The 72,089-nt window shown below is 36.1% G+C and overlaps 3 protein-coding genes across 7 annotated transcripts; 2 read left to right on the forward strand and 1 right to left on the reverse strand.

Annotated features, from left to right (window-relative positions):
- Positions 1-20,530: 20,530 nt before the first annotated feature.
- LOC133804082 (uncharacterized) lies at positions 20,531-34,065 on the forward strand. 5 transcript variants are annotated; one of them, XM_062242232.1, is made up of 19 exons: positions 20,534-20,946; positions 21,985-22,621; positions 22,732-22,820; positions 22,921-23,019; positions 23,560-24,211; positions 24,346-25,377; positions 25,518-25,635; positions 26,066-27,783; positions 27,872-27,965; positions 28,131-28,233; positions 28,325-28,408; positions 30,622-31,092; positions 31,545-31,640; positions 32,067-32,231; positions 32,314-32,496; positions 32,758-32,871; positions 32,960-33,142; positions 33,446-33,490; positions 33,683-34,065. In XM_062242232.1, exons 1-19 carry the CDS (start codon positions 20,854-20,856, stop codon positions 33,815-33,817), a joined length of 6,111 nt encoding a protein of 2,036 aa, XP_062098216.1. In that variant the 5' UTR covers positions 20,534-20,853; the 3' UTR covers positions 33,818-34,065. The 5 variants fall into 5 exon arrangements, with proteins under 5 accessions (XP_062098220.1, XP_062098216.1, XP_062098217.1 ...); XM_062242233.1 differs by having other exon boundaries at positions 26,072-27,783; XM_062242235.1 differs by having other exon boundaries at positions 26,075-27,783.
- A 1,494-nt stretch (positions 34,066-35,559) lies between these two features.
- Positions 35,560-39,780, reverse strand: LOC133803125 (hydroxyproline O-arabinosyltransferase 1). The gene is made up of 8 exons (XM_062241074.1): positions 39,075-39,780; positions 38,361-38,428; positions 38,055-38,256; positions 37,864-37,961; positions 37,708-37,777; positions 37,442-37,513; positions 37,164-37,277; positions 35,560-35,859 (listed from the first exon to the last, which is right to left on the reverse strand). Exons 1-8 carry the CDS (start codon positions 39,474-39,476, stop codon positions 35,800-35,802), a joined length of 1,086 nt encoding a protein of 361 aa, XP_062097058.1. The 5' UTR covers positions 39,477-39,780; the 3' UTR covers positions 35,560-35,799.
- A 26,525-nt stretch (positions 39,781-66,305) lies between these two features.
- LOC133806774 (protein FAR-RED IMPAIRED RESPONSE 1-like) lies at positions 66,306-67,584 on the forward strand. Its single transcript, XM_062244864.1, has 3 exons — positions 66,306-66,486; positions 66,602-66,823; positions 66,917-67,584. Exons 1-3 carry the CDS (start codon positions 66,306-66,308, stop codon positions 67,582-67,584), a joined length of 1,071 nt encoding a protein of 356 aa, XP_062100848.1.
- The last annotated feature ends 4,505 nt before the right edge of the window (positions 67,585-72,089 follow it).

A 72,089-nucleotide genomic window follows, 5' to 3' on the forward strand; every position in this document is an offset into this window, starting at 1 on the left:
CTGTGACGTGAGCTAATCAGATAGTATCGAATGGGGCATGATGAGAGGTGTTGGCACGTCAACTTGGTGTTGGCTCTTGGTCACACTACCTTGGCTTTTGAATGTCTGGGTGAGCATCGGTGTTGGGATTTGCTTTGCCATAGTGAGAACCTATGGACAGTGTGAGTGTCTTGGATAGATAGCCTTGATGCATGGTTGTGCTCATAGATGCTTGAGAGCATGACTTAGCGAGAGTTGTTCGAGAGACGGAAGTGTGCAGAGGCACATGGTCGCGCGAAAAATGTGCCCATTGTTATTCGAATGGTTGGAAGGCTGACCTTGGCTCAGAGGATTCAAGGTGCCACACGGGCATTTTCGCTGTCAAAATGTTAGCCCGTGACATGGCGCGCCCCCTCGTGCCCAAAATTCCTGGGTTTTCATCACACTTTCCCCAACCAATTTTCCCAAAATTCAAACTCAACAAAACCTCCCAACCAAAACCAAGCTAAGCTACAAATTTAAGACTTTTAATCACCCAATTTAAACACAAAACCACAACCCCAAATCAGTAGAAATTCATACTCTCACTAACACCCAAATTCAGAAGCTAACTAAGCACTTATAACTCTATCTACACCCAATTAGAAATTCAAAGGTGAAGAACTAGAATTTTTACCTCAATTACAGCTTGAGTTTCCCCATAAATCCTCTGCCCTCTTTCAACTTAATTCCTCAGTCTAAGCCAGCCAAGAATCAGCTTTAAGTCCCAGCTTGCTTCCCTTAGCTTTCCTTTCAAAATTCAGAAATCCCCTTAGGCTTCTTGAGAGAGGAAAAACGTGAGATGGAGAGAGATGAGAGTGCGCTGAGTGTATTCAGGTGATTTCTGGCTAAGTCTAGAATCCCCTGAGGTATATCCTTTAACCCCTAAAAAGACTATTTTGCCCCTCTTAGCTTATTAGTCCTCAAATTGTCCCTAGGGATAAAATTGTCATTTCGCTCCCGGTTCCCGCTAATTCCTCAAATGTTCCTACTATTAGATAATTAACCCTGTTGTGTCCAATTAATCACCAAATACTTATTCAATGCTTAATAAATCCAAAATTATTCTCTAAATTCCCAAAAATACCCCTAGGCTCCCCTCGAGCCAGGTATTACCCCATTGTGACTATTTCACTAATCTGCTCACTAGAACCGTCTCAAGCCATATACTGAAAATATATACACATAATAATGTGGTCTCAACCATTTATCACATATAATCACATTTATGCCATCAACGAGCCAAAATTACAAATATGCCCTTATAAGCTAGAAAGGGCCCACATGCATGTTTAATACTCATAAACATGCTCATGACATACTCATATAATCACATCAATCATATTAATCATGCATGCCACGTAGCCATGCATTTAACCAATTAAACATACATATAAACCAATTATGCCCTCCCGGCACACTAATCAAGGCCCTAAGCCTTATTAGAAATTTGGGGTTGTTACATGTAGGTTCGAGAAGAGTAAGCTCGAAAAATAACAAGTGTTGGTTGTACACTTGTATAAATTGATCTAATTCCAGAACTGTTATCAGAGTTCGAGCATGGGTTGCAAGCTCGAACACACTAATCTTCTCCGAGGAATGAGTTCGGCGAAATCACTAGATATGAGGAGGTTATAACTGAAACGATGAGCTCGAAGTTTGGATCGGTCTCGAAAGCACGTCAGCATTACGATCGTGCTTAGCAACGCGTTTTGCACGCAGAAAGACTATTAGGAAATCCCTATTACTTAGGGATTTGTTATTATCAGATATTAAATCCCTATTGTCATGGGATATTATGTAATTAATGCATTAGTTGTATTTATTTCAAATTTAATTGTTTGATTGTAACTTCCTTGAATCAGAGGAAAATATTCTCATGACTAGATCTATAAATAGCTTGGGGAATTTCATTTGTATTCACACATAAATTGTACTGAGGAATACTCTGTCAAATAGCTTTCTGAAAAAGCTTTGAGAGAGTAGTGAGTAATAATAGAGACTCGTGGACTAGGTAGATTTTAACTGCTGAACCACGTAAAAAGCCTGTGGATCCTTCTAGTTTTTCTGTACCTATGTTTAGTGCTCTTCATATCTAAGTTGACAAAAAATGGCGTCAACACAAGTGACTCGTGGACTATGGTTAATTAATAACCTGAACCACGTAAAATCTGTGTTCCTCTTTCATTTTCTTTAAGCTTTGTAATTATCTAGTGTTGGGGTTTTATGCTGTAATTAAAACCTAATTTCTTTGTAATCTCATTTATTATCAATAAAAGAATATAAATTATTTTTTGACTTGGTCAATCACTTTGCTCACGTGTTTTATTTTCATGGTTATTTGTTTAGTATAAACTTCTATTAAATCCCGAGCATATAGCTAATTGTATTTATAGTGACGTAATCATAGTGGAATATAAATATGATTATATGTCAAAATAAGTTAGTCCTAAGATTAGCCAGTGCACAGGATTTACACTGACTTGCCAATCTACGATATGATCTACTTACACATTGCAGTGTTATGTTCTTTTCAGAACATTAGCAAAGTAGATAAGATCAGATGTATTTGTTACATCGGACTGGACCGATATTGACAGTTGATAGGATAAGTAAACATACTGTTATTATCTATTCTAGTCATATCATATAGTTGACCATAGGTCAATTCAATCTCAATTTTGAGTGGTTAGTATTCTAACTGATTGTATTATTTTAGTTCTTTGACTTGTTCGTTACCAGCTTACGCTACGGACTAGCCCATACTTACATCTTGGGAACTCGGTAGTATAATTGAGTGGGAGTGTTAATCATAGATATGAACATCTATAGCTTCTGATGAAGAAGTGAAACGATGGTTTTCTTTTAGTTTGATTCAAGGTGCTAAATGATAGAGATCTCATTTCAGTAATTAATATTAGTTTACTGAAATATCATTTACAAGGAACAAAGTGTTTTAAGGATAAAATACAATGAGGGGTAAACGGTATTTTAGTCTCATCTCATTGTAGACCGTCTATAGATGATTGAGTGACAAGTATGGTTGTAACAATTGATAGTTAATAATGTATCTATATTTGTTATAGAGTATTCTATGAATTCAAGAGTGCAATTCCGAGTCTTTAGTGGAGTCACGAGAAATTAATTAGTAAATTTATCTGTTAGATTTATGATAACTTATTAGAGCTTGATTTCATAGGCCCATGGTCCTCACTTTACCTTGGATAAAATCATCTAGATAGTCTCAATTAATTTATTTAATTATCAATTAGAATTATCAAAGTTAACCAGGTCAATTTTGGATAGTTTTACAGAGTTATGTAATTTAGAGAAGAAAAGAGAAATTATGGCAGATTTATTAATTAAGATAAATTGGTATCTAAATTAATAAATAAGTTTAAATCAAGGTTCGATAAAGGATTTAAATAATTATTTAATTAATTAAATCAATAGAAAATAATACAGGCCTTGATTTAAAGTCCAACGGGCTTATAATCAAATGGGAAATTTCACGGGCTTAAAGCCCATGATAATTTTGACCTATGGCTGTTAATTGGCTATTATTTTATTAATTTTTCAATTAAATAAATGACCTAAATGAGTCTATAAAATGAGTGCCAAGAGAGAGGTGAAATCACAAGTTGAAACACAAGTTTCTGATAGGTTTTAGATTCTCTCTAAACATAAGTCATTTTCTAAGCCTTATTGTTATTTTCTCTTCTTCTCACTGTATCTATCTCATGTGTTGAGAATTTCCCACTCTAGTCTAGGTGATTGCAAGGATACTTTGGAAGGCTATGAAGAAAATTTAAGATCGATTTAGTTTCTTGGTAATACTCTGCGACAAAAAGAATACAAGGGTTAGAGAAATTGAAAGAAAGACTCTATTATTCCACTGCGTATAATGTAAGTATTCTTATCATTATTTCTCTTTGAATTCAATTTTAGAAACATGTTCTAGGTTGTCTCATATTAACTTGTTTAATATTAGATCTACATGAAAATAAATAAAGATCCTGTATAAGTTTCCCAACATTTAGTTGTTAGCAAAATATCTAGTCAACTGTACTATATGTAGGAAACACATATACAGGATCTTGCTTATTACCATGTGATTTCTAATTTAATCAAACATAAATAGAAATCCTAGAACATGCATCTATTGAAATTAAACAATAAACATACAAATAAAGCAAATTTCTTACTAATGTGTAGCGAAATTAATAAGACTTCACCCTTTCAATTATCTATCATATGTCCTTTTTTAATTATTGGGAATTGCCAAGAACTGAAACACGAATCCAACCACAATCTTCCTCGCCAATATCTGATCAAGCATAACTAGAGCGGACAATTTTCTCAACACATGAGATATGATCTAGAATAGAATAAGAGAGAGTGGCTAAAAGAGTGCAATCTAGGATTTTCTTTAACTGAGCACTTACCAAAAAATTGTCTTCTGAAAACCATAGCTATAACATTATATTTATAGACACATCCATGAGCTTATTTTCTTAATTAAATTAATTGTAAAATAAAATGTAAATAAAGTCCTATTATGGCTGGCCCACACCATGTGGGTTGGACTCACGATGTGTGTCTTAAATTTGAGGCCCAATGGACTCAAATTCAAGACTATTTTATTTATACATTTTATAATTAATTAATTAAATTATTAAATCCTTATTAAAATTAACTATTTATAATTTGAAACTTGTTGACCACGATTTTGCCCAACGACGAGTAGACGCAAAAATGACAGTAAACCTTGAATAGAAAATAAATAACACAAGTAATTTATAGTGGTTCAGCCCTAATTTACTGGTAATAGCCTAATCCACTTGCAGTTATGATATATGTAGCTTACACTTAAGATCAGATGATCCTGAGTCAACTGAGTTTCTCAAGTGTAAGTAGGAAAATACAGTGTTTCTCTCACTAAACTCTCAGAAAATGCTCCCAGAATACCCCAAGTAATGGTCCCAAAGTCTTTAAACTAGAGAGTTTTCTCAGTCTAAAAAAGATCAGTTCCCCCCAATGATGTCATGAGCTCTTTATTTATAGGCTCATGGATCGCACATGAAAAATATATCGTTTTGACGGGGTCTTTTGTTGTTTCAACCAACTTTAATTAATGAAACAATAAATAAATTCAAATTACAACAATGTAGCTAAAACTTCGGGATATCTGAGAGATTCCTGCAGTAGTTACGAGAGATTCGGGTTGAAGTTATTACTAAGGCTTTATTGAAGATTCACTGGACAGTTATCTCTTGAGATTCTGACACATCTGGTCGGCTACACCCTCAATTTGACATAGTTGGTCGGATGAGATGACTGGTCGGCCAAATCGTGTGTCTGGTCGACTGAACTACGTGTCCGGTCGGGTGAGTCCCTCTCCGAGATGACCGGTCGGCCAATCCGTGCGTCTGGTCGGGTGAGACTTCTCCCTGACCAGACAAAAATATTCTCCGATGTAGCTGGTCGGCTATATCACATTACTGAAGTGACTAGTCAACCAAAACACATTACTGGTTGCCCAAGACACATTACTGGTCAGCCAAGAAACATCACTGGTCGGTCAAAAACCTTACCCGGTCAGGCAAATCACTTCCTGACAGGTAAATCTATTTCCTAACCAGTAATATCACAACTCCGCAGGTCAACTTCCAACCTTTGCACGTCTTTAGTCAACACATCTATTGACTTATTAATGTGTCATTTACTGACCATGCATTGTCACTTGTCCCATCTGATTGCCACATCATCGAATAAAATTTTGGGGATAACATTTCCCCCCCAAGTCTATTATATGATTTTCTCATATGATAAACTTTTCTTCTAACATATTGCAAAGATCCGCAGTGAATTTAATAATTATTGTGTCTTAAAATTCCAAAAATGACCTTTGGCACTCTCCTGCCTTTTCCAAATAAAGGTACAATTAAAATTTTCAGTTCACTAAAATGGTAGTTACTAATTTCCCAGAAAGTAGGATAATGGGATACACGAAAATGAGGAGTTGAAGACTCCCTCCTTTCCTATAAATAACCCCATTCTTGCCTCACTCTCTTATACCAAAACAAGCACCATAAAAAAAACACCTCCTTGTCGTGGCCAACTTCTTCATCAAGGCTTCGTGTCTCTCCAAGCAATTTCAAGGGAAACTCTCAAGAAACCCAAAGCTTTTCCACCCATTTGAGTAAGTTCTCTCTTCTTGATCTTTACTTTCAAGCATTTTAAGTTTTAAAATTCTGCACAAAAACTTGTTAGAACATGCACATGCCGAAACCCCCTTTTGGAATACATTCTTGGAATTTTCGTGATGAATATTTGTAGAATAGAGATTTTGTGGCTTATTTTGTATAGTTTAGGTTTTGGGTTAGTCAATTTTTTCTTCAATTTCATGAATTTTTGAAGAAAAAATGATTTCCCATTCAACATTATATTTTCGGGTTCATGGGTTTAAGATGAGAATATGATATTTTCTTGAGACTTGTTGAACTCTTGAAATTCCATTTTTTTATCTTGTTTGCACACCCCAAGATTAGGAAAATATGTTCGTGCCTCACGTTATGCTCCATACCCTTTAGCCCATCAAACTTGTTTCTTTCGCCATTCCTAGCTGATCGGATTCCTTTGGCCCCTCGGAACCCAAATAATTTCTTAGCCGCTCAGACCCCTATTTGGCCCTAGGACACGCACCTAGACGCTTGGCCACACACACAGCTGCTCAGACATACACCAGCTGCTCGAACACACACAGCTGCTCGGACACGCATCCCAGCTGCTCGGACACGCACCCAAATGCCTGGATACCACCCAGCCACTCGGACACCGCCCAGCCGCTCGAACACACACCCAAACGCTTGGACACCACCCAGCCGCTCGGACACCACACAGCCGCTCGGACACACACCTAGCCGCTCGGGCACTACCCAGCCGCTGAAAATTATTATTATTTCCCAAAAAATGTCTTTATTTGGGGTAAGTTGATTTCACTTCTCAAAGAAATTTTTTTCATTCACTTTCTGTTTGGTTTACTCACCTCCCCTTATTTTTTGTAGATGAATTGCTTCGACTATAGGGGAGGTGACAACCAAAAAAACTCTGATTCTTCAGTTCCCACTTCAAGTGACACTCTTTCGAGCAGCAATTCTTCTTCCAAATCCCCCAGCAAACGAACTTTTGAAGACTGTCTTCGTCGTCTCAAGAAAATCCTTCCGCAGTTAGCTTTATATTTTCTTCACGAAGACCAGTTCCTTAAGCAACAACACCAGCACCAACTGATGAGGGTAAAGAAGTCTAATCGACTCCCTCAAGAACAAGACCCCCAAGTTGCTCGTAGAGCACAAAAGGTAGTGGAACGCGATCCAATAACTAGAGAACATTTGGAAAAGGAAGCTCAAACTTAAGCTTCTTCAAGGCCTCCTCGCCAGGTCAAGAAAGCTGGTAAACCCAGGAAAAAGGCTACCTAGACTTTTACAATTGAGATTCAACAATCAGCTACACTTAAGCTGAGGAAAGAAGATTATCGTGTGCTTTCCTGGTTTGTAGCTAAGCCTTCAAAGCTAAACTCCAAAATGTTTGATAAGCATATTCAGACTTTGGGTATTGAAGGAGTTAGTGTGATATGTTTGCGACCTCACCAGAGAGCTAATAATCCTAGTGGAGCTTATTGCGCCTGGTCTAGATACCATGTTTATGCAAGAGCTACTATCCCTCTGCATTCTTTCTTTCGGTCAGTAGCAGATTACTTCAATGTCTCTCCCTTCCAGATAGCTCCAAATGGAATTCAAGCATTGTCTGCTCTATACATTCACCTACTCCTCACGAGGTACACTGTTTGTTTGATTTTAGGACTAACCCCAGCCACAAGAACACATGTTTTTTCCACCTCTTTCATAGGCAAAAAGGGGTTAAGTACCTTCATGGTATCGCTCATAAATCAAATCCTGGAAAATATTACACGGAATACTTTCTTACTTTAGACATTAGGGCCAACAACTTGGCTTTTATGCATGTAGGCCCTTTTCATCAACCTTTACTGACCAGGGAAATGTACTCCCGAGCTGAAGAACTTGCTAACATGCCCACAGAAGAGAAAGATGTAAAGGAGTTGGTCAACTTGGAAAACCTTCAATTGGTGGGGTTGTTACCAAACAATCAAAACATTATAGAAGGCAGTACTACTGAAGAAGCAAACACAACCGACCAGTCGAATGCTGATACTGAAGTAGTGACTGACCAATTTTCTCCTGAACCATCTTCCCAGTCACGCCGACCAGGTGATCTCATTATTAGGGAACCTCCTCTTGAAGATCCTCGTAGACATGCCTTTCCTACCAGGCCTGGGAAAGGAAAAAACATTGAACTCCTTAGCGAAGACATCTCATCATCTGAAGATGAAGACGACCTTCTTGATGAAATTCTGAACTCAGGTTTTTCTACTAATAATAACCATAGTCTTATGAAATCTATAAAGTCATGCGGTCATAGTAAAATTTTCATTTACTTATATTTATCTCTCATTTCCACTAACCAGTTTTGTGCTAAAATTTTTTTTGCAGATCCAGACATGTTTAAGCAATTTAACACTTCCTCTGCCCAAAAGAGGAAACCTGGCGAAGGTAGTAGCTCAAACCCTCCGAGTAAGGTCATGAAGACTGTAGCGACCAGCCAAGGGAGATTATCCGACCAGCCTATCTCTATCCCACGATTGACTCCTCCATCTATTCCTCCTTCTGCTAGCTTAACAACTACCCGACTGACTGACTTAAGTAAGCCCATTCACATTGCTGGTAAATATGGAAAGGAGTTATTAGACCACACTCTTCATCATGCAACAACAGCTCAAACCTTTGAGACTTTACCCTGGCACAGTGTTGAAGTTGTCCTGTAGAGAGGCCTCATTCAGATAATGAGTGTAAGTGTCTTATCATCAAGAGCTCACACTTTCCTATCAATTGTTCTTATTCTAAATAATTTTTTGTTATCTATTTCAGGGGCTTATCACTATCAGTCATGCTCAACACCGAGCAGTAGACTATAAGGAGCTGATTAAAGTCTTGAATGATCAATTGGTGGAATCTCAAGCGAAGATTGAAAACCTGACCAAGTCTGAGAAAGATCTTCAAGACAAGATTGAACAGGCAAAGAAAACAATTGCTGGCTGGGATGGAACCTTGAAGGAATTGACTGATGGGAACAACAAGCACATCCAAACCATCAAGACATTAACCGACTAGGGGGAGAAAAATATTCAAAAGATTGAAGAGCTGAAACAGGACAAGGAAACTAATCTGGCTTGTTATGAAGAAATCTGCTTCAACTGCTTCTACCAGATTTAGAAGTTAAACAAACCTCTTAACCTTGACTTTCTTTCTGAAGAAGAAAAGGCTGAGGAGCTTGCTAAATATGAAGCCAAGGCTACCGAGGAGGCAGCTCTCTCAGCTGGTCCTATGCCTGCCTCTCCTGTTCTATCTTTCCAAACAGAGGAGGTCCTTGACACTGAGGACGGTGTTGACCAACCAGGAAACAGTCTACCCGACCAGTGAGCATTTTGGGCCGAACAGAGAGCATGCTCAACTTGACTAATGAAAACTTTGTTCCCAGCTAGTAGTTTATTTCTTTATCTGCTTAGTAGCTATTATATTTTGCTCGTACGGCCGAGCTGCTTGACACTTTTAATTTGCTTCCCTTAAAACATTCCAAGTCTTTTGTGAATAGAAAAGTCTCTTTGATCTATGCCATGAATTTTTCGTATGAGTACTTAGTTTTCTAACTTAGAAATTATAGACATTTCATAAGTCCCTGCTAAGTATACTTTCTCACACTCTTATTGCTCTAACATTTTATCAGCATGATGTTTATTTTCACACGAATATTTGCTTCTAACGTGAAATTTTGAAAAATTCCAAGTTACTTAAGCTTTGTCAAACAAGTTAGCTTAATGGCCTTTTTTTACTTTGAAAATTTATAAGTCAGCCTAAAAATAAATATCTTAACTCGTGCTCTTATTGCATGTGTTAAATTATATACCAGTATACCCCATGTGCCCCCCAAGTGATCAAGGGTTGAAAGATCCTTGGTCACTTGCTGCTTGACTGAATCTGTTCGAGCAGTTAATTACTCGTGAAACACATAGAATATATGGAAAATATTCAAGTAGTTGAACACTACTTGAACGTACCGAGCAGTTGAACACTGTTCGATTTTAACGACCAGTTGAGCATTGTTAGAATAATTAACACATATGAATATTTGTAGCAAGAATCGACCATGCTGCGCATAGTCTCTTGTATTATGCGTAAATTAAAAAAAGGACAAAACGTGTCTAATAACGAGTTTTAAACAACAAAAATTGTTCAAAAATAAATGATTGGTCAGCAAATAACCAGCTCATAAACCAAACTTAAATACAAGTTAAGCTACCACTTTGAAAGCGGTATTTAGTAATAATATATCCATAGACGCTCGCCATTCCAGTGGTTCTTGATCAAGCTTTGTTCACCCAATCTAATCCTAGCACTCTAGCTCATGTCGAAGTGTCCGAGCATACCTCTCCCTTGCTTTGTTACTATCCCCAGCCAAGTGTGGACTTCCACATATAGTGTTTAAGGTACAGTCCATAGGCCCGGGTTGCAAGGGTGGAGATCACTGTCGTTTGAACCCAGGATTGTTGTTGCCTCCTTCTCCTTGGGGTTTCTCTGTCCGGTACTTTTTCAACTTGCTCGACTGGAGAATAAATCTCGTCCTTGAGGTGATTGCATTCATTCGTGTCGTGACCATAATCTCCATGGAAACGACAAAACTTATTCATGTCTCTCTTACTCATCTATTTCCTGATGGGTGGAGGTTTTTTGTAGAGAACCTCCTCATGACTAACGAGATATATTTCTACCCAGCTGGCCGAGAGAGTGGTGTAATTAGTGAACTGAGGCTCATACTTGGTTGGCTTGTCGTTTGAACTCGATTTAGCTTTCTTTTCTTCATGGCGATTAGACATGTTATTCCCGCGTTTCTTTCCACCATTCTTAGGAGGGTCTATTAGGAACGAGTTTCCTAAAACGCAGCGGAATGGTGGTGGGGTTGGCCCAGTATACAAAAAAAAATTGTAACATATTTAAACTACCTTTAAAGATGCGGATCCATTAATATACATACATTAATCATAAGCAAGTTAAGAGAATGAATGATAGTTTATTTGTGATTCTACTTGATGTACTCAACACATGAGATCAAGAGAATAGGCCTGAGAATTGGTTCTTTATTTTTCAGGGAGAGAAAAGTATCGTTCTATTTTTCACAGAGCGAATTAGACTTAGTTGTCTGAGTTATCTGTATATTTTCTAATTAGTCATATTTAAAAGAAAATATTCAAATTTAAAAAATAAATCTATAATGAAAATATCAAAAAACTAATTTTTTGAATTATCCATTAATTAATTAATTAAATAAATAAAAATGAAAATCCTATCCTTGAAAAAATAGCAGTACACGATGGACTGTGTGTGCACGTGTACCACCCCTATTTTTAGGGATATTTAATTTTTCTATTTTTATTTAATTATTTATTCAAACTTCTTTGTCAGATAAAAATTTAACAACCTGATAACTAATTCAAATTTGAATTCAAATTTAAATTAAATATATTTTTAACTAATTATCAAATATAATTAATTATTTGAATAAGTATTAATTTTCTAAATTTAAATCCAATTTGAACTTATCAGATTATTATCTCCCACTCAAATAAAGATATTTAATTAATTCTACCAATTAATTAAATCCAATATTTTTGAAAATAAATATTTAATTTATTATAATTTCGAAAATAATAATTAATTAATTATTTAATTAAATTTCAAAATTAATTTAATTATTTAATATAATTTCAAAAATTATACAATAATTAAATATTAATTAATTTTGGTAATTACAACTAATTTGTAATTAATTAATTAATCACTATTATCATATAATTGCATATTTGGCCCGAAGAACGAATTTCTTCTTAAATATGTCTTTCAACTATTTTTCTCTTCATATTAACTCTTACCTTGAATAGTGTTGATAGAGCCGCTGTGGGGACCTATAATTCCAAAGCTCCAATAAATTTGAGATTATTAATTAAACTCTTTAATTAAATAATCTTAATTTATTAATATCATGATTACTCCACTATAAATATGAGACTGCACTTTTGTAATTATAGACATTTCATTTACTTAGTACTTTATAATGATAAAGCGTCCATTGGTATAATCATTGCATACAAATTAACCCTCTAATAATGATTCATAATTAATCGGGAATAAAATTACTATTTTACCCTCTTAATTATGTCTTGTTTCCTAAGTACCATTGACTTTACTAGTGAATGTTAATTCATAACTAAATTATGAATTTTAGCTCAATAACCTTTCAGTCCCAAAAGTCAACTCTTAAGAGAACCATTATTCAATCTCTTGCGAGAAGGTATAGATTTCATATCTGTATACTATACCCCCAGCCATTGACATTAATGAGTTCCCAAAACAAAAGTTTCTAGCCTGATCATTCTGACAGACCCTAACGAGTAAATCAAAGAACTCATATAACATAATCAGGAGTTCATAGTAACTTCAGGATTAAGATCTATTTGTATATGATCATCAGTTGATATATTTAATTAATACTTCGAAACGATATTTAACTAAGTATTAATAAACATATCTGGTCCTGTTCTATATATTCTCTAATATATAAAGTACCTTCACTAAAGTGTCCTACTACACTAGTGATTCTGATCTAGATCACATGTATTCATAATACTAGTGGACCGTACTTATAGTAATTAATCTAAAGATTCCATAACTTTATTTTACTGCGAACTATTCAAGTTCATTTATCTCAAACACAATCTTCTCGTATCAATACGTGTTTGAGATCACATATATGAACTGGGGAATTTTTCTGATATTTACATAATATTATCGCAGAATAATATAGTCCATAAAATATATACATAACAAATTCAATTTATTTATTTATTTCATAAAACAATGTCTACTGCATATGCTTTCAAGGCACAATTCCCAACAGGGTTAGCTGATCCGCCCAGATTGTTTATGCCCTTCTTCTTTTTCTCGATCGCGTCATCTAATTTCATATACTTGTCCGCTCAGTCAAGAAATTGTTGAAGTGTTGAAATTGGATTTCTATGTATACTATCCCACAAAGGGCTTTGGTAAGTGATCCCAAAGGATATGGCAACCATTTTCCCCTAGTCTCCTACAGCAGTTACTCTGTTGGCCTCTCTCATGAATCTCTGTATATAATTCTTTAGAGATTCATCATTTCCTTGTTTGATATCTGCCAAGTGGTTGGCATAAATTGGTGGAGTCCGGGCAGCACTGAATTATCTACAAAACTCATTTCTGAATGCTTCCCAAGAGGTAATGGAATTCAGCTTAAACTTCTAATACCATTCCTAGGTAGTATTCGACAATGTAGTCGGGAAAACTCTACACTAATAATCGTCATTTACCCCAAGCAGTTCCATTTGGTCCTCGAATTTCCCATGGGATCCGCTTTTTCGGTATATACCGGCAGCACTGGTGCTTTATATTTTGTCAATGGCTGGGCTGCTCTGATTCGAGCACAAAATGGACTGCCACTCCTATGGTCTACTGCATCTATCTCGGAAGGCCGTTTAGATAAACCCTGCACTGCAGCTGTTAGCGCGTCAAGTTGGGCTTGGATGGCTGGTGCAACTAACGAGGCTCCAAAAATTTGACCTCCCGGTCGGTCATTTCCATCTGGTGCATTGTCGTCAAGTATTTCTACTTGATCGACAGGGCGGTTCAGATCTTGCCCTTCGACCGGGATGGTCCTCCTCTTGTTGTCGATAACGTCTCTTAGATCCTTCCGGGAAGCATGTCCTCCTAACCGGTCAAACACTGTGCTCTTAGATTTTTCAGAGGGCTTACTGCCCAGGACATGCTCTCTCCCACTATGCTGTTGGGCCAGATGTAGTGGTGAATTTTCGACATGACTCGAGTAGTCCTTTCTTCCTTGTTGGTCGTTGCCCTCTTTCTCCTTTAACTAGTCGGTGTGATGACTATCAGCCTCATCCCGACCATATCCGTCTCTAAACTGTGAGGTTTTCTTATCTCGAGGAGATCTAGTTTGATTACGTATGGGCGGAGTCTTCTTACTGCCTGACCAGTGACTCCCTGATCTAGAAGTCTCTGACTGGTGGCTCTTAGAAGGGGTTCTAGAATTCTCCCTTTGCATCGAGGCAGTCCTGGAGCGGTCCTCATTATCCTTCTGTCTGGCCCCCAAGAATCGGCTCTACCAGCGAACTTCTGTCCAGCATTGTTAATTCTTGCTCCTTGGGTGGTTGCTCGTGCTGTGTCTTGGGCATTGGCCAGGGTCAACTGTGTGGCCACTTCCAGAGCAAGTGCCGCCTCATGTCGCCGGTCAGCTTCCTCTTGTGGTCGCCTGATCTCTTCGTTTCTGGCATCCATTTCCCATTTTTACTGCTCAAATGCAACCTTTTGCTTGGCCATTTCTCCAACGAAAGATTCATGCCGAGCATTAAATTGCACCATCTCTTCCTGGAAAGCCCTCATGGCTTCCTGGAGTTGTTCGACCTCTGGTGTCGAAAGACCCTGGGCTAAATGTCAGGGTTCTCAGGTGCAGGACCTTCTGGTCTAGCAGTTTCCTTTGCAGTTGATGTACTGGGCTTCCTGGGTGCCATATTGGTAGGATAATATTGAGTTTAACTCTCATTGAAAGCACCAAAAATGTTGACCACGATTTTGGCCAACGACGAGTAGACGCAAAAATGACAGTAAACCTTGAATAGAAAATAAATAACACAAGTAATTTATAGTGGTTCAACCCTAATTTACTGGTAATAGCCTAATCCACTTGGAGTTATGATATATGTAGCCTACACTTAAGATCAGATGATCCTGAGTCAACTGAGTTTCTCAAGTGTAAGTAGGAAAATACAGCGTTTATATCTCTAAACTCTCAGAAAATGCTCCCAGAATGCCCCAAGTAATGGTCCCAAAGTCTTTAAACTAGAGAGTTTTCTCAGTCTAAAAAAGATCAGATCCCCCCAATGATGCCATGAGCTCTTTATTTATAGGCTCATGGATCGCACATGAAAAATATCCCGTTTTGATGGGGTCTTTTGTTGTTTCAACCAACTTTAAATAGTGAAACAATAAATAAATTCAAATTATAACAATATAGCTAATACTTCGGGATATCTGAGAGATTCCCGCGGTAGTTACAAGAGATTTGGGTTGAAGTTGGTACTGAGGCTTTATTGAAGAGTCATTGGACAATTATCTCTTGAGATTCTGACACATCTGGTCGGCTACACCCTCAATTTGACATAGCTGGTCGGATGAGATGACTGGTCGGCCAAATGTGTGTCTGGTCGGGTGAGTCCCTCTTCGAGATGACCTGTCGGCTAATCCGTGCGTCTGGTCGGGTGAGACTTCTCCCTGACCAAACAAAAATATTCTCCAATGTAGCTGGTCGGCTATATCATGTTACTGAAGTGACTGGTTAGCCAAGACACATTACTGGTCGGCCAAAACACATTACTGGTCGGCCAAGAAACATCACTGGTCGGTCAAAAACCTTACCTGGTCGGGCAAATCACTTCCTGACTAGGTAAATCTATTTCCTGACTAGTAATATCATAACTCCGCATGTCAACTTCTAACATTTGCACTTCTTTAGTCAACACATTTATTGACTTATTAATGTGTCATTTACTGACCATGCATTGCCACTTGTCTCATCTGATTGCCGTGTCATCGAACAAAATTTTGGGGATAACAAAACTTGATTTAATATTATTTATTAATATTAACACCAATTTGTTATTATTAATAAATATGCCCAATATTTTACAATAATTCTCTTATTTTCTTTAATTCGTAATTCATGTAAATATCACAAAATTGATCTAGTCGAGTCAATATTCTAATTTGATAATTAAATCAATTGTTTGAGATATTTAGACTTGATTTAATCAAAGACAACGTGGGGACCATGAATCCATGAATACAAGCTACAATAAGTTATTGTAAGTTTATTTATAGAATAAATTATCTCACAACTTATTAATTCATCGTGACTCCACTATAGACTCAAAATTAGACTCTTGAATCCATAGAATGTATTTCCACTGATGTAAATACATTATTCATTGTTATAACAATTACCACTAGTTAATCATCTATCCATGACCTACTAATTGTTATATTATTTCATATAATATAATGTTAGATTAAATAATGTGACAAAATGTGATTTGTCACACAAATGTGATTTGTCACACCTTGTAACATATTATTGAGAGTCACAAAATTAGACACATGTGTGTGCCCAAATGTGACATATTTTGGAGTTACAAAATCAGTTACAAATTTGTAACTCCCAAATATTACCCAATAATGTGTATATTATATGTTACACATTTGAGATTGGATTTCATAAAGCCATGATGAAATATGGCTGTTGGAGACATGCTTTTAACTCCCAATAGGTGTTTGGAGGTTACAAAATCATGTGGGAAATGATTTGGGACGTTTTGGAACGTTTTGGAAAAATGACTTTTTTGTGCTGAAAATGGCCTGTGGCCGCGGTCACTGACTTTTAGTGGCCACGGCTTGGGGGACAGAAGCCAGTGGCCGCAGCCAGTGAGGCTGACATCCTATGTGATTTTTCAGTTTTTTCCAAATTGAACGATTCTAACATCCCAAATAACTCTCAAATCTCCATTTTAATTCCATAAACATCCAATTAAACATTGGTAACAGCCATGGGGGTTGGTGGAATTTAAAATTCAAAGGGGTATCTCAAACTTTGTAAATAGGAGCCTAATGCTCACTTGTAAGACACACCATTTTCCATCCACAAAGCACTTGGCTGGAAAATACACCAAAGATGCTTGATAATTCCAGAGAGCTATTTCCTAGAGAGATCCCTTAGTGCTTAGAGAATAGGGGGAAATAAGCTTTTGGACAAAGGTCTTGAACCTTGTTCAAGTTGGTGATCCCCACTGCTCTACACTTTGGTTGTGTGAGAGTTTGTTTTATTTTCATTCTTTTGATCTTGTTGTTCTTATTTACTTGTATTATTAATGTTTTGAGTTTGTAATCTTCTTCTTCTGTATCTTTCTATTTACTTGTATTTTGAGCAATTGAGTTATAATATTTATTTAATCATTTATCTCGTCCATTGTATTTTTTGCATAGAGTTGTATTTGATTTTTCCATATTTCCATTAAGTAATAAAATATATTCTCTAACACTAATTAGTCGGGTAAATTTTACCGTTTTACCCCCTCGTTGGTATTTTATCCTTAACTCCCACTAAGTTCCTTATAAAAGAGAATTCTGTAAACTTAATTACTCAAATGAGTACTCATTCATTTACCCATTTGAACTAAGCTATCAAGGAAATCATAATTTCACTTCTATTACGGAAGTTATAGATTTCATATTTATGATAAATACTCTCATTCAATTACACCATTGAATCTCCAAGATGTAAGTATAGGCTACGCTGTAGGGTAAGCTTTTAACGAACAACTCAAAAGAGTCAGATAATATAATTAATAGAAATATTATCACTCCAAATTGAGATCGACTTGACCTATGGTCAATGTTGTGATACTGAATAGATTTGATAATAACGATACTTATTTATCTATCAATAATCAATGTCGGTCCTAGTCCGATGTAACTAGATACATCCGATCTTATCTACTTGGTCAATGTCTTGTATAAGTCATCACACCATTGTGTAAGTAGATCATATCATAGATTGCTAAATCAGTGAAAATCCTGTGCACTGATTTAATCTTAGGACTAATTCTTTTGAACATGTAATTACAATTATAATCCAATGTGACCTAGTCACTATAATTGTAACTAGTTACACATATTCATGATTTTATAGACGTTTATATTAAATAAATAATCATGTAATAAAACACCTGAGCAATGTATTGATAAACAAAATGATTCCTATTCTTTATTGATAATAAAATGTTTTACCTAAGAACTATGGTTTTACAAGTGTATAAAACCCAACCCTATATAAGTTTTTTACTATATTTCGAATATAATTTTAAAATATATATTTTTACGAAATACTATATAAAATATAATTTTCAAATATATATCATTTTTTAAGAACCACTATAATTATTATTATAAATATTTTAGAGTTTAAACATCTAATTTAAATAGTATATACCAATGAACCAACTTTTTTTTTTAAACTATAAATAATGGTCTAGTTTAATTTTTATTAATGTTTTCATGTCATGCACTATATTAAATATTTTTTTTACAATAAATAATATTATTTACTTATTTAAAATTTATATAATAATTAAAAAATATAATACAAATAAATTAGTATGTTGCTTTCACCTAACTTTTATTTGATAGTAGAGTAAAAGCATTTTACTGGATGCAATCATGCAACACATGTTTAATATACTCTACATCAGCATTTTACCTTCACATTCACATTTGCCTAACTACTTTCCTATACTCTACATCAGATTTCAGATTACATCAGATTTCAGATTGATGCCTAAATCATCAATTTCAGCATGATAACTATGTTCTAATTCCTCCATAATTGAGCATAATGTACCCCTTTATTCATTTCCAAACACACTTTAAAGTGAAATATTTTTAGAATAAAGTAGTATGCCCCAGCAGCAGCATTATCTTTTTACACCTTTTTATTTTCCTTGATTTTTCAACCAAATAAAATTGCCTTGTCATATTTGTCTTTCCATTCCACTTTTATTTTATTTTATTTTATTTTATTTTTTCAAGAAAACCACTTTTATTCTTGAATAGGGTATTTTTTTTAGGGTCTGATTGGTTCGCGATTAGAAAATTGTAATTTTGAAAAGTGAGATTCTAAAATGAAAATATGAATTTAGTGACTAAAATCATGTTTCTGAAAATGTGATTGGTTCAATGTCAGTAAACTGTTTTTGAGTTTTAAAAAACTGAATCTGTGATTGGTATTAAATTTGAAAATATAACAGAAACTGAATATATGATTGGAACAGCTGAATTTGAATATTATTTTAATTTTATATATTTTATATACATAGATTGTATAATATTAAATTTTGATTTATCAATAGATTTAATTAAGTAAAATTTAATTATATTGATAAATTAAAATTTAATAATAATTATTGATTAAATTCATAACAATATTGTATTGTCATCTATAAAAATACCTGCACAGCTTATTTTTGAATTGTGCATAAATGTCATAAAATGTTCCATAAACATCTTATTACTAGTGAGAACATACTTAAGTCATAAAAATTGACAAAAATAAATAAATAAATACAAGCAATGATACAAATGATAGGAGTAGAGAAAACAAATAAATTCTGATTTTGATTTTAAGTTTTTGGAGAAAAAATCACAAAATAAAGAAAACGCAAAATTGTTGTTTTCTAAATTACAACACAAAATTAGAATTCTGATTAGGATATGTTTTAAAAAATAATCTACCAATTAATCAAATATTTTGGTAGATCCTACAAATTTTAAATTTTCAAAATCATAAAATCATTTCTAAATCAACTACCGATCTAAAGCCTTAGTTTCCATCTCTTTCCAAAGTAATTAATTATATTTAATTTGATTGTGTGGTTTATCCTTTTGTCCACTGATTCTAATTTTGTCTCACACTTTCTGAAAACACAGAGTTATTCTGGAAAATGAGTCAAAACTCATTACATATGTTGCATGTCAGTAAATACCAGAATTATTCATGTTATAACTCTAAGTCTAGCAGAAATGTTTTTTTTTTTTCAAAATTATAAAATTTAAAAAATGGGTTTTCATTGACATTTAAAAAAAATGGCCTATGAATCAGTATGATTGTCCCTAGAAATCTTTCAGAGACATTCTCCAGCCGTATCATAATGTAACAAGATATACTAGAATTGTGATTTTGTTTTAAAGAATGAGAAGAAATAGGAAAAAAAAAAGAAAAACACTATCCAGGACAAGAATGGCTTAGCCAAAATCGGATGGAAAATATATCATTGTACTTCCCACTGGTCTATGCTCCCCATGATCCTAGATCTTGGGCCCCGCCAGTTCCACAAACTGTTCTTAATCAACCAATGAAATCCGTCCACGTAATCCGAAAGCACCTAACTGGGCCATATTACAACCTATCATATCCTTGCATTGCCTAATGTGGCTTCCAGTCTTGTTCTTGTGACGAAACTACTACAGTAGTTGTGACCACACTCACCCATTACTCTTTCTTTTCTTTCATCTTTTTCAAATTCCAAGCCAACCAAAGTTATCAAATACAATCGACGGCGCAGAACGTCCCATCATACCCACTCAATCACCAACTGATCCATCCAACGGTCAAAATCTTTTCAATTTATAACACGCGTCAACGAATCGATGTCAGTGTCCCGTCAGCCCTTTTCTGCCTCGAAAAACTAAATCATCAGGTTCTTCTTTCTCTCTCTACTTCTTCTTCTTCTCTGAAGAGTAAAGCCGCTGTTGCTCTGCAACTCTCTCTCTCCTTCAAAGAAACAAAAATCATATCCTTTGGTTAAAAATTGAAGGCTCGCTTTAATGATTCTAACCGGTAGATATATATGATTATACATTTCAGAAGTGTACACATCGATGTAAATACATGTCGACTTTTGACCGATGTTTTTTAGTTTTTCTATCTGAAAAACCTTTCGCTGTGTTTGATGATTTTAATGGAGGAAACCTAGGGTTTTCAGAGCTTTGAGAGATGGAGAATTCGTGGCAGGTTAAATTTAGTTCGACAATGCAGTCTTCAACTCCGTCTGTGCCTTCCTCTTCGTCTCAGGAGCTCCGGAATCAGGTACTCTGATGCTTTTTTTTTTTCCTTTTTCCTTTGAAGTCGTGCATGCATGTGTTTTGGTTCTTACTCTTATTCTACTAGTAAGGTGTTATTTATATGTTTAAATATTAGTAAGACGTTCATCGGCTCATCTGCATCTTCATGTATGCATTATATTTTGAAGAGAATACAGACGATAAGCTTCTTCGTACCTGGATGATTGTGATTTGACTGTAAGTGCGTTATCCTACCGGATATTTGATATGGCTATACCTATGAGTTGATTAGCATTTATACGCTTTGAAATTTCCTACAATGCTGAAGGTTTACCGTAACTTTAGCTTTCTACTGGTGTGTATATATGAAGGCATGTAATGAGGTTTTATAGTACAATAACTAATTGCCTAGTTGGTGCCATTGAGCAATGAAGAAAAACAATGAAATGACGATGGCGATATTGTTCTGGAAAATCCCAGTAGTCTTGGTTTTGGTTTTTGTGTTAGTAATGGAGTAGTTAAATTCTCTTTTAAACCCCTCGAGTAGTAATGGAGTAGTTAAATTCTCTTTTAAACCCCTCGAGTAACAGTCTTGGTTTTGGTTTTTGTGTTAGTAATGGAGTAGTTAAATTCTCTTTTAAACCCCTCGAGTAACAGCCCTGGTTTTGGCGTACCATAAAAAAAAAAAAAAAGAAGAAAGAGCCCTGGTTTCGGGTTGTTACAATCCCACAAAAAGTTGTGATGGTGGCTTAATAGGTATTTGTCGTTTTTAAATCTAGAGAGGCATCCTTGAGCAATATTGTGCTCTTCAATCTTCATGCATCCTCATTTTTATGTATATACGGACGTTTATATCTTCATAATGTGGTTTCATTTACAGCAATGCTTTTTCAGTTTGCTCGCGTAGCATCTTGACATATATATATATAAATATATGTTATTTGCTTATATATTTTTGAGGTGGCTGGTGGTGGTAGTGGTTTTCTTTTGCAATTTCTGGTTCTTTTCCATGTTTATTTTCATACGCTAACTTGAATTTTGTTTTTCTCTTTAATTAAAATAGGCTGAGAGGAACAGCCACTGTTATCCCCATCTACATGATTCACACGATTCAAGACAAAAACTACTTGGAATGGTGCAAGACCCCCCACTTACGAACTATCCAAATTTAACCCCCCACAAATTTGGTCAGGTTAATCTTGGAAATTCTTTTCTGGCTCTCCTATCTGGGCCACCATCTCTCTTGCAGAGTGATTTTAAAGAATTACCGAACTCAAAACCTACGAGTGATAGTAATAGTGTTGTTGTCAACAATATTGGAAATGGGATCCCATTGACATTTAGCGGGCTACAATCAGAATATCCAAGTGAACAAAACCTGCAACATGGAACCTATTTTTGCCCCATCTCAAGTAGGGTGGTAGATGGTTTCAATTGTAGTAGCTGTTCCTTTTTGCCTGGTTTTCGGAGTCAAGGCCCAGAAACAAGAGCCATTCATTGCATGATCCCTGGTAACGAGAATGCAAAGGGTTTTTCTTTAATTGGGGAATTGCATGGTATAGACACTTCAAATGCTTGGAAGGTTTCTAGCACGAAAGCTCAAACTTCACAAATGAAGTCATTAGAAGCAAACTCTTTTCTTTTTAATCACTCGTATAGTTTTCTGAGTGATTGTCCACGAGTTCTTTGTTTGGAAACTGGTTAGTGCTTTAATTCGTTTGGTCTATAACAATTTCATACTAAATTAGAAGTTGCACTGTTTGTGTGGTGCTTTCTGATTTTTGATTTGTTGGTTTTTTATTTCATATAGGTGGATATCTACTCATCAGCAACACAGGTCTTCTTGGCATTGTTTGCTCATGCCATTCTATCCACATGTCTGTCTTGAAATTTTGCGAGGTTGGTGTGTTTATGCTGCTAAATAGCTTTCTGCGTAATCTAAACTCAAGTACATAGCACTAGTCACACATTATAACTAGTAATGGTTTTAATTGTGTAGCATTCAGGATTATATGATGTAAACCCTGGGGATGCTGTTCGTTTGGACAATGGCGAAACCATTGCTCAGTGGCGGAAGCTGTACTTCCAGAAATTTCAGGTATGAATTTTATGGTAGATTGTTCTCGTTTTGCTTCATGTTACTTTTTCATGCTATTGGATCTATTAATGGGATTTCACACGTGTGCATTGGTGTGCATTTGACCATTCGAGAGTACTCATTGTAGATAATAATATGCCCTAAATAAAGTTAAACATGTTTTCTTCGTTAACCTATTAGTATTCATGCTTAGGAACTTTTTCCTTTAGTGCTACACCATGTCTACCTAAGGTGTTGTCTCTTTTGAGACCAGTAAAACAAAATAGGTTTTTTTTTTTTACCTCCATGAAATTGAGTTCCCCAACCCCAAAAGAACCTTGGTTTTGGAGGTGTAGTGCAGAATGAACTTGGGGGTGTATTTTTGCTTAATTTCATCTATTTGGATTCCATGCTCAACATGGGTATCTATTTCCCTGTAGTCAGCGAGTACATATTCAAATTACAATTGAGGTTATTTTTTGAATTGAGAATTGAATTTCTTATTTGCATGTATTTGAAGCATCGAGAACACTGGATCGTGACGTTTTTATGATGCTTTAGATTAGGGTTCCAGAAGACCAAAGGGATTGGGACTGGCCTGATGGATTATCTGCAACTTCTGATTTAATGAAATCGAAGATGACTTTGCCCAGCGTTTCTAGTAACTGCTCTCTTCTGGTTCATTCATCAGAAGGTTTAGTAAGGTCTGGGCAGCTTTTTAACAATGTTATGTTACCAAAGAATCTTCATGCAGACCAATGTTATCTTATGGATGCTTTACAAAATAAACTCAAGTGCAATGTTGAAGACAGTAACAATATCAATGGTTTCTTTGGAACTTCTCAGAACAATATTGAGTGCCTTCGATCTACATGTTCAACAGTTTCAGGATCTTTTGGTAGTTGTCAAGATGGTCATCAGTCTGTTTCTGCGTATATTGATTCTATTTTGAAGAATGGAAATTCATCAATTACTGGTCCTGGTCTGCAGGATGTGAGAACCATGGGTGAAAAATCTGATTTCTGCATGTTTAAAAATGCATCAGCTAGTGTCTTTGCAGGCAAGGATGCTGCTTTTTCAAATGTTGAGTTGAAGCTTGGACAACCATATCAAAATTCTAAAAGTTCAGAACGTTCATCTTTGGGACCACAACTACTGGATGCAGTTGTGAATCCATCAAAGCTGCGCTCCCCTGAGCAGATGATACACAATAGTGCGTCAAGATGACTTCCTTAAACAGAGTTTATTCGTGCTTGCATACATTATTATATCATATCCAATGTTTTTGTTTCTCTTAATTTGACTAAGCAAACTATATTACAATTCTGACTATTTATTTATTTGCAGTAGCAGACTGGGGTAATGCGGGAGTTGGGCAATCTCTGTACTTTTCTGCTGGACCATGTCCTTCCCTTGGACAAAGAGAACAAAACCAGTTGAATCTTGGTAACAATGCACTTGAAATTAGTAAGGTCGACAACGCCACTGCAGTAGAGACATCCAGAGGCAATTTATCTCAGAATGCAGTGGCTTCTCTACTTACTAATTTCAACCTGTTAGCTGAGAATGGCGGGCAAGTAAAACCCAATGATCATATGACCAGTGTCATAGAGCACACTGTACCTGGCACACATTATGATGAATCTTGCTTTGCCAAGTTTGATCAAACTAATGTTCTGTGTAACAGTGGGAATGGTTTAGAAAGGCAATTAAACATTTCTGGAATAGGTTCCCATGGACTAATAACAGACAAGGGGAAAGGGGGAAATTTTGTTGAGGTTGGATCGTACTTTGTGAAAGATTCAGGGAGTAGAATTCCAAAGCAAATTGAGATTTCACCCTACCATCCTCAATTTTCAGCAGCACAAGGAAGCAGCTGTAATATATATCAGTTGGCTAGTGTACTGCCTGAAGCGCATAATGCCAGAGGTGTATCTAATAATGCTGAGAATATTCGTACTTTTGGGAGTAGTCTGCACGTTGATCATGTCAATTATAGTTCTTCAATTTCACCCATTGTACATGGGCTAATTACACCATCTCAAGTGACAAAGGGCATTCCTTTAGCTACATATTCTTGTTTGCTGGATCAGCCTTCAACTTTTCAGAGAGAAGAAAGCATTAGTGTTAGCTCTCATCTGCTTGATGATAATTTGAGAATGCTTGCCTTGAGGCAACTACTGGAGTTATCTAGACATCAACACACCTTTCCTTCTTTTGGAATTAAGAAAGGGAATGGGAGATGTGAAGGTGTTTCTTATTTACATCATTCTCTTGCTGAGTCTTCAGCACGTGGGGAACAGTGTAATGGACCTGGTCATACAGGTAGTAGGGAGGTTTTTGAAGCTGCTAAAGCACACCCCCGTTGTGCTACTACTAGTAAGTTCCTTGGTGATGACACTGTTCTTTTTATGACACAATATTGAACTTAAAAGCTGTTAACGAAAAGTTTGCTTGATCAGGAATCTTAGTTTTGTTGTAGTGTGGAAATTTTATACACTAATATTGTATTTAAACAGGTCTGAGTGGCTGTTGTGATTTATCATCATTGATACGAACTCCAATACATTCTAAAGAAATTGCTTTGCCATGCCAGCTTTCCAGTGATCCTATTCAAAATGAGCAGCCCTCAGTGAGGTTAGTACTGCCGCTACTGTGACTATCATGATTTTTTTTTTGGATTTGGATCCTGTTATTTTAGGTTTTATTTATTTAAATTTTCAGCTGGTCCTTTTTTAAAATTCTGTATACAGTAGTTTTATGTGTTATCTAGTGCCATCAGTTAGTGGTGAGAGAGCCCCTGCAGAGGAGCTTTCTTGTGCATTTTGTGGTGTGGCATTTTTTTAATCCTTATTTTTTTGGTGTCACAACTGTTTTAGTTTTTTTTTTCTTTTTGAAAAGTACGCCATGAGTTTCCTAAAGGAAACAGATCAACTTCGTTAAATTCACCACCATCATCATCGTCGGCGTCATCTTTTTTATTGAGATATAGTAGAAACTAAAAGAACATTGCTGGACTAAATCAGCTTCATTAAATTGATCTTTTTTTTTCCTTTAAATGTTTGAGATATAGTAGAAGCGGAAAGAACATTGCTGGACTATCAGAGCTGGAAAAATGGTCTGGAGTCCCTTCTACTTGTTTCCAGCACAATTGCAACTTTTCAGTCCATAAAAATTGTTTGAAGAATTTGGAATCAACTGTTGGAAGCTTTCCTAGTGCCTTGAAGGAGCAACCAGGAATGACTTGTGGTGAAGCATCTGTAATTGTTCCAAAGTTCTGTAAGAATCATATTTTTCAAAATGATCAAGGAGGATCGTGTGACGGGAAACCACTCAGGAACAGTGTTATCCATGCTTCTCAGTGGAGAGATGTTCCAAGCAAGGTCAAAGAGGTTAATAATGCCACGTGCGGAGATACTTCTGCTAAACACAATAGTGGTACCACGCAGACAATCAACTCCTTTACAGAGCATGAAACTTCCAATATTTCTTCTGGATCTTACGCCCCTGGAATCACTCAGCTGTCAGTTGATGTTAGCAACATGGATTGTTCTAGTGCTGATGTTGGAGATACTGGATGCATTAGTAATCTTAATGATGAAGGGTCTGGCATTGAGAAATGCTGCTCATCAGATGTTGCACATGGAAGTGAAAGAAGTCCAGAATTTCTTGGTGATGTTTGTAAGACTAACTTGAAAGAATCTGCTTCTTCCAAGAATTTAAAGAATCATTCAACGAGAAGTCTTCTTGATGAGCTCAAGCTCATAGATTCTATGACATGGAGGAATGGTCGAAAGAAATTTGAAACTGGAATAACCCTTTTAAATGAGGAAATGCTTTCCAATGAGGTTAATAGATGCTTGAAAAAGGGGAAGAAGAAGAGAGGCCGTTCGGCTTTGTTACAGTATAAAAGTACCAGACTAGATAATTCTAGTGAATTTCCCTCTTCTGAGTCATTCAAAAGGACACAAATGCTTTTCTTGTCCAACAGCGAAGGAAAATCTTTTGAAGCCTGTTTCAATCAACATAGTTCTAAACATAAACTTTCTAAAATGTCTTCCATGAAGAAACCTCCTCGTAAAAGAGATCTCTGCAATCTTTATAATGACAGCAGAGGGAAAGTTGTTTGTTGGTCAGAACAAAAAACTGCTCCCAGCAATTGTGGAACTCCTGGGGCATCTGTTGCAAAGAAATCGAAGAGGGAATGTACTTCCCATAATGAGAATAGAACAGTGAAGACATACAAGTCCACAAGTGAAATGAAGTCATCTTTTATTTTGCAGGAAAATGTTTGTCAATGGAAGTCAAGACCAATTGTATGTGGGAAATATGGACAACTATTCAACAGGGACTTGGTGGGAGAAATGTCAAAACCAGCAAAAATTGTTCCTCTTTGTAGAGTCCTTAAACGTGCTAAAAGGTGCAAACTTCCCAAGAATGAAAAAGCATTATTTGCTTCTATGAAAGAATTGAAGATGACAGGCAATGATGGAACTGATGGTAGCTGTAATGGATTTCACCTTTTGGAGACCAATAAAAAAAGCAGAAGCCATAAAACTGCAGTCTCTAGTAAAATCACTAACGATGATACTTCCTTGGAAACAATGAAGAATGGATGCGACAACAGAGATAATAACTACGCTGAAGAGTTTTCCGTGTTGGGGATAGAGACAAATGATAGAACCAAGAAAGATAAAGAAATAGAAGATTGCATTCCCCATGTTCAATTGAAGCCCGGAACTAAAGAAAATCGCAAGCGCAGTATTCACGAACTGACAATTGATGGTAAAGAGTTCTTGGCTTTTCATTTTATGTTTTTTTTTTTAATCATCAGGTAAGAGTTTTCATCTCAAACCGTTTCCTGAAATTATAGAGGATCAACGTTCAAGGAATGATGAAGATAGGAAGCATGGATTATGCAAGATTGATGAAGATTGGAAGCATGGATCATGCAAAGTTGCTGAAACGTAAGATGAGAAATGGGCTTTCAAATTCAAAGTAATCTTATGGGTTACTTCTCAGACAGCAGAATTTCCAGAATTTGTGGTTTTAGTTGCAATATATTATGCTAGATTTTAACTGCAGAAATTTTGTAGCATATTGTGAGCACTTCATTTAACATATTGATGCAGATCTCCACAAGAGCAAACGTGCACTTCATTCTGCTGTGTATGTGGTAGCTCAAACAAAGATGAAATTAATTATTTGCTGGAGTGCAGTCGCTGTTTAATCAGAGTATGTGGCTATAGATAGACTGCTCAACATGAGTGTTTTTTCATATATTTTTTGTTCCAATTATGTGTTGTTAAAATTTTATGAATGACAGGTGCATCAAGGTTGCTATGGCGTTTCCAGAATACCAAAAGGCAATTGGTATTGCAGACCATGTCGTTCAAATTCAAAAAATATTGTGAGAAAAAAGCTTAGTTCTAATGTCCACATTTGATTTGCTTGTCTTGTGTACCGTCTAACCCACACCTTTTGTTTACTTATTTCTTTATCTTTAAATGTTTCTCTCAATAAAAAAGTAGTTTCCTTGGCACTATGCTGTTCAACTCTTGATGCCATACAAGACTATATGTTTGCATGAACATGGGCTTTATCATTATGATCACATCATGCGAACATCCTGTAGTTAGCTTATCAAATTGTAGTTTGCAATCAACTGATAATTATGATGAAATGATCTGAATATAAACTTTATGCATTGGATTACTATGCCACCATGGCTTCTCGGAACCATCCAACCTTTCCATCTTGTTAGTTTCTGTATATTTTCATGGGAAAGGATTAGTATTTGTGGGGAACATAAAATTTATAACTTGGGATTCGAAATCTTTTGGCAGAAGGAGAAATCTATTTTTATTTATTGATATTTTTAGGGTAATTATCATTTTGGATCTCGTGTTTTGCAAAAGTTACCGATCGGAGTTTGTGTTTTGTTAAATGACAATTTGGACCTAATGTTTTGTAAAATGGAACAAAATAATTCTTTGAGCCCAATTTTGGACAAATTATTTTCAATATGACCAAAATACCCTAAATTTTTATTTTATAAAATAAAACATTATTCAATTAAGAATTAATATAAATATAAAAAATAATTAAAAAAGCTATATTTTAATTAATTAAAACTCTAAACTTTAAAAATTAAGAAATCTAAATTTTAACAAACATAAAATTAACATTAAAATTAAAATCAAAACTAAAATCATTCATTATGCTCAAATCTCATATGAGTAATATACAAATTAAAAACACTAGCCTAGGAATAAAAAAAAACTCTTAACTCATAAATCTCTATCAGAAACTCAATTACACCCAAATACTCGAATGAAAATCAACCAATATGCATATAAACAATCCCAACAACTTGCAATTATCAATCCAACAAATTTGTAATTAAAAAAAAAAAAAACTCGGAACTGGCAAGAACACGAGGAAAAGAAATTAGATCAGAGCTACCCCACATGATGCCCATAGCCCGCACGAACTTGCCCAACTCATATCCTCGTCGGAGCTGCCCCTGCACGAACCAAAAATCCCCACACCAACTTGCCCAGGTCACATCCTCACCGAAGCTTCCCCCCACGAACCCAGAACCCCTCAAACGAAGTTGGCCAAGTTTTAACCTCGTTGAATATTCCCTTTAAATGAACCCATATTTCTTTGTCGGAGTCACACCTCCGAACGAAACCCAGACTCACGCATTCCATCCCCACCTTGGTTTAAAGCCTAGATTTGAGGAGGAAAAAGAAAGAAGCCCAGATCCGAGAAACTCCAGCCGATGTCGAGAAGAAGATGAACACGGGAGAGAGAGAAATAAAGAGGGAGGAGGGATAGCGTCATTTTGATAGAGAGGAAGTACAGAAGAACATGAGAGGGAGGGAGTGAGTGAGTGAGAGAGAGAGAGGTGGGTCTGGGCGATCACTTCTCGAAGCGGCTGGTACGGAGGGGCGGCTAGGGTTTACAGGAAGAGAAGAGAGGAAGAGAAGAGAAGAAGAAAGAGAAGGAGAGAGGAGAGAGGGGGTGGGGGGTGGGGGGGGGAGGGGGGTTAGTTTTAATTTTGATTTTGATTTGAGTTTTAATTTATTTTATTTTTTAATAGTTTGTATTTAAAAATCAATTTAATTTAATTATTTAATTTATTTTTTATATATTATTAATATAATAGCATTATATTAATAGCCCAATTATTAAATAGACTTATTTATAAAACTAGGGGTATTTTGGTCATATTGAAAAATAGTTTGACTAGAATTGAGATTTGTTCAATTTTGCAAAACATAGTGTCCAAATTGTCATTTAACAAAACACTAGGTCTGATTGGTAACTTTTGCAAAACACATGGTCCAAAATTATATTTATCCTTTTTTTATTCAGTATTAATGAAAATTGAAGTATTAATTGCACTTGAAAGAGCTAGAAGTCACCATTATTAATAGAAGAATTGGAGAGAACTTGCTTTTTAGTCTTGCTTAAAAGAAAAATAACAAGAAAGAAGATAATAGGTTACCCAAAAATCTGTCTCTAGTATTAACTTCAACCACATTGGTCATCTTTATTTTTTTGTTTTCTTCCATAATAGCACTTCTCACCAGTGATAATATCTTTATTTTATAGGTTTGTGTTCTTTGTGGTTATGGAGGTGGTGCAATGACTCAAGCATTGCGGAGTCGCACAATTGTGAGAAGCCTTTTGAGAGTTTGGAATGTGGACACAGAATGCATTTCTAAAAATAAGCATTTTTCTGTCAAAACTTTACAAAATTCACTGAGCAGGTTGAATTTCTCCGATTTAACATGTGGAGGTGTTACAACTTCATTCCCTGTTGTTCGACCTGTAAATACCAAACCAATGACTTCATCTGTCTGCAAAATGGATATGCCATATCAACTGGATGCTGTACAGATTTCCCACCGTGCTAGCGAGTTCATGGTAGATAACAGTATAACAGCAGGATTACTTGATTCAACAACTAAGCAATGGATTCATATGGTTTGTGGGCTTTGGACTCCTGGAACACGATGCCCAAATGTTGACACTATGAGTGCATTTGATGTATCTGGTGTTTCATGTCTCCGAGCAGATATGGTAAGAGTTGAACAAAGTGATACTTTATGGGAGTAGATATATCAAATATGATTAATTTAAAGAGTTATATCTGCACACAAAATATGTACCAAAACATTACACACAGTGTGTCTCATCTTAAATAAATATGATTGGTTGAAAAAACTGCCACATATTTTGTATGCACATATCAATACTTTAATTTAAAAGGACACATTCGAAGGGCTTTGGCTATTGAACTTGTTCGCAAATTACACTGGCTGAAAATTAGCAAGAAATTTTGGGAGAGGGTGAAAAGGGTTTGCTGTGTGTCTTGACATTCATCATATGATTGATATATTCATAAAATCATAAACTAACAACAATATGTACCCAACTATTAAAAGACTGGTTCTTTCCTTTTATGGCCTTATTTTTGGTTTTCTTCAATGTGTTGGCTGGTAATGTTTTATTTTTTTTAAACACATCTCCAGGTTTGTTCTATTTGTAATCGACCTGGGGGCTCGTGTATAAAGTGCAGGAATCTAAATTGTTTTGTCCGGTTTCATCCTTGGTGTGCCCATGAGAAGGTCTGTCTCAACTCTTTCTATTGTTTATTAGCTTGATTTATTGGCTATTGGTGAATTATCATATCAAGGCAATTTCATTCTCATCTAGCATATTTTTTCGAGCATCTTAGATAAATTGTCTAATTTCATTTGCCAACAATGGATAAAGGCCTACAGTTCTGAGTCGTGGTGGCTGATGTTGAAAATCATTTGAGGCATTCATCTATATATTTTTAGAGTATTTCAAACTAATTGTCTAATTTCTTTTTGAATAACAAATGAGTTGAGCTGGCAAAGCAATATAATTTGTGTGGAACTGCTTAAAAATGTACTAATACTGATTAAGACAATGAGTAGAGTACTGTTGGAGTTTTGACATTATATAGTTGAAGCCAAACCTAGCCTATGTGGATGTCATATTGTATTGGCTTTATTTGTTGATTCCAGGGTCTGTTACAAAGTGAAGTTGAAGGTGTTGATAATGAGAAGGTTGGCTTTTATGGAAGATGTGTGCTTCATGCCACACATCCAATGTGTGAATCTGATTGTAACCCAGGTGACAGGGTAACTGGTAGTTCAGGGTCAGAGGAAGTAACATGTGCTAGGACCGAGGTATTTTAACTGTTCTTTTATTACGCGAAGATGAAAGGGATTCATGTCTATCTTCATTTTTTTTTCTTCTGGATATCTGCAGGGTTACAAGGGCCGTAAGCGAGATAGTTTCTGGTATAAAAATTGTTATGGTCAAGTAAAAGGCATGGGTGGATGCCATGTTCCTCAAGAGCAATTAAATGCTTGGATTCACATTAATGGGCAGAAATCTTGTGCGCAGGGACTTTCAAAATTGACAATATCAGACATTGAACATGATTGTCGGGTAGGTATATTTGATTTTTTTTTAAGCATGGCTTTTTATTAGGTTTTTTTAACGTGTTTTGTAGACAATTTGCATCAGTTATTGCCCCACAATAACATTTGCAATTTGCGAGTTAATTATTTCTGTAGTTTACAAATGTACGTGAGAAAATAACTCTAGCAAGTATGAAGGCTAGCAGTGATCTTACTGTTGGATTTGTTCATAATTTTAGCGGACTGCTCTACATTTTGCTTACTATATTGGCTTTTCCACCAATCACAGAAGGAATATGCTCGTTATACACAATCAATGGGTTGGAAACATCTGGTGGTTTATAAGTCTGGCATACATGCTCTTGGTCTTTACACATCTCGCTTCATATCACGGGCTGAAATGGTTTGATATCTTCAAGTTTATGACATCTCATTTCATATTTCTTTACCATTATTGTAGAAATGATTTTTTTGATACTTTTTCTTTGTAGGTTGTTGAGTACGTCGGTGAGATTGTAGGGTTGCGTGTAGCTGATAAGAGAGAAAATGAGTATCAATTTGGAAGAAAACTTCAGTACAAAAGTGCTTGCTACTTTTTCAGGATAGATAAAGAGCATATTATTGATGCTACGTGCAGAGGAGGAATAGCCCGCTTTGTTAATCACTCATGCCTGGTAATGTTTCTCTTCTCGATTTTTTTTTTAATCGTTCTTATCATATTTTTAGCAGAATCTAGATAGGAGTTTTTGAACATGCTTAAAAGTTTTGTAGTCCATTATTATTTTTACTTGACCCCAAATGAATTCTATTCACTTCCTTTGATTTGTTCAATGTTTTTAGTCCGGTTAAAATGGTTTTTGTTGGGTACAAGTGTAATACTTCGTTTTGTCACTTAAGTCTATAACTCTTTTTATTTATTTATTTGTCACTTAAGTCTATCTGTTTTTATTTATTTGTTTACTATTTACAATGACCAGCCAAATTGCGTCGCCAAGGTGATTTCTGTAAGGAACGAAAAGAAGGTAACCTTGAACGATATTGCAATTTTATTTAAAATTTATTTTATTGTGGTTGCCATACAAGTCTGCACCTGCACCACCTGTATATATATGCCCTCTATAAAACAAGTCCAAATAGTAGTTTGTGTTTGATCTATTTAATCTGAATACAGAAATTATGACCCCAAATTTTCATGGACTGTTCTGGTTTCCCAGGTAGTCTTTTTCGCAGAGAGAGACATATTTCCGGGAGAAGAGATCACGTACGACTACCATTTTAACCATGAGGATGAAGGTAAGAAGATTCCATGTTTCTGCAATTCAAAAAATTGCAGGCGCTACTTGAACTAAGACAATGTGTTTACATGTTTCTCGTGGCAAAATGTTTGTAAATTTTTGGGAAGATTTATCGTCATTGTTGGTCATGTAAATAGGGGATCTCATCATCAAATAGAGACTAATTATTATTATGGTAAAAGTGCCAAGGGAAACGGGACATAGAAAGGTCAGATGAATGAACGATGATGTATTATTGGTGGCAGTTGCTTAGATTCAGTATCTTGCGTGAGACTCGTAATTAACAGAAGTAATTTCTACAAGTTGATGAGACTTATTACTATCATTATTATTTTGAATTTTGATATGTTTAAATTATCCAAGAGAAATAGAAAGGGAAATTTGAAGTTTTATGCATCTTTGTACAGTCGTTAAATTTTCGAACTTAATTAAACATCACAAAAATATGCCATTTTGTAACACCATCACCACCACCTTAATGCTACCAGTGCCATTAACGTCGGCCTCCCCATTGCACTCCATCAAAGCACCTATTAAACCTCCAAGAAAATTTACCTAAACTATGATTTTCGAACACATGATTTATTGGTTTTGCCAATATTTTTTTTTTCAAATCTAAAATTATGAAAATATGCAAATTTTTTAATAAAATGATGTTTTTGTGATGCTCACTTAATTTCAAGGCAAAAAGAAAAAAATGATGTTTTTGTGATGCTGTTATAAAATCTTGATTTTTTGTCAAAAAAATGATGGTTTGCAGGGCAATGAAATTTGAAGAAAATTTTGGTGTGGTATAACTTTTAATTTGGATGTCGATTTGAGATGATTTTTTTAAATTTTAGTATTTTTTTTCGAAATCTACACGTTTAGAATGTGTAAACCTTAAACAGATAGATCTTAAAATTTTGTGCTCTACACTCCAAATTTAAGGTTCTATTATTCAAAACGTGTAGATCTAATTTTTTTAAAAATAAAAATCACTTCAAACCGATATTAGAGTGAAAAGTTATACATCACTAAAGTTTTTATCAAATTTCGTCGTAGAACATCACAAACCATCGTTAACAAATTTTTATGGTAACATCGTTAAAGCATCATTAAACATATATATTTTTTTTACTTAAAAATCAAGTATTCATAATACCATTGTTATAAAATTGTTGAACATCCTTTTGTTTAAAATTTTGCAAATTTTTAGATATGAAAGAAAATGCACACAAAATCAATAAATCATACATAGATATGTTTGAAACTTTTAAATTAGTGTTTTAGTGAATATTCTTGGGGTTTAAATTTTTAATTTGATTTTGAATCATTAAAAAAATAGATTAGTGCTTTAATAGGGTGCTTCAATGGTAATGGCCGGTGGCAACGTCAAAGGCGAAGACAATGTTAATGACGTTGGAAGTGTTGGTGCTCTACTGGTGTGGGAAGGTGGTGGTGGTGCCATCACGGTAGAGAGAGAAGGGCACTTAATGGGAGTGACAATTTTGTCTAATATTTACAAAATGACATTTTAGTGATGTTTGTTTAATTATGTTTGCATATTTTATAATTATAGCATACTAAGAAGCATAAAGCCTCTTTCCCAATGGAAATTATGTTTAGGTAGTAAATGAGAAGTACACAATACATTTAAGTAGTTATTTTATGGATATAAATATATCTATCTTTTGTTATTTTATGAAAACGTCAACTATTCCCGCACAGCTGAATTTTTATGTTCATAATTAAATGCAACCTAAAAACAAAAAAGGAGAAGAAGAAATGGGAATAGCCCTTTTTTTCTTGAAAGGAGAAACGGGAAGCCGCCTAACTCTTGCAGTCCGAACTCCGAACCAATAAATTGGCATAAAAGTTAGAGCAAAGTAGTGTCCACGTGTATTTAAACTCAAATATATAGGATGTCAAGTCAACCAGGGTATTCGGCTCGGAGTTTGAACTTTTAATCCATGGTTTACGGCATATTTACGAGAAACAGAGGGTCTATACAGCAGAGTGAGTACCTCCCTCCAACAGCTTCAACCCACTCTCGCCTATGATCCCCAATTTGGAATGTTTGCTGTGGCCTCATTGACCATTTTCACCAATGTCACCTGCAATGTTTAATTGTATGACAAAAAAGGTCAATCAAGAGAAAGATGCACCGCATTTAGAAGTAAAAGTATCTATAAGTTCAACTTTAGAATATTAAATTGGGGATTAAGGTTTAATCTCGTAATATAAAATTAAAAAATAAAATAAAATTCTTGCAGGAGTGTTTGTACAACTAAACCAACCATAGTTGTAAGTCTATGTATGTAAACAATAGGAATGATTACGATTGTCCTTACTACAGCTCTTTACTCCCAAGGGTCAATCATTCCCAGGTCTATTTCCTTACCCAGTCAATGACTGAGAGTTGCCTAAGTTAGGCTAGGGAGAGCCCCCTAAGCTAAGCACTCCTCCCTCTATAGCTACTAATTTTTCTTTCCATATATAGTCAACCAGACATAGCTTCTTTTGCTTGCGTATCAATGAGATCCATTCCACAAGATTAGGTAAAGGAGAGCCATAAAACTAGGTTACTTCCCCCACCGGGTGATGTGGCCAAAGATTTGTAAAAGAAAACCATCTCAAGAAATCTTAATTAGAAATGGTCAACAGCTCGTATTCTCTCCATTCCTACTATAACTGCTAGCATGTTTCAGCGACCCAGTTGGAGAGCCAAAATATATTGTATAATCAGCAAGCAACCAAAAGTTGACCAACTGACACCTCACCATTCTCCAGTGAACATTTTTTATTGACATCTAATCTTGTAGAGGGGATATTAAAAAGAAAAATAAGGTGTCAACCTTGACTAGTTCTCTGGATCAATAATTTGAATTTTGATCTAGTCCACATTGATGGTGAGTGAATATATCATTTAAAATTAGATTTGATCAATCCCCCAAAAACTCACCGAGAAAACAAAAAAAAAGAAAAAGAAAAGAATTATGTCAATTTTTTTCCATGAAATTCAGGAAGGGGGGATCAGTTGACAATAATGAAAATGACTCGAGTATAATGATTTTTAATGTCTTTCACTCTCTCTGAACTTATGAGTTTTGATCATGGCCTACCCATATGCATCCTCATTTCCTAACTTTTAATTTCAACAAAAATGTCAAATGATCAACAGGCTCCTATATTAATTTCTTATACAGGTAATCTGGCAAAAGGTTGCTTGTACCTAAAAATGTTGGAGAGTTGGAGACTAGAAATTAAGATACATACCACTTCCAAAGTTAGGGAAAAAAAACAAAAATAATGATACTAGATATAAGAGAAGTTGAATATCCCATTGTTAAATTTATATTGTTGGATTTAACCAGACAAGCAGCAAAATGATAGTATTAGAGAGTGAAGTGAAACATACCACACTTTCTGGAACACCAGGTGGAGGTAGAGGTAGGTTTCTTGGGGGAGCAACTTTATCAAAAGACCTTTTGTCAAATCTCCACTCTCCAATCTTTCCATATGTTAATTCGCCCTGAATATAAGAGTATGAAGTAGTCACTATTAATAACCAAGACTAAAACAAAACATCAAAACTGTTTACTTCTTGCTAAAGTGAAGGCAGACAGCAAAATGAGATGCCCAGAAAAGTCGTATCTTGGACTTTAAGAAATAGATCAGTAACAAATGATAAATTACCTTCATATTATAGTCACATCCATAAGTGTAATGAATTATGAACTTTTTGCCGATTTCGGTATCCCATGGAGGCTGTTATGCATCAGAAAACAGCAAGAAACATTTGTTAAACACAATAGAAATTTTTTATTATCAAACATTAAAATTTCTTGGCAACATGCGCTCTTGCTAGTAGACTAAACAAATAACAAAGTTCTATCTAGTTTCAATGGAACGAAACGGAGTAAGTAGTTCATTGAGTTAGAATCATGAAAATGTTATCAAACCTGAATCATGAAATCCTTGTATAAGATGTTGCCAATGCCGTGGAGAGCAGACGAAACAGCATAAGCATACCTATTTGCCACCATACAAAATTAACTAAATAGTAATTGACAAAGTGCAAGGTCACTAGAAAACAGAGTTTATAAAAGAGAACATACATTTCAAGAACCCAACCAAAAGCTTTGTCTGTTTCAGGATCCTTCTTCATTGCCAAAGAAACATTCATCCAAGTGGGAGCAATCTTCTTAAGAGCTTCCTAATAATGTTTGATTAAAAATTAGCACACTATAAAAGAAGACACTAAGAAAGCATAAGGGAACAAAATTTACTCAGATGCATAATCATATACCTTCCCAACAATGACAGGAGAATTTCCAATCGGGTCGATTTTAGTTATTGGTCCATTCTCTTCAGGGAAGTACTTTCTGAGGACCGACTCAAACTTTTTCGGTTCAATATAAAAGAAGGGAAATGCAGCTCCGAACCCATCTCTAGATAAGTTTGGTATGGGCTTAACGATGACATGATCTGGCTCGGACATCAGTATGTAACTATATACACATCAGAATAGAATAAACAAAGTCAACCCTACCAAAAAGCAAAAGAGATAATCAACTCATCAAAATTTTGAATCAGGAATCGTATCATTTCATACTCTTCTTTAATGTCTGCCTTCTGAAGCCACTGCACAAACGCCCATGGCCTGTTGAGAACTATATAGCCCTGTGTGGAAAAGATGTGAAGTTAGCTCCTTTGAAAACTTACTCCGGCTCATAAAGAAAGCTATCAGCTTTGAATCCTAGTCTTCACTATAAATAATATTGTTTTGGGAGTTAAATAGAGTAATTGAGGAGTCATAAATAGCGCAAAGGCAAAAAGAAAACACCACAACGAGAAAAGCTATATGAACTCAACAGCCAAAAAATAGTAGTTCATGCAGAAAATTTAATTGAATTATATTAGGAATAACATGTAGAGAGTTGTAATTATCATTATTATATGGCACCAAACAAAATAAGTAAGTTGTAATCACAAAAACGTTTTGGGCTGAGAATTAACAAGATGAGCGTGAACTTTAATTTAAATTTGAGCTCAAAGTCAACGTCGATTTAAAACGACCGAACTTCTCGCTGAAACAACCTAGTCCGTCTGCAAACAATATTAGTTCTCAACTGTATTTAATTCAGTTAATTTTGTTTTGGTCCCTATTTCACGAAAACTTGAGCCGGCAAACTTCTAAAGAGGACAAGACACCAACCAGACAAAAATCTAGATTTTGAAATCTCAGATCATCAACACAATTTCATTTTCAAACTATATATGTATATAAGAGTGAGAGAGAATGAAAACCAGTAGGAGTAGGAGGAACCTGATCCATTCCAGCTGGTAAAGGCTGAGCAACGAAGGTAGGGATCTCGTCCATGTACTGGTCAGGCTTCCCAGAGTGCAAGATCCTGGTGAAGCCACCCATCTCGGAATTGGGTCCATCCTTGAACTTCTTGAACCAGTAGTACATAACCCTGCACTGCCACGTGTTGTAGACGGAGTCAGACGCCGTCACCGCCGTGTGGAACAGCCTCTTGGACCCAGATTTCCCTTTTGATTTCTCCACTGGCATCTTGATAACGGGGTCCATCGAAATCGACGAAGATCTCGATGGACCTGGGAAGTCCTGCCTCAATGGCGCATTTGCTGAGATTATTATGTTGTATGTTATCAAAGCTACCGAGAAGGTTATCAAAGTGCTGAAGAACAAATTCCCACAACCCATTTCGCTCTCTCTCTCTCTGAATCTGCTCCTCTTTCTTTCTTTCTTTCTTTCTCTCTCTCTCTCTCTCTACCTATAATAATATATCTATATTAGCTAGCTATACAGTTCTTGAGTTCACCTGGTCCTCTCTCTATTTTCTCTCTTTTATAATTAGTAATAAAAATATAAAGAATATCGGGTTCAGAAAGTCGTCGCAGTCGGGTTCAATGGCGGTTGTTGAAAAAAGTGGCTGACCATTTCGGTCCCCATAAGTTAACGCTATTCCATTTTCAGAAAGTTTTACAATTCTGTAAAATGTTCAGTTTTATTTTCTTACAGAAAGCGCAGTAATAATATGTCTAAAATATCCTGTCTTTATCTAATTATTTATACTAGTTGTGAAATACTTTTAATTGTTTAAAATGTTATTTGAATGAAGTACCGGGTTGTTATTGCCAGTTCTATCTACTTTTAAAGGTGCTCTTTGAGAGGATAAGAACCGAAGGAGCAAGGATAATGTGATTCAACTATTTTTTTTCCATAAAAAAAAAAGCTATTTTTATTTTTAAAGGACATAGGGTCATATTAAATGATAATTTGACTCAAAGTATATTAATAGTAGGCAATCCTCTTTGTTACTTTGTTTTGTTTTAATGATGAAATAACAAAACAAAAAATTATATCCTAATTTTATTAAATCTTTAATATATTATTAGCATGAATATCACAAATTTTACCTAAAATTCAAGAAATTATCATCAAATATGGATAAGTGTAAATGGTAAGATCTATAATGATTGAAAGTACTATTTACGGGCATTAACAATGTAACGCCCTGGATAACCAAGACCGTTACAGTGTGTGTTTAAAATAATGCAAGACTTGCTAATCAAGTCATTTGAATAAAGATGTGATCCTAAAGTCATAATCAAATTAGGGTTAAAAGATTTTGGTGATAAATAGACAATTTTCATTAAAATAAATATTTAGCACATGGGATCCCAAAAACTGGGTTTAAAGGACAAATTTACGAACTTCCAAAATAGTTATATACAATTAAAGGTCACTTTAATGGCAAAATACACGTTTTAGGTTTCTGTCTCTGTACCATCCCTCTGCCGTGGCGGACGAGCAGCTGACAATGTATACCTCGCCCCCAGAGCTCTCCAACTCATGGTTGATCCATCTTACCCTTGCCTTTACCTGCACCACGTAGCACCCATGAGTCAAGGCCCAGCAAGAAAGCTATAACAGCATAGCCGACACATAATTAGTGATGACAATCAATGAATCACAAGTCAATCATCCAGATATTCAACTAGCCATAAGCATCAGATTAACAACATAAAACATATTTATATTAAACAGTTTATCACAATCATCATACAATATTCAGGGTCGACGCCCTTAGGCCACACCCTCTGTTTAACCCACTGACTCTGGCTCGCTTAGGCCAAGTCCAGTGTTTATTTAGCTGACCCCAGCTCACAGTGGCCGAGCCGCGTCTTGTGCACAAATTATCAGCACCGACACTCTTGGGGCGTTCATTTCATGCTCACATGGCATTATCATAGTTATACAACATATGTATTCAAATACAGGGAATCTCAGTCCCAACATAGCCACACAAGAGTGCATTGTTCTTACCTTTAATTTTGAACGGAGAAAATGAAATGGTTCCGAGCACAATCCTCAGCCCCGAGTCTTGGCGATAAACCTAGTCACAGTGTCCAATGGGTAATTGTTAACTTCCAATCCAAATAAACCTAGTGTCACAGAAACTAGGTTCGAACCTCCGAGCCTTAACAATTCTAAGGCTAAAATCCCCAGGCGGGTCGCGACTTGGCTTAGTGGGTCGCGAATTGCCCCCAAGTCAGAGAGCAAGTACCCAAGCCAAAGGGGGAGGCGGGTCGCGACTTGGCTTGGTGAGTCGCGGCGCGCCCCCAAGTCAGAGAGCATCCCAGGCCAAAATGGCCACACGCGTCGCAACACGCCAGGGCTGGGTCGCGGTGCGCCTCCTTCGAACCTAGAAAATCTGGGTTTTCTCCTCCCTTTTCCCAGCCAAGAACCTCTAAACTTTAACCCAGAATTTTACCCAAACAAGCCTCACCAACCATAATCAAACTAGCTACAAATTCAATACCTTAATTCCCCTATTTTAATATAAAACTACCACAATACAGACTGAAGTTCCTATCCCAATTCATCAGCCAAATCAAAATTAATCAAATCCTTGCAATTTCATCTATATCCAAGTTAGAAATTCAAAGATGAAGATTCAGAACCTTACCTCAATTAGTTGTTGAATCTCCATAAGCTTTCAATCTTCTAATCTTGAGCTTAAATCCCCAAAAACCAAAGCTTAATCTCTGACTTCCAAGCCTCAGCTCAGCCTTTCCCTTAAATTCTCTTTCAATAAACACCAGCTCAAGGCCTAAGTTCTGCCCTTTTTCTTTCCTTAAACCACAAAGCTCAATGAGAGAGAGTGAGAGAGAAATCGTGAGAGTGAGGGAGAGAGCTTTTCTTCAGTTTCCAATTACTCCTACCTTCTAAATTCTGAGTATATCCCCTGCCTAGGAAAAGACTATTTTTCCCTCCAAGGTTAACTAATCTTCAAGTTGTCCGTAGGGGTAAAATGGTCATTTTCCCCCAGTCCCCGCTAATTCCTCAAATGTTCCTAATATTTACCAATTAATCATGTCATCCAATTAATTACCAATTATTCATCCAATATCTAATAAATCCCAAAATATCCTCTAAATTTCCGAAAATACCCCCAGGCTCCCCCGAGCCGGGTATTAATCCCCGCTGTGACTATTTCGCTAATCCGCTCACTAGGACCGTCTCGAGTCATACACTGCAAATATATCCACATGATAATGTGGTCTCAACAATTTATCACATGTAATCACATTTATGCCCTCAACGGGACAAAATTACAAATATGCCCTTATAAGCTATAAATGGCCCACATGCATATATAATACTCACAAACATGCATGTCATATGGTCATATAATCATATTAATTATGCATGCCACATAATCATGCATCTAAACATTTAAATCTCACATATACTGTTAGCAGCGAGTTTCCTAATACGCAGCGGAATGGTGGTGGGGTTGGCCTAGTGTACAACAAAAAATTTGTAACATATTTAAACTACCTTTAAATATGTGGATCCATTAATATACATACATTAATCATAAGTAAGATAGGAATAGAAATCATACCTCTTGAAGCCTATCAAGTGTCCTTGCTATCTTTTCGTAATAAGAACGATCTTCCTATCAAAGCTGCTCTCAGGTACTCACACTAAGATCTTCCACAGCGTTCTCTACACCTCAAGAAGTATGTGGGCACTTAGAGAATAAATGATAGTTTATTTGTGATTCTACTTGATGTACTCAACACATGAGATTAAGAGAATAGGCCTGAGAATTTGATCTTTATCTTTTCAGGGAGAGGTAGAAAAATATCGTTCTATTTTTCATAGAGCGAATGACTGAGATAAAATTGTCTGTATATTTTCTGACAAGTCTTACTTAAATAGAAAATATTTAATTTAAAAAAATAAATTTGTAACCAACTTACAATTTATCTTTTAATTAATTAATTATCTTATTAATGAAAATATCTAAAAACTAATTTTTTGAATTATCCATTAATTAATTAATTGATTAAATAAATAAAATTGAAAATTGCACCTGACTGTCGAGTCGTTATTTGCAGATTGACTTGGATAGCTATGCGTCCAAGAAAATCTACACGACTAGCCGGCACTAGGTCCGGGACCGGGAGTGATGATCAGGGCCAGAATCCTCCGCCAGTCCTTGAGAATTGGCAGCAGTTAATGGCAGACATGCAGGCTCGATTGCAGAGTCAGGACGAGCAGATCCGTATTCTGCGACAGCAGGCTCCATCAGGGAGTGCTGCCCCTATTGTACCATCTGCAGTGGTACCAGTTATGCAGTCAGGGGAGGTTGGTAACAGATGGGAACCGTTATATGAGCGGTTCAGGAAGCAGCAACCCCCAATTTTTGAGGGTGGATCGGATCCATTGAAAGCCGAGCAATGACTAACTATGATCACTACAATTATGGATTTCATGAGGATTGAGGGGCATGATAGAGTGGCCTGTGCCACTTATATGTTGAGGGAGGATGCCCGCATCTAGTGGGAAGTGGCATCGCAGACTAGGGATGTTACTACTTTGAGTTGGGAAGGTTTCAGAGATTTGTTTAGTCAGAAGTACTACAATGTTGCTGTCAGAGCAGCAAAGGTTAACGAGTTCGTGAGTCTTGTGCAGGGCAATATGACTATTACTGAATATGCCCTAAAGTTTGATAGGCTTGCGAAGTTTGCTCCGGATCTTGTGCCTACCGATGCTGCTAGGCAAGATCGATTTATCAGAGAGCTTAATGCTATGATAGCCCGGGATGTCAGAATCACAACGGTACCTGGAGGAACAACTTATGCCCAGGCCATTGAGAAGGCTCTTACCGTTGAGGAAGCGGAGAACAAGATATGGAGGGAGAGTGCAGTGAGGCGTGAGGGCCGCAGAGCGGTGCCTCCTTATTCAGGGACAGGTAGGGGCAAAGGCCCCAATGACTTCAAGATAAAGGCTCCTGACACTTCGACCGCTGTTGGTTCTGATAGGAGGGGTCAGGGTGGCCGTCAGGGTGGCAGTGAGGCATGGCGGACCTATCCAGAGTGCCCGAGGTGTAGAAGACGCCATCTGGGCGAGTGTCGGGCCAAGGCGTATTTCGTGTGTGGAGCAGTAGGGCATCTCAGGAAAGACTGCCCAACGGTGAAGAAAGGTGAAGCAGGAAAGGTGGATAGCTTGACTCCAGCTCGAGTATTCACCTTGACCCAGGCAGAGGCTGAGGCTAGTCCCTCGGTAGTGACGGGTCGGCTTTCTAGTGCTGGCTTTCCTTTTACAGTATTGATTGATTCTGGTGCTACACATTCTTTTGTTTCTAGTAGGGTGATTGATAGATTGTGTAGACCTAGTGAGTACCAGACTGTAGGGTTTGGGACTTTATTACCTACAGGGGAACTGGTAGTTTCTAGGAGATGGATTAGGGCACTGCCAGTGATGGTTGATAGTAGGGAACTCTCGGTGGATCTGATTGAGTTAGATTTGGAGGATTTCGATATGATTCTGGGGATGGACTGGTTGGCTAGATATGGGGCTACGATTGACTGTAGAAAGAAGATGGTTACTTTTGAGCCTGAGGGCGAGGACCCTTTTGTTTTTGTGGGTGCGGTGTCTAGACCCCGCGTACCCATAATTTCGGCGTTGAGAGCCAGAGACTTGTTGTAGGGGGGATGCATAGGTTTTCTGGCTAGTGTAGTGGATACTGCTAGAGTTATGTCGGCAGGGCTGGGAGAGACCAGATTGGTGTGTGAGTTCTTAGATGTATTTCCTAAGGATCTGCCAGGGTTGCTGCCGCGCAGGGAGATTCAGTTTGAGATTGAGTTGGCACCGGGAACATAACCAGTATCTAGAACACCATGCAGAATGGCACCAGCAGAACTGAAAGAGTTGAAGATACACTTACAAGAACTTCTGGATTTGGGTTTCATCAGGCCTAGTTATTCTCCATGGGGCGCTCCAGTGTTGTTTGTTAAGAAAAAGGACGAGACCTTAAGGATGTGCATAGACTACAGGGAACTGAACAAGTTGACTATCAAGAATAAGTACCCTCTACCTAGGATTGATGACTTGTTCGATCAGCTTCAGGGAAAGACGGTGTTCTCAAAGAATGATCTTCGATCTGGTTATCACCAGTTGAGGATTAAGGATGAGGATATACCGAAGACGGCTTTCCGGACACGGTATGGACATTATGAGTTTTTGGTCATGTCTTTTGGTCTGACCAATGCCCCAGCAGCTTTCATGGATCTGATGAACAGGGTGTTCAAGGACTTCTTGGATCAGTTCGTTATTGTCTTCATTGACGACATTTTGGTATATTCCAGCTCAGAGGCAGAGCATGAGCAGCATCTCCGGCAGGTTCTACAGAGGTTAAGGGAGCATCAGTTGTACGCTAAGTTTAAGAAGTGCGAGTTTTGGTTACCAGAGGTGGCTTTCCTTGGACACATAGTAGGGGCAGAAGGGATTAAGGTGGATCCGTCCTAGGTAGAAGCAGTAAGGGATTGGCCGAGGCCAAGGAACGCCTCGGAGGTGCGAAGTTTCCTTGGGTTGGCTAGTTATTATAGACGATTTGTAGAAGGGTTCTCGAAGATTTCTTCACCGATGACAGAGTTGACAAGAAAGAATCAGAAGTTTGTTTGGTCAGAGAAGTGTGAGAACAACTTTCAAGAGTTGAAGCGACGACTCATTTCTGCACCTGTGTTGAGTCTTCCTTCGGAGGAAGGAAAGTTTGTGGTCTATTGTGATGCCTCAAGGATGGGTTTAGGCTGCATGCTGATGCAAAATGAGAAAGTTATAGCCTATGCATCTCGGCAGTTGACGGAGTATGAGCAGCGGTATCCGACTCATGATTTGGAGTTAGCAGTAGTGGTATTCGCATTGAAGGTGTGGCGTCACTATCTGTATGGGGAGAAGTGCGAGATATACACCGATCATAAGAGTCTGAAGTATTTCTTTACCCAGAAGGATCTGAATATGAGGTAGAGACGTTGGTTGGAGTTGGTTAAGGATTATGACTGTGATATCCTCTACCACCCTGGGAAAGCCAACGTGGTGGCAGATGCGTTGAGCTGGAGGGGCCCAGGACATTTGTATAGTTCCATCAAGATCTCAAGGGAATTAGCTGATGAGAAGGTCAGGGCAAGGATAGAACTGGTGGTAGGCCAATTAGCCAATATCACTTTGCAGTCAACCCTGTTAGAGCGGATCAAGGAGAGTCAATTGGTAGATGTGAAGTTGCAGGAAGTTAGGCAGCATGTCTTGGCGGGAACAACTAAGGATTATTCAGTTTCTGAGACAGGCTTGCTTCGGTATCAGGGATGGATTTGTGTTCCGATAGATGAGGGGATTAGACGAGAGATACTGGATGAGTCTCACACTACGCCATACTCACTTCATCCGAGTACCACGAAGATGTATCAGGATCTACGGTCATTATATTGGTGGCCTGGGATGAAGAAGGATGTGGTAGAGTATGTGTCTAGATGTTTGACATGTCAGCAAGTTAAGGTTGAGCATCAGCGACCAGCGGGATTGCTTCAACCCTTGGGTATCCCAGAGTGGAAGTGGGAGGATATTACGATGGATTTTGTAGGAGGATTACCCAGGACAGTTGGACTTCATGACTCGGTGTGGGTAATAGTGGACAGATACACCAAGTTAGCTCATTTTTGACCAGTGAGATCGAATTATTTAGTCGAATAGTATGCAGAGCTGTATGTGAGGGAGATAGTTCGTCTCCATGGGGTTCCAAAGTCTATTGTTTCTGATCGAGACCCTATCTTTACCTCCAAGTTTTGGGGAGCTCTACAGAGAGCCATGGGGACTCAGCTGAAGTTTAGCACAGCTTTTCATCCTCAGACTGATGGACAGTCTGAGAGGACAATTCAGGTATTGGAGGACATGCTTAGGGCATGTGTGATTGACTTCGAGGGTTCATGGAGTAAGTATCTTCCGCTGATTGAATTTTCATATAACAATAGTTATCAGTCCACGATTGGAGTGGCTCCTTATGAGATGTTATATGGAAGAAAGTGCAGATCGCCCATTCACTGGGATGAGATGGGTGAGAGAAGGTATTTGGGGCCAGATATGGTTTAGAAGACCAATGAGGCTATTGAGAAGATCCGAGCTAGGATGCTTGCTTCGCAGAGTAGACAGAAAAGCTACGCTGATCCTAAGCGTAGGAATGTGGAGTTCCAGGTTGGGGACCACGTGTTTCTGCGAGTTTCACCATTGAGAGGTGTGAGGAGGTTTGGAGTGAAGGGCAAGTTAAGCCCTCGGTTTGTTGGACCTTTTGAGATCCTAGAGAGGATTGGACAGGTGGCTTATAGGCTGGCCTTGCTACCATCGTTATCAGGAGTTCATAATGTGTTCCATGTCTCCATGTTGCGGAAGTATGTTTCTGATACTACGCATGTGTTGAAGTATGAGGACTTGGAGTTGCAGACAGACTTTTCCTATGAGGAGCGACCAGTTCAGATTTTGGATCGGAAGGATAAAGTCTTACGGAATAAGAAAATTCCATTAGTGAAAGTATTATGGAGGAATAGTAAGGTCGAGGAAGCGACCTGGGAGTTAGAGACAGCGATGCGGGATCAGTATCCCAAGCTATTCAGGTAAATTTCGAGGACGAAATTCTCATTAGGAGGGGATAGTTGTAATGACCCCAAATTCACTAATGAGGCTTAAGGGCCTTGATTAGTGTGCCATGAGGGAATTATTGGATTAAATGTGATTTAAATGTATAATCGTATGATTGGAATGCTTGTATGATTATATTGATATTAATGCGATATATGTGAATATGGTAATTGTGAGAACCACATTATTATGTGGGTAGAACTGCAGAGCGAGGCGATCCTAGAGCTAGATAGCGGAAAAGAAAGTCACAACGGGATTTAATAATTGACTTTGGATAAGTCAAGGGTATTTTAGGTATCGGGTAGCTATTTAGACTATTGGGTTATGAAAATAAATATATGGAGATATATTTGAGGTTAGGAAGTCTAAGTGGGAATATTGGGGGATTTTACTGTTTTGCCCTAGGGGACGTTTCCGGCACCCCGAGCCTTGGGATTAACTTAGCGAGTAAGAAAAAAGTTAGGAAGTCTTTAGAAAAATATAAACCAACTTATTTCCTTCCTCAGTTAGACTTCTCTCTCAAGGAACACTCAAGAAACATTTAAGGGGAAAAACAGAGGAAAATTCTTGAGAAATTGGAGCTGTAGATTGCTGGGAATTCAGAGGAATTCAGGGGGAATTTAGAGGCTTAGCTCAGTAAACAATCCAGGACTAAATCAAGACTAAGGTAAGGGTTAATCCATGTGTTTTCCTGAAGTTTAACTTTGTGTACCAACTGGTTATTGAGGTGCTGTCCAATTATTGATTAGGGTGGAATTGAGTTGGGAAACTTGGGAATCAACTGGACTTTGGATAGAGGAAAGGTTCTGTTAATAAGGTAAGCTTTACTCCATGAATTAGAGGTTTGAATTTGAGTTCTTGACTGGTTAGTTTTGGGTGTTTATGTTCTTGGGTTTCAGAAATTACAAAGAGAATTCTAGTGTGTGTTGGGCTGGGTTTTCTGTGGAATTATGTTGTTTAAGTCATGCTAAAAGTGTTGGGATTGTTGGGTGTTGAAGTAGGGAGCTTAAGGGTGGTTTTGGCTAAGATTTCAAGCCTAGAAATGGTGGGAATTCTGGGTTCGAAGGGAAGGGCCGCGACTCTGTTCTAGAGCGCTGCGGCCCTAGGATGAAGATGAGCCAAGGAGGCTCGGCCAGGGGTGAGCGCCGCGGTGCCCATGCAAGGGCCGCGGTGCGTGTCTTTGCTTGGGAGGACCTTGGTTCGGTTTTGAGGCTAGGGCCGTGGCTAAGCTTCAAGGGCCGCAGCCCTTGGTTGCCCACTTGATCTTTTAGGGTTTTTAAGGACTTAGATCAAGCCTAGAAAGCTCGGGAACCATTCCCCCACCGTGCTTGGTGGGATTTGTTTTCCCGGAAGTTAGTTTTGTAACCAGAAACCCTAACTTGAGTATTAATGAGGCCCTATGATTTGGTTATGACTAGGTGATAAAGGCTTAGGCTCGGGAACGGATTGTGCTTGAGGAGTGTTGCTCGTAAGCGATAACTGCAAAGATTAAAGGTAAGAAAATTGCACCTGGTTGAATATAGGTGATGGGACTAAGGGTTCCCTATTGTGAACGCTTGAAAAGATGGTATTATGCCATGCAAGCTATTTAGTGAACCAACAGCCTAAGGGTGCCAAGGGTTACACTAGCGCATAGGGCACGGCTCGGCCACTGGTAGCCGAGGACAGCTTAATATGCACTGAGCTCGGTTTAAGCGGGCCAGAGTCAGTGGGATAAACAGAGGGTGCGGCCTAAGTTGTCGGCCCTGATTATTATGTGATATGATGTTATAAGTGTTTGATTGCATCCATGACTTTGATTGTATGCTGAACGATTAATGTGGATTATTTGATGAGAGTTTATGTTAGTGAATTCACCAATCTGTTATTACTGTCTTTGCTGCATATGTTTTCTTGCTGGGCCTTGGCTAACGGGTGCTACGTGGTGCAGGTCAAGGCAAGGGCAAGCTTGACCAGCCTTGATTGGGAGGGCTCTGCACGTGGAATGTACATGGCCGGCTGCTTAGCCGCCACGGTTGAGGTTTAGGCAGGGACGGGTGACCCAGAAATTATCCATTTTGCCTTAGTATGGCTAGCAGATGTTTGTGTTATTTTGGGAGTCTGTAATCCAACTTTTTAACACCATTTCTTTTGGGATCCCATGTATGTAACGACTTAATTATATTAAACGAAACTTTTGAGACCAAAACCTGTTTAACCCTAGCATATACTTGTTTAGTGACACATTTTCAAATTATTGACTTGATTAGCAAGTCTTGCACTTTTATAAATACACAGTGTAGCGGTATTGGCTATCCAGGGCGTTACAAAGCTCCTAACCTCTGACGCATTCCTTGGCCTATCAATCTCTCACTGCCTCCACCTTAGATGGATCCACCTTAATCCCATCCTCATCAACAATATGTCCAAGGAATGTTACTTCGGGTTGCCAAAACTTACACCTCCTAAACTTGGCGTACAACCGGTGCTCTCTCAACCTCTACAAGACCTGTCAGAGATGCTGTTCATGCTTTGCCTCTGAACTAGAGTACACTAGGATGTTGTCGATGAAGACGATCGCAAACTAATCTAAGAAGTCCTTGAACACCCTGTTCATCAAATCCATGAATGCTGCTAGGGCATTGGTCAAACCAAACAACATGACCAGGAACTCATAATGTCCATACCTCGTTCGGAAGGCCGTCTTCGGTATATCCTCAACCTTGATCCTCAGCTGGTGATAACCAGATCGAAGATCAATCTTCGAGAAAACCGTATTTCCCTGCAGCTGATCAAACAAGTCATCGATCCTTGGTAAGGGGAACTTATTCTTGATGGTTAACTTGTTCAACTCCCTATAGTCTATACACATCCTCAAAGTCCTGTCCTTCTTCTTCACAAATAAAACTGAAGCACCCCATGGCGAGTAGCTAGGCCTGATAAACCCCAAGTCAAGAAGTTCTTGCAATTGTATCTTCAATTCTTTCAGCTTTGCTGGAGCCATTGTATAAAAATTGGTTTATTCCATAATTTTATTTTTAATTAAGTTTATTTAAATTATGAGATTATTTTAGTCATTTAGTGTTTTTCATTTGATTATTTTTATATTAGTTTTATTATACAATATTGGTCTAGTATATTAAAAAAAGAACTTAATCTATTTTATTGTTTTTATATTGTTTAATTTTTATTTTTAATAATTTAATGTTGGCTACAAAATATATATTTTATTGCGTTGTATAATAATATGAAGATATTGTCATTTTTTTAGTTTTTACATACTTTACATGATTTTTTGCCCTGTGAAGAAAAACTCATTTTGTAAAGAATTTTCATGGTTTTGCATCATAAGCCTTGTTACATCTCTCTCTCTCTTTACATATATATATATATATATATTTATATAAGAGTCTGATGTAGTCACGCCCATAGATTTGGCTAGACCGGTCACACCCTCAATCAGGATCGTTGGATGTGATGACTCTCATTTGATTTTGTGATCCAATGGTACAAGATGGTACAAGATCAAATGAATAAAATATTATTACTTTTTGTACTTAAAATAATAAAATGTAGGGGTATAGATTAAGTAACCGGTTGTATTACCGGTAACGTGACAACATTTAGTGGGTGTGTGACATGTGTATGAACAATCGCCCTTTTCATTTCTTCACATATAAACTCTCATCATTTTTACACTCATAAAGGGAAAAAAATCTGGTCACATTGAAGAAGTTTTTTTTTTGGTTTCTCTCTTTTTCCTCCGTGAAGCAATAAGAACTGCCAAACTCAAGCGATTTGAACGAGCCTTACTCAGTTCAAGCCATTCATCCATGTTTGTTAAGGTAAGCTTTGCTTTGGTCTGAAAATTTGTTGTAACATCTGTTTTTTTTTGGGTAATTTGTTTGTCAAACTAAAATTCTACACCTTTTGTTTTTGTTGGTTGTTTAGATCGCATAGAACTTATTTCAAAAGCAAGGGGCATTCGTTTCTTAAAAAAAGTATACTTTTTATCTTTTTCGTTGATAATGTCATTATCTAGACAGTTAGTTATGGTTAGAAATGAGGAGAACAAATGGGTGTATATAATACCTAGTTAATTTGTGATTCTTTAGTTTATTTTGGTTGGGATGCTAGCATTACATTGTTATTATCTTAAATTGCTTCGGATGCCAGTATTACAACGATATTGTGTATTACAACGATATTGTATAGAATGCTGTCATGGGTAATGGGTTTTGGGGTATATACTTTGATTTTGTTGTTTATGGAACTAACTGAAAACTTAATTAGGTTTGGGTATGGTTTAAGTGGGGATGATGGATTGGATGAACAATTTTTTGGTGTTAATTTTCAATTGGTAAGTTAGGAAGACAAAACAGAGTTTGTTCCCTCATTTAGTCTTTATTTTGTTGTGGATGCTTGTATTACAGTGGTATTGCGAATATTACGGGCATGATATTATGTTTTAATTAATGAATTATACTTATATTTTGAAGATGGTAGAGTATTACAATGGTATTACATAGATTTCTTCTATGTGTATTATGTATTTGAAATATTACAATGATTTATTATCTCGATATAGACATTGTATTTATTTGATTAAAAGTGGTGATAAAATATTTGGTTGTAGAAATATATATTTCCCTATCTACGTTTAACTTTGTAGTATGTTACCACTATTGATTTGTACTTCAATTTTAATAGGGTAGAGTAGTTTGATGAGTATACATTAATTTTTGCATTTTAATAAACATTAATTGAAGTTTGTGATTTATATTATTGTTATAGGCATTGTGTTTGACAAATAAAAAATGGTGATTAAATATAGGGCAGTACCAATAAATTAGAGACAACTTATTTTCTAGGGATTAATGTATATATATTTGCCAGATAGGTGTAAAATTAAACATTCATGAGCGATGCCTTCATGTCAGTAGTAATGTCATATGCATGTGTTGTAGCATTTGTTGGAGGAATCTGTATTGTATACATATTTGGTACATGAGTGTAACATTGATTATCCACATTTGTTTAGGATGCATACCGGAGCAATTTTGTCCTTTTAGTATTAATATCTATTTGATAATTTTGAATGTTTGATGGCAGTTATGTCTCCTAGAAAATGGAAGGATTTCGGGAAGGATGGAGGTGCCAATAAGCCTAAATCGAAACGATCCAAAATAACTGATAAACTAAAAGAGAAAGTTGTACCTTCTAAAGTAAGAATTTTTCATATGGACATATTATTGTTCTGAAATTTGTATTGTTATGTAATTATTTGTGAAATTGTGATTTTATTTTTTTCTAACTTTTACACTTTAACAAGCATCGACTCTTGATCCACATTCTATGGCGCAGTTGTTATCTCATCTAGCAAACTCTGCACAACTAATGCTTGAAGGATTAACTAGTAAAAGTGGTGAAGATTCAAAGAAAGAGACTGTAGAAGTAGAGAAGACGAAAGTTGATACAGATGCGAACAAGTCTAGTGACGATGGTGACAACAAGCAAGTTCAATGTTGGTGTTCACATGAGAAGCTGAACAGTGTTGTCAGCCATCTCAACAAGGTGTAAAAGAAGGTGATCGAAGATATTGGATTTGGTTCCCTACTTATAACCGGCGTACCGACGTAAAGGGTAATTTGATAAGTTATATTGTGGAGCATATTGGTCCCAAATATTTTGTTCTTACCATTGGTGGTGTCAAATACTCCATTACAGTGGAATCTTTTGAGCATATAATGAGAATCAAAGATGGTGGGGAGGATATTGTCGACTCTAATGATGAGGAGTTCAACCATTTAAGGTATTTGATTGTTGGAGGGGAGAATCATATTAAAATTCAATTACAAGTGGAGTACCTTCAACATATGACAAAGCGGATGATGAGTTCATTGTCCAATTTATGTTGATTGCACTTGATTCCTTTTTGGTTCTGACCTCAGGCGTATATGTGAGGCAGGAATACCTTGCCCTTTTGTGTGATGTAAAGAGGATCAAGAAGCGAAACTGGGAATCCTTTGTCCTAAACTTTTTACAGACTACAATTCAAGATTATTTCAAGAAGAAATTAGACCGAAAGAATAAGTCGGCAGCACATATTCCTGGTTGCATCTTATCTTTCTAGGTAAAGTATTGTACTACAAGTTAGTTTACCATAACCTTTCTTTATATGTTGAATTTGATGATAAGTTAATTTTGTATTGTAGTTGTACTACTACAATCACATTCATACTAAGCGTGGTTACGTGAAGAAAGATATTAGTCCTCTTTCTTTTTGGGACTCGGACAGAGTGAGGAGACTACAAGACTTTATTTTAATGAGGGGCGGTCCTTGGGTGGGAAATGTAAGTGGAAGCCATTATTTTATTTGTTCTCTATGGAGTCTTAATTTGTTTTGGTGTGAATAATTAGTTTTTTTTATTTTGGAACATGTTCCTATTGTTAGTTCCAGTTACAAGGCATCTATAAAGGTTGGTGGACTCCCTTTTGGAGGATCAGGCAGTCAATTTGGGCCTTCTTTCAGTACATGTTGCAATTGCTTCTTGAGGGATGAGCTTAGGATGAGGGACAAAAGGTTTGAAGCTTCCCATGCTCACATGAGAAGAGTTATTGATGAATTCCAGAGGGAGGTATCACAAAAGATAGTAACTGAGATTGCAAATTTGAAGGAGTCTCTCCTAAAAGATATTTTGAGGGGGATTAAAGAGGAAAACAAGAAACATGAAGAAGCAAAAAAAAAAAAAGATAATGACTCATCTGACAGTGATAATGAGAAAGAAAATGAAGACGCATTTGATGTTGATGAAGACTCAGGGGATGATGGTGGAGATGCCGACTTGAAGGATAAATATTGTGATGAGTGGGCGGCTTTTGGGCCTCCTCCTGATCAGGAGGTGTATGGAGGACCGATGGATGGTGAAGACTTAGGTGGGGAACAACCTGATCAAGTAGAGGGAGATAGGGGTGGCCATAGTCCGGATAGGACCATTACGAATGTGCATGATCAGTCTGTTACTCTGAAGGGTAAGGAGATTGCATCATGTGAAACATCCAAATTAATCGACCAAATTGTGCAGGAAGTTGGTAAGATTACTGTAGAAACCACTAACATTGCTTCAGAGACTCATATTACTTCTAAAGAGAAGGAGATGGTCGAGGGTGACACATCTAATGATAAAGGGAAAAATGCAAGGGATATAACTAAGATTGCCAAGAAGAATGAAGACCCTACTCCCACTGCTACAAATGAAAGTTGTACCGAAGAAGAAGTTGAAACTTTGGATGCCGATAGACCAAATTCTGCTATTGACCGAAGTGTGCAGAATATCAATGATGTCAGACAGGGTCACTTTTTATCATCAACATACCAAAAATGGCATAAGAAATTTAAGAGCTTGAAGGGTAAAACTGTGGGGCCTTTTTTCTTTAACTCGTAGAGCCATCGAGGAAGATTTTTTATTAATGGCATTTGTGTATGGAGTTTGATTCCTTCTTTCTCTAATTATATTATTATATAAGTTTAATAATAGTTGATTGTTTTGGCAGGAGAACATTGGTGCGCTTTAAGAAGCTCGAACTATATCGTGGAATTTTTTTGTGTCTTAAACCAAAGACAGAGGTGCTTGATATGGTACTGACTCAATATATTTTATTTTATACAAATTTTTTATTATCCTCCAGATTTATGTACTTAACATCGTTTAATTCTTGTGTAGTTTATAAGTTGCTACTCCCATATGCTGACCTTGAAGGAGTGTAGGAAGGCGCCAAAAGGAGTTTGTACTCACTAGTTTATGCCATGCAGGATATCGGTAAGTGAATAACGTAGTATAAATGTATGGTTAAAAGTAAAACACTCTAGTAATAGAGCGAATCCCTAAGTAATTTGTTTTTTTTTTCAAATCTGACGTTGTGGTTGATTATGCTACTTATAAAATATATGTTTCTTTTTGCTTAGCACGCCAATTCTGGATTGTCAAAATCCTTAAGTAGGTTTGCCATGGAACAAGACTGGTCTAATATATTCTATGCAGATTTAGCGACCACAGAACATGTAATTGTATTGTTTAACTTAAAATAAGATGTTTGGTTATACCTAGTTTATTTTACCTATCATAATAAAGCTAAGATCGTACATGCAAATGCTCATTTCGGTGTTGAGAAAGTGCAGGGGAAACTACTGGTTTCTTGCCCATATATTGATGAAACTGGCTAAGGTTTTTCTATCAGATTCCATGAAGAGTTTAGTGGGGAATAATATTAGGATTACTGAGACAAATGAAATGGTACTGTCATATTGCTTGTATTATGTTTAGATTTATTGGTAGCTATTAGTTTATCCATGTGATTTAAAAAAGGTAAGTTATAACTCTTTACACAATTTGAGAGCATTCACATAAATGTCTATTTAGTCTATGGTTATAGGTCCCTTGATTGGTAATATTGAAACTAATTTGTTGAATAATGACAACTTATAACTCTTTATACACTCTTGGAGCTCGACATGAAGATGAAACTTGGAGTAGAATTCTAGTTTTTTGCCGTGGAGGTTGACTTTGTGAAAGACGTTCCGCAGTAGGACAACGGTTATGATTGTGGAGTTTATGTGATGAAATTCATGGAAGCTTTTTCGGATAGAAAGGAAACAATGGAAGTGGTATACTCTTTCTTAATCATGATTTTTTATTTCCCTTTTATTTATTGTGCTTCCAATTGTCATGTTATGGTGTGTGTATCAATGTGAATAATTTTTGGCAATTTGGGCAGTTTGATGCAGAATAAGCGAGGTTCGACACTGCCACGACATTGATTCCTCATGAAAGCAACAAGGCCCGGAGCAAAGTAGTTTCTGTAGTGAAAGAGTTATATGATACTATCGAGGTAGCAACACTGGCCCCTGCCTTAACCTCAAACAAATCCCTGTCCACACCGGTGAAATCGCCTTCTAAATTAAAGACTGACTCAAGATATTCGATCAAGAATAATAGAGCCAAGAACATGACACTGAACTCATCCAAAACATCAAGCAAACATAGAAGTAGTGGAGTTGATCTTGCCATGTCCGACTTAGTATAAATAACTACTTTACGAAGTATTATAACCCTATGTTATTTATTTTTCTTTAGTGACAATAGTGTTGCTTTATGTAGACCTTTTATGGACCTTATTTAGCGCTAACTAGGAGTTGGTATTGATGGTGCTTTTATGAACACTTATTTTCAACTAGTATATTGGAGACTTTGTTATTTGACATGTTATAGTAATTTTACACGAACACTTAAAACTAAAAATTAATGTCCATTCTTGCCATTGAATCATTTTACTAACTACCATTGTTTCTTTAGTTATCTCAGACATAACAAATTAAAGCCATGAATGTTACTAATCATCTAAAGAGTAAATAACATAGATTAAAAAGTTCTTGGAATGAAACACCCATGTGAAAGAAACTTAATAAAAATAGAACCATGTGTTATAATATTACCCAGACCAACAAAAAAAAAGTCTAAAAATAGCAAATAGAAAAAGATATCAAAAGACAACAAGTTTAATAATAATAATAATTAGCAAGCACATTGCTTTCAAAATAGGGAAGAGCTGACTATTAACAATGGTAGTTAACCTCCTCCTCTGTTCCTCTTCCTCTTTGGGGACATCTTGTCTAGCCTCAGCTCCAACAAGCGATGGTATTGAGCCACAACCTCATGCTTAAGTTTAGAAATACTTAGCTTCAACGCTGCATGCTCAAAATCCCATGCCTTCACCTTAAGCTCATAGTTTGCATTACTTGTGTGTGAACGGTATTGCGTATCCATTATCTCCCCCTCCAAATGTGTTATTCTAGCCTTCATAGAAGCAATCTTTGTTTCTAGGTGGGCGATGCGTATTCCTTTGCCCAAGTCTCCCTGCTCTATATCAAAATACTTTTTCTCAACGTCATTCAGATAGGTTAGAGCATTCTCGAGGAGGTTGGTATGAACATTAGGGAAGAAACACTCCGTATCCGTTTGCTCATCCACAGTTAATGGTTGTTTAAGCATTTCAGAGAAAGATACATGTTTGAAATCATTAGAGGAACCATCCTCACTAGCCATGGTGTCTAATGCCCTAATGCATAATGAACTACCCCTTTCTATACTCATCCTTGTGATCCCATGTGACTTGTCACATCATTTTCCCTGTTCCCAAGATAGATTGTTGAAGGAAACTTTATTTTAAATGGTTCATATTCGGTTATGTAATTAGGAGCAAATATAAGTAATTCTATCATATCAAGAGAGATTTAGGTCCTCAAGCATGCAACCCATGCCCATACAATAATAGCTGTCACACACCAATTCATATAATATTTTAATGTAACTTGTGAAGTACGATTTGATACAGTACATGCAGGCTACATGTATGTGACTTATAGGGTTGAATAGTGCATGGCTATATGTACTTCGTAGCCACCCTATAGTCCTTTCCCTCCTATTTTATTTCTTATTCATTCAATAAAAGTTGTCAAATGTAAAATATAATAATTGGATGCTAACCAAATTTGCAAATAAATCATCATAATTAAGTTTAGTTGAAACCGAACTAAGCACCATAGTTGAGCCATGATTAGTTGAAAATTTTAAACACTAGTGCGAATACAAGTAAAATAATACAAATTTTAGCCAGTACACTTGGTTCCAAAGTTGACTAATTTGGTGGTTTTGTCTTTCCATGTTTCTTTCCAATCTTTGAAATAGCCTAACCATTCTGTCATCCACAGCTGGGTCAATCCATTAAAAGAAATCACATCCCTTCAAAACATTTTAGACCTGCCAAAAATTGTTGAGAAAAAGTAGAACAAGATGTGGATCTTCTAAATCACTAGTCAAAGCAAGAAAACCTTTAGAATTAAAATATGAAGCTTCCATAGTTTCCACACCCATAGAACTTCCGTCTAGGGTTGTCTTGGCTCCACAAGGTTCGAATCAAAGCCATGTCACAACAAAAACAAGCCAGAGTGGAGCAATAGTTAGGATCCTGAGCTAACTACTAGCATCGTTGTCCATGGAGAAGCATTCTAGACCAACTAGTTATTGCTAACCTAAACAATTTTGAAGATGTCTCGGAATTTATATAGTTAATTAAGCTTGGGAAACATGATTATGAATTTACATGGGGGATGGACACGTGGATTAATATAGGGATATATTATGATTATGTGTAGATTTTTGCACCATTGTGGAACTGTTGATAATGCCCTTTCTTTCTTTTAAAACATCACATGTAGTTACCAATATATTAGGTAAAAAAAAAAATTAGTTTAATATATAGAGGCTCGGTAATTCATTCCGCATGGTAGCAATTCAAAAATACATGACATTTTTTTCCGCATACTAGCAATTTAAAGGATTGTTGCTGCTGTCCTAGCCGCTCCTGTTTACTATATTTGGCTTAACAGAAACTGTTGTGTTTTTTATTCTTATTCAATTTCTATTTTGAAATTGAACTCTTTGATTCTTTTGGGTCTTAAAGCCAGGTTGGTTGGGTTCATTAGATCTAATCTGAAAGCTGATGAGAAGAGATTGGTTGGGTTCATTAGATCTAATCTGAAAGCTGATGAGAAGAGATTGGTTGATTATATTCAACATTTGTAATTCTGCTGTTGAGTCTTAGTTGTTGGAACTGTGGGTTGTAATTTGTTTTGGTGCAATATATTTTCTTCTTCTGATAAAAAAAAAATATCAGTGTAATCAACAGTTATAAATCACATGATGTTGCAAAATACTGTAAATTCATAATTAAAACATTGTCAACATACATAAATTAAAGAAATAACCAGTTTCAACTATACTAGTTTAAAAGACAATATAAACAAAAATAGATTCTACTCCATATATAATATAGTAATTTTATTCATTACGACATCGAGGCCTTGCCATAATCGAAGATTGAGGATCCTCACCAACCAGCACCTCTAGGCATCTCCTGTATTCAGTAATCACTTCATGTTTCAAGTGTGCGATGCAAATATTCAGTCCAATTCATTCGACATCCCAGTCACTCTCCTTCTTCTTCATCTTTTCCAACCTTTCCTTGAGATCATCAATATTATCTTTCAATGAATCAACCTCAGCCTCTAGCTCGCATTTGTTGCTACTCTCATGTAATGTATCCAGTTCGGACTCCCAATTTTTTTTTCTCAAGATCATTTAGATACTTCAAAGCATCAACTGGTAGGGTTTCGTGCTCTTTCCACTTATAATCTTCTGTTTCAATTTACACTCGATTTTCACTGGAATCAGATGTTCCCTGAGTTACCATGGCTAGTTGGGATATGCTTTCTTCAAGAAAAATTGTACTTCAGGTTTGGATGTGAAATATAAGCCATTTTGGCATTCATAAATCAACACCTACCCACTTTGTAGAGTATGAACTGATATGAATGTCAGGTCAAATCAAACTGAACAGATAAATAATATATTTATTTATTCACATTAAACTTAATAAAAAAAAGATAATATCATTAAATTAAATACATAGTACAAGTAAATTTATATCTGCCCAAGCAATATAAACATAATACAAAACAACAAAGGGTATGATGAGGTATTGTAATTGTTACTAAATTGTGTGCATTGTTATACGTGCACATCACGTCAAACATTAAACACATAATCTCATTTATCCCGTTAGTAATTTGATTGAGATCACAAAGTACATGGGTTTTCAATTTTAAAAATTAAAATTCAAAATTTAGGGCATTTTAATTTTAAGTTCCCTCCAAACTAGAAAAATTTACTTTTCACTTCCCTCCACTAATATAATTATAGGACATATAAAAATATTTACAAATTAATTAGTAACACTTCAATATATAGTTCCAATCCTTATTTTATTATCTAACATAATTAACATGATATATAGTTCTTTAATGATATTCTTACTATTATACCAATTAATACAAAATACACCATATTAATTATCATAATATATAATTTGTAGAAAAAAAGCATAAATAAAAGGGCAATTTTATTGATAATATATATTGTAGTAAACAAATTGAAGGGCAATATACGATGTAAAAGGTCTCTGTGGGGCGATCGGGTAGCTGAGCCACGTGAACTTTCCCAACTGCGGTGGATCCCACCTTATTTCGTCTTAGGACCAGCCCCGGTGCTCAAACAAGACACAATGCTGGTCCGATCGACCCATCCATACATCTGGTCTTGATTTGAATAGGGAATTCTTCGAAAAAGGTCTCCGTGGGGCGATCGGGTAGCTCAGCCATGTGATCTTTCCCAACCATGGTGGTCCCACCTTATTTCATCTTAAGACAGGCCCCGGTGCTCAAACAAGACATGATCGCTAGTCCGATCAATCCATCCGGACATCTGGTCCCGATTTGAACAGGGAAGTCTTCGGAAAGGGTCTTCGTGGGGCGATCGGGTAACTCAGCCATGTGATCTTTCCCAGCCACGGTGGATCCCACCTTATTTCGTCTTAGGACATGCCCCGGTGCTCAAACAAGACATGATCGCTGGTCCGATTGATCCATCTGGACATCTGATCCCTATATGAATAGGGAGGTCTTTGGAAAGGATCTCCATGGGGCGATCAGGTAGCTCAGCCATGTGATCTTTCCAAACCGTGGTGGATCCCACCTTTTCATCTTAGGACAAGCCTCGGTGCTCAAACTAGTCATCAATTTGGTAACATATCATTGTTTCTAGTTTTCTTTTCTAATTATTTGTAGTTTATGTTAAACAAATATCTAAATTTATGTCTGAATCATCTCCATAATAAGATGTACTATGGTGCAATACAATTTTTTTACAAGCAATTCGCTCCACGCTATTTGATCTCATGGGTGTACTACGTATATGCATGGATCCCAACACATAAACCAACGTGTTGGCCAAATTCTGAAAGGTATCTTTAAAATCATAACTTGTCATTGTCATAGTACTTGGAGCTTTTAAATTTCAACTATCAACATAGCCAATTGCGTGAAAAGGTTAATGAATTTTAAATAAATAAATCCATTACAATCAATTGTCATTTTGCCCATTATTGTGTGTGAAAACCAAAATCGTGTTTCAAGATAAATAACATGCCTGTAGTGAAATAAAATATACGACCTACCATTAGAGTTCATTATTAAAAATTCTTATTTAGCTGTCATCCATTTGAAATCAAACTAAATTAATTGGGGTATTTTTTGAAATGTGTCAACTTTTGGACACTAAAAAATAATTTATTTTATACTTCTAAACGAATTTGCAAAAACAAATTTACATGGAAATCATTATTCATGGAGGTGAACTAACAATATAAAAAAAGCCTATCAATATCTTTTTAAATATTTACTAAATATTTCCTAATATTTAGTAGTAGAGTTAAATTCTAACCTTAATAATCTTTCATAATATATAGTAGTAGAAGCTAATGCCATAGTACTCTGTATTTTTTTAGTTCATCTTTTTAGTTAATACCCTAAATGGATGGATGAAGCACAAAAAGTCATTTTTATGTTATTATATAAAAGGGATATGGTACAAATTGATATGACAACACAATCCTATATTGAAAAAGAAAATGGACAGGATTTCCATGTCTCCAACAAGGACAACCATTAATAGTCATTATCCGTATAAGGTCTGGTCATTATTGGTTAGAACATGAGAAACCCTCAAGGAAAAAAAATTCAAATAATGGTTAGGTTCCGATCGGACCATTAGAGGGAAATAATATATTTTTTATTTCACCTTATAGTTCACATTACTTGTGGCTGTATAAATATTAACTTCGCTGAAGTTACATAATAGGTTTATGAAAAATGACAGAAATAAATTACTAAAAACTTATTCTCTTCCTCTAAAAAATCACCTACTATAATGGATAACCATAGCCCAGACCATGTAACCCCAATGACCTTCGACACCCCAGGTTCATCTTGCATAAAAAGCCCTAATATGTCGACCCGTTCTAGGCGACTTTGGTGTGGCTCAAGTAACCCATGCCCAAACTGCGTTGTTGTGGAAAGGACGTTGTTGGCTACTAAAAATTCGAATTGAACTGTTGGTCAAGGCTCATAAGCGGTGCATAGACTTGGCATCGACTCAGTTCCAGCAGAACAAACTCCAAACACAAGGAAATCACCAAGTGAAAACCATTGAAGCCTTTGTGGAGGCGACGACCGACTACCTCCGTGGTGAGGCTATGTCTAGTGAGATCATCGATCTTAACTAAGGTTCATCCAGTGGGGAATGAAGATATTGGCACCATCTACATCATGCACTTAACTGCAGGGCCAACTTCTTCTTATTTTGTTTTTAATATGTTTTTAAATTTATGGTTTGACTTTGTTGTTTTAGTTGTTTTGCTTTTGTAGTCCTATGGTTTCTTCCCTTGTACTCTTCCCATTGTGCCATGCATAGTGTAAAATGGGACTGTTACTAATATGGAGCCGATCTCAAGGTTTATTTTAATGTACCTCTTTTGTAGCTTCAATGTTAAGTAACTTTAATGAACACTGGCTTTTCTAGTTTTGAAATTTCAATGTATGAATTTTAAACTTTAATGACCTAATCTTCTGTACTAATGAGTATTTTCACTCAAATCACTGATGTTTTTTACGAAACTCAAATCTCCAAGAGCTCATAATTTGGTACAACAAATTTTTTTATTTGGTTAGTTATATTGTGTTTGAAAACTATTGTATTCAATTTGGTAACATGATAAGGTGAAATTTTGTACATGTATGTAATGTACAGACAAATCACACATGGAACATAAATTGGGCTACAAATTTTTTTTCCCTTAGAAAATTAGTCTTTAGTAAACATTAATTTTTTATTGTTCTTTACTCACTCGACATTAATTGGAGGTATCAAAATTTTAACTCATGGGTCAATTTGGTAGACCCTTACCTGGGTTCACCTACTCTTGGCCCAAACAATATCAAAATATGTACTCATCGATTGAGCTTTTATAATTTGACTACCAGATTAAAGAAATTTTTTTTTTATTCAAAATGCATATGAATTATATTTAAGTCCACTAAAGCTTAATAAAATGATGGTAGTTGTAATCATCAATGCTCAATACCTAGCAATATATTGAATGAAAACAATCAACTTCTACCACCTTTCTAAGCCAAAGCTCAAACAAACAGACATGGTCAAGATCAATGCATGAGGGTCGGATTTAGGTACATGCAATGACTGCACACTACCTTATTTTGATGCCTTGCTAGAATTCTTGAGGCTTTCTCACCACACATGTAAAGGTACGTATTTCATACTTTGAGCTTCCCATGAACTGCCACGAGCTAATTTATCTTCTCTAGACCTCCTCTGTTTTGATTCACTATTATTCCCCTTTGCAATCTGTGGCAAAAAATTTAGGCATAACATTATCTAAATCAAGGCCTATAATCTATTAAAAAGACACTACACATATACAAGTTCTCATTTATTGCCTCACACACGTATTGTTTACATATTTTCTAGCATTACGTGAAAAGATACAACATTTGACCCTCAAATCACTCATCATATGTGTGAAATGTTGGGGTTTTATGCCCTAATTAAAACTCAAATTCTTTGTAATCTCATTTTATTATCAATAAAAGAATAGAAATAATTTTTTGACTTGGTCAATCACTTTGCTCACATGTTTTATTTTCATGATTATTTGTTTAATATAAACTTCTATTAAATCTCGAGCATATAGCTAATCTTATTTATAGTGACGTCATCACAGTGGAATATAAATATGATTATATGTTCAAAATAAGTTAGTCCTAAGATTAGTCAGTGCACAAGATTTACACTGACTTGCCAATCTACGATATGATCTACTTACACATTACAGTGTTATGTTCTTTCCAGAACATTAGCAAAGTAGATAAGATCGGATGTATTTGTTACATCGGACGGGACCGATATTGACAGTTGATAAGATAAGTAAACATACTGTTATTATCTATTCTAGTCATATCATATAGTTGACCATAGGTCAATTCAATCTCAATTATGAGTGGTTAGTATTCTAACTGATTGTATTGTTTGAGTTCTTTGACTTGTTTGTTACCAGCTTACCCTACGGACTAGCCCATACTTACATCTTGGGAACTCGGTAGTATAATCGAGTGGGAGTGTTAATCATAGATATGAACATCTATAGCTTCTGATGAAGAAGTGAAACGATGGTTTCCTTTTAGTTTGGTTCAAGGTGTTAAATGATAGAGATCTCATTTCAGTAATTAAATTAGTTTAATGAAATATCATTTACAAGGAACTAAGTGTTTTAAGGATAAAATACAATGAGGGGTAAAACGGTATTTTAGTCCTATCTCATTGTAGACCGTCTATAGAGGATTGAGTGACAATTATGGTTGTAACAATGGATAATTAATAGCGTATCTATATTTGTTATAGAGCGTTCTATGAATTCAAGAGTGCAATTCCGAGTCTATAGTGGAGTCACGAGGAATTAATAAGTTAGTAAATTTATTTGTTAGATTTATGATAACTTATTGGAGCTTGATTTCATAGGCCCGTGGTCCCCATTGTACCTTGGATAAAATCATCTTGATAGTCTCAATTAATTGATTTAATCATCAATTAGAATTATCAAAGTTGACCAGGTCAATTTTGGATAGTTTCACAGAGTTGTGTAATTTTGAGAAGAAAAGAGAAATTATGGTAGATTTATTAGTTAAGATAAATTGGTATCTAAATTAATAAATAAGTTTAAATAAAGGTTCAAATTATAAACAATTAATTTGATAAAGGATTTAAATAATTATTTAATTAATTAAATCAATAGAAAATAATACAGGCCTTGATTTTAAGTCCAATGGGCTTATGATCAAATAGAAAATTTCACGGGCCTATAGCCCATGATAATTTCCACCTAGGGCTTCAAAATGGCTGTTATTTTATTGATTTTTTAATTAAATTAAATGGCCTAATTGAGTCTATAAAAGGAGTGCTTAGAGAGAAGTCAAAACATAAGTCACAAGTCAGATTTCTGATAGTTTTAGATTCTCTCTAAACACAAGTCCTTTTCTAAGCCTCTTTGTTATTTTCTCTTCTTCTCTCTATATCTATCTCATGTGTTGAGAATTGCCCACACTAGTCTAGGTGGTTCTAAGGATACATTGGAAGATTGTGAAGAAAATAGAAGATCGGTTCAGTTTCTTGATAATACTCTGCGACAAAGAGGATACAAGAGTTAGAGAAACTGAAGGAAGGACTCTTTAATTCCGCTGCGTATACTGTAAGTATTCTATTCTTTGTTTCTCTTTGAATTCAATTTTAGAAACATGTTTTAGGCTATCTCGTATTAATTTGTTTAATATTAGATATACATGAAAATAAATAAAGATCATGTATAAGCTAATCTAACATGAAATGCATCTTCCTAACTGTGTATGATTAGTTTTACTATTTTCATGCAATTAGGGATGACAGACGTTGACATTGCCTCCAACCCGGAGTGGGAATTATACTGAACAACATTCAACTAACCAAACCAATAGCTGAAATAGATGCTATTGGTATTTTAGGGAAGGAGATGGATTTTCTAGAGAAATGGGAGGTTTTCTACTGGACTTATTCCAAGTGGAGAGGATTTAACATAAGGATTGATGATGGAAAAAAGAGGGATGGGGTTATTAGCATGCACCGGTGGGTTTTTTCCAAAGAAGGTTTTCGAAGTTCTCAACATGCCAAACTAAAAGAAGCATGCAAAAGAAGTAACTCGAACTAGATGTTAGGCTATAATCTGATTGCTTCGAATGAAAGAGACGAACATTTGGAGGGCTAAGGAATTTGTATCTATTCATAATCATGAATTGCAAAATTTCTCAGAAATGCAATTTTTACGTTCACACCGCAATGTTCCGGACACAGTAGTTGCCCAAGAAATAACAATGAACAAGGTTGGGATCAAAACTTCCTCTGTTGTAGCACATCTTGCCCTAAAATCAGGTGGGTACAAAAATTTTCCTTTTCAGTTAAGAGACATGTACAACAAAGTGGCAAAAATAAGAAATGAACAGAAGTTGGAAAGTGACTCAGAGGGAGCACTAGGTTACTTGGATTGCCTACCGACCAAGGATGCTGATCTTTAAGTAAAGTACAAGATAGATGACCAACATCGCTTGTCCCACATCTATTGGGCAGATATAAACAGTAGAAGGGACTACATGCTATTCGGTGAGGCAATTGCTTTTGATTCGACGTACAAGACCAACAAATATAATAAGTCGTTGGTAATTATTGTTAACGTCAATCAACACTTCGATACATGTGTTTTTGGTTTAGCATTACTTTTCAATGAGACAGAAGACACATTTTGTTGGTTGTTGATGGTGTTCCTAGACTGCATGGGCAACAAAAAACTGAAAGTAGTACTCGCTGATGGTGATGACAAAATGGCTTTCGCCATTCACTATTTCTTGTCGTCTTCAACTTGTCGACTTTATGTGTGGCACTTAGGGAACAATGAAACAAAGAAAATTAAGTTGCCCCCTTTCACCACAGGGTTTGTTAAGTTAATATACCAATACTACACAGATGAAGAATTTGAAGAAAAATGGGTTGCATTATTGAAAGAGTTTGACCCCCAAAACAGTAGTTGGTGCCATGAAAAGTACAACACACGTGATCACTGGTTAGAGACTTTCTTACGAGGGGTGTTCTATGGTGGCATGCGAACAACTCAAAGGTGTGAATCTATAAATTTTGCACTAAAGAGATTTCTACTTGCTAATTACACTTTGCGAGACTTTGTATCACAAATTGACCTAGCTGTCACCACGATGTGCCACAAGGAGGGCTCTGATGACTAGATAAGCACCCACACTACTCCTTTGCTACCTTCCAAGACAGATTATTTGCTACCATATTACAAACAGACCTCTGAAATACTCACAAGAAAAATATATTATAAAATAAAACAATAGATTGAAGAGAAGCATCCATGTTCTATTTCTCACAGGGAGGATTATGGCGAGTACTATCTTTTTTTCTTTCATAAGATTCCAATATGGTGAGATAAGGCACTAAGTGCATTATGTCAAAGAGACCAATGGGTTCAAGTGCTTGTGTTTATTGTTTGAGATTGATGGTATTTCATGCAAGCATATATGGTATACAATGAAAAGTCTTGACATACGAGTTATACCAGAATCCCTAATTTTAACTTGTTGGAGAAAGGACGTGAATATTAATTGCCAAACACAACTTGCACAATCAACCGATTGTCAAAAGATGATTCAAATGTCAAGGTACAACTAAATCCAAGTTTAAATCTAGCTTCTTATTTTGTTCTTCTAATAATACATCCTCAACTTGACCACAAGTTTGACTCACTTAATTCGTATTCCAACTTAATGAACTTTTATGCATCACATAATGATGCCACATTCCATATGGCAAAGATTGAAATGGCAAGGCTGACGAACATGTTTGAAGAGGCTTACGACCAGGGATAAAGTAGCCAGACAACTTCATCAAAAACATCAAGACCACATCAAGAAAATCCAAACATTATAAAAGATCCAGTAGCGGTGAGGGCGAAGGGCATGGATACCCCGATCAATTCTAAAAAAGCATCAAAGTCACAACATTCAAATGACTGGGTACAAAGTAGTAGGAAATGCATAATTTGTGGAGGTCGAGATCATAATAGGCGTACATATGTATAAAGGTCAGGAATACCCTCTACAGCTCGTGCATGGCCTTCGTCTTCAACAAATGATGACACATACATTCAAACGCCATCTGAATAAAAATACAAAGACACTTTTCATTTCCATTACCATGCAAATTCGACACAAGACTCCTTTAATTGAATTAAAACAATAGATCTACATCAGCTTGTTCCAACTAACTATTGTTATTTTTGTGTTTCTACATCAAATTAATTAATGCTCAAAACTACGTTAATTAATTTAATATTTATTCCACAAATACACATTACTCATAATAATAATTAACATTACGTCACTAATACCCTTGATATGAATCTACATTATTTACAAAGCATTCTCTAAATTAACCCAATCAATATCATATCACTTGTGAATTATTAACATTTGTTCATAATAAAATATATCAATCAATGACCTACAATTGTATCATATTATGTTTTTATCACTACACAAAATATATTACACGCAATCAATTTAAAATTTATTCCACAGATACACATTACTCATAATAATAATTAACATTTCATAAAAAAATATGCTTCGTATGAATCTACATTATATATAATATGAGTTTGATATTTGCATTATATTATATTATTATTTTTATTCTTTCAGTTATAAATGTAGATAAACGTTACAACACTAGTAGGCATAATGTTATAGATTTATTTAAAAGTTAAATTAGGAGCATATTACACACAAAATATTCAGAGCATAATTATTACTTCACATTATTATTTTTTGCTCCTCTTTAGGCCAAGTTTGGTGGATGGAAGATAAAAATATGCGTGACTGAGTAATATTTATTCAACAGATACACACATTATGTCAAAATATCACTTCGTATGCATATACGTTATTTACTGAACATCATTTAAATGAAATTTGTCAACCTTATATCACTTGTGTGTTATTAATATTAATTTACAATAAATATATCCATTACTGAACTAGAATTGTATACGATTACATTTTTATCCCTGCTCAAAACATTTGATATTACTTAATTGTCCAACTATTATTTTGGCGCCAATGCATCCGATAAGTAAAACCAAAGATAGCAGGTCATTCCTAGGCTACCAGAAGTAATTTGTACAAGTTGTCAACAAAATATATATGGGGAATTCTTCCATCCCTCAGTTTGTTTTGAAGGACTTAGTCCTGTGTTGATTTTGAGCCTTTGGATTTATTGTTTTAGAAAATGGATGGTCTGATTTAGTTGCTGAGTTTATTGGGTGTCAAAGTACTATTATGCCCTTAGTCACCCCTTAGTAACCGGTCACCTTTTCTTTTTGTTTGATTGGTGTTTTTGCTCGTTTAGGCCATTCTTCTCCTTTCAAAAGGAAAAGTCCCTCCGAACCCAAACAATAACTGTTTGGAAGGAAAATTCCCTCTCATTTAGTCCATTATTATCCTTGATGAATTCGGGCTATATTTTTTTGTTTGGAGTAGTGGGGATTTTGATTGAGCTTGGTAATTTTTGCCGGCATGGTTTGGAGGTGTTTAATTGTACATGTGATGTTGTTTGCCGTGAGTTTGAAGGACCGAGTGCCCACTTTTCTGGTGTAAAGCATAAATCCTTGCATCTTTGTGTCGAGTTCTTCGGGTAAGTTCTTATAGCACATTTACTCAATAAGTTTTGGGCATTAGCTAATTAGGCAACAAATTATGTTTGGCTTCTTTTTTTTTTGTAATGGTGCACTCGAGTATTCAGTACCAAATCATATATAATGGTGACCACCTCATGTTTGAATTTTTGTTTGAGAGAAATTATAATAGCAATCATATGATTGTGAAATATAACAATGCATGATCAAATTTATATTATAAAAGTTTTTAATGCACTTGTTTCATCCAATTCTAAATTTTATTTTTATTTGTATCAGTTTTAAAAGTGCTTGCATATTGTTTGATAAAATGTCTTAGTGAAGAATTTATTGGAAAAGTTATGAATTTCTACTTGCTATATGAAAAGTTAAGAATTTCCTGGAAAACAATTCAATACATTGAATTGAAAAGTTATAAAAAGCGCTTGCATGTCGTTTGATAAAATGTCTAGGTGTATAATATGCTGAGTTGGTGAGGACTTAACTAACTAAAACAATCTCCACAGACAATATACATGATTGACCCGATAAATACAAGTCAAGATTCATAATAGCAGAAAGACTCAAATTTTGGTGGCACTGTCTGGTTCTGTGTTCTCAGAGTCTAGAACAAAAACTTATTATTATTATTATTATTATTATACAGAGTCCTATATATTGTTTACAATTCAACTTTCTGTATATATCACTCTTGTGAACAATGTACATAAGTATCTCTCTTCTTATATCTTGAACTCTGTTATTTTCTAATACTACTGTGCCATCTGGGTATTGTCAAGCAACTTCCAAAACTAAACCAAAGCATAACACTCAGAAATATTAGAACTCAAAAGAGTTCATTACAACAAATGTCTACACATGATATTTGACATTACGGAATCTCAACATCAACTGTTCCTCTTTTGCATCTTCAGATTGCAAAAGTGTTCCAATCTTATCCACTTCCTTCTTGTACTCCTCAACACCATTCACAACAACTTTTAGCACATCCTGTAAGGTGAGTCTCAAAAAAGACAGATTTAGATATCTCAAAATCGACCCCAAACACAGAACTTCCCTCAACAACATGTCAAACTCTTAATCAATTCCTTTGTCATCATCATCATCATGAAAAGACTTGTGCCTCCCAATCATTATAAGCTCAATCAACAACTTCGTTATGCCCCAACAGTGGTTGCTGGATGGCACAAAAGCAATTTATGAAAAATATCTTGGAAGCTGCCTCACTATACTGTAACAAATTGTGAGAATCAGAAAATAGAAGTTAGATTTGGAACATAAGTACAACTTTTGAAACTGAAACGATATTTTTGTTGGTAATATCTCCATTTACTTTTTTTATTTAAAAAAAAAGAATGAATTTATAATTGACACTAATATTATGAAAATTGATACTTCTTTAGTCTTAGAAAGAGGCACTAGTATTAGTATAAAATAACAAACATAGTAATAGACACAAACTAAAGCACACCAGTAGCCAACATAATGACAGCACACGATTAATAATATTGAAAAGTAAATGTAGAAAATGATGCAAGAATATTCATAATAAGTTGAGAACAAGATCTACAAAAGCACATGAATCCAATTAATTAAATAAAAAGATAACTAGTTTGGTCAAATAGAATTTCATCTTTGTTCTAGGCACAATAGAATCGGAAAGTCCTTGAAAAACAAGATAACAGCCAAAATATAATGAAACCAACCAAGAAATTATATCATATTTTGGTCAATTAAAGATGCAGTTGTCACTCGTAAAATGGGCATATGAATTTAAGTAGAGGGTCTGGAAAAGAATTAAAAAAGTTTACGGAAATAGAGAAGGTAAGAGAATCAGTGTACTGAATAAGAGACTCGTAGAATACTCAAGTAATTTCTGACTTTGGGTGTGCTTCAATTGATAGTTTGTTAATTTCAGCATTGTTATGTTTAATAAGATTATGTTCACAGTTGTCACTAGATGGAAGAGATATAGTCATGGTGTACTATGAATGTGTCATCATTGGAAGCTAATTGATGATAAACTGAAATAGA

The sequence above is a fragment of the Humulus lupulus genome, chromosome X (genome assembly GCF_963169125.1).
Source record: "Humulus lupulus chromosome X, drHumLupu1.1, whole genome shotgun sequence".
NCBI lineage: Eukaryota > Viridiplantae > Streptophyta > Magnoliopsida > Rosales > Cannabaceae > Humulus > Humulus lupulus.

Coding starts and splice junctions, on each gene's coding strand:
- LOC133804082 (XM_062242232.1), top strand. CDS start 20,854: ATGGAGAATTCGTGGCAGGTTAAATTTAGTTCGACAATGCAGTCTTCA. Junction 23,020..23,559: donor TGTACTTCCAGAAATTTCAG/GTATGAATTTTA, acceptor ATGATGCTTTAG/ATTAGGGTTCCAGAAGACCA. Junction 27,784..27,871: donor TCACGAACTGACAATTGATG/GTAAAGAGTTCT, acceptor CTGAAATTATAG/AGGATCAACGTTCAAGGAAT.
- LOC133803125 (XM_062241074.1), bottom strand. CDS start 39,476: ATGGGTTGTGGGAATTTGTTCTTCAGCACTTTGATAACCTTCTCGGTA. Junction 38,257..38,360: donor AAGGCAGACATTAAAGAAGA/GTATGAAATGAT, acceptor ATGTGTATATAG/TTACATACTGATGTCCGAGC. Junction 37,278..37,441: donor GATGTGACTATAATATGAAG/GTAATTTATCAT, acceptor TCTTATATTCAG/GGCGAATTAACATATGGAAA.
- LOC133806774 (XM_062244864.1), top strand. CDS start 66,306: ATGGATTTTCTAGAGAAATGGGAGGTTTTCTACTGGACTTATTCCAAG. Junction 66,487..66,601: donor AAAAGAAGCATGCAAAAGAA/GTAACTCGAACT, acceptor AAAATTTCTCAG/AAATGCAATTTTTACGTTCA. Junction 66,824..66,916: donor TGACTCAGAGGGAGCACTAG/GTTACTTGGATT, acceptor TCTATTGGGCAG/ATATAAACAGTAGAAGGGAC.